This window comes from Euprymna scolopes, chromosome 25, assembly GCF_053919585.1.
Source record: "Euprymna scolopes isolate OS-2025 chromosome 25, ASM5391958v1, whole genome shotgun sequence".
NCBI classification, from domain to species: domain Eukaryota; kingdom Metazoa; phylum Mollusca; class Cephalopoda; order Sepiida; family Sepiolidae; genus Euprymna; species Euprymna scolopes.
Window position 1 is genome coordinate 52,719,635 of NC_136506.1, and position 72,089 is coordinate 52,791,723.

The following is a 72,089-nucleotide window of genomic DNA, read 5'->3' on the forward strand; positions in this document are numbered from 1 at the left end:
AAACATAACCTAATGCATATACCATAAAATTTAGCATACAACATAAACTTATACTACAACATAAACTCATGCATACAACAGAAATTTATGCAGACACATAAAATTTTGCATATAACATAAACTTATGCATATAACGTAAACTTATGCATATAACATGAACTTATGGATATAACATAAAATTATAAGTTTAAGATTATTCATATGCATAAGTTTATGTAATATTTAGTTTATTTCGTAAGCATAACTAAATGTGGTAAATATAATTTTATGTTTTATGCATCAGTTGTTGTTTTATGCATTAGTTTATGTTATGAGGATAAGTTTTTGCTGTATTCATAAATTTATGCAATAATCATAAGCTTGTGATATATGCATACGTTTATTATATTCGCATAAGTTTGTGTTGTATAATTAAATTTCTATTGTATGTGTAAGTTTTTGTTGTATGCATAAAATTTTGTTTATATGCATTAGTTTATTTTGTATTCATAAATTCATGTTATAAGCATAATACTATATTATATGCAAAAGGTTATGTTATATGCATAATTGTTTATATGCATAAGTTTATGTTGTTTGCATAATTTTATACTATATTAATAAGTTTATGTTGTATTGATAAGTTTGTGTTATATGCATAAATTTATGTTCTATGCATAAGTTTATGTTATATGTATAAGTGTATGTTATATGCAAGATTTATGTTGTATACATGATTTATATTGCATTCATAAGTTGATGTTTTATGCATAAATTGATGTTATATGCATAAATTTATGTTGCATGTATCAGTTTATTTTATATGCATAATTTTATGTTATTAGAAGAATTTTTATATGCTTAAGTTTATGTTGCATGCATAAGTTTATGTTGTGTGTATAAATTAATGTTATAACATTAAGTTTATGTTATATGCCTAAGTTTATGTTTTATGTATAACTTTTTGTTGTATGCATAAGTTTATAGTATGTGCATATGTATATGTTATACGCATAATTTTTGTGATATGCATAAGTTAGTTTTATAAGCATAAGTTCATTTATATGCATAAGTTTTTATTATACGCATAAGTTTATGTTATATGCACAAGTTTGTGTGTTATATGCATACGTTTATGTTATATGCATAAGTTTATGTTATATGCATAAGTTTGTGTGTTATGTGCATAAGTTTATGTTTTATGCATAAGTTTGTGTGTTATGTGCATAAGTTTATGTTATATGCATAAGTTTGTGTGTTATGTGTATAAGTTTGTGTTATATGCATAAGTTTATGTTATATGCATAAGTTTATGTTATATGCATAAGTTTGTGTGTTATGTGCATAAGTTTATGTTATATGCATAAGTTTGTGTGTTATATGCATAAGTTTATGTTATGTGCATAAGTTTGTGTGTTATATGCATAAGTTTTTTATATGAATAAGTTTATGTGATAAACAAAGGTTTTTGTTGTTTGCATAAGTTTTTTTATATGCAAGAGTTCCTCAGGGGACTATCCTTGGACCTCTATTTTCCTAATATTCATTAATGACCTCACCGACAAAATTGCCTCTGAGATGGGTATATATGCTGATGACACCACACTCTATAACAGGCATGACAGGGAACCAAATAAACATATCTAAAGAAATGGCAAAAACACTACAGGATGACCTCCAATCTGCAGTGGAATGGGGACATAAACGGATGATCACATTCAATGCTGCCAAGATTAAACTGGTTTCCTTCGATAATTACAAGAAACCTTCTCTGCCACCAATAGCAATGACCAATGACTCTTAATCTGAGAGTACATTTTTAAACTCCTTGGCCTAACGTTCACAGGAAACATGAGTTTGAACAATTACATTAAAATCATTGCCAAGGGCGCTGCGAAGAAGGTATGCTCTCTCTACCGTGCTAGAAAACTACTAACACCCGAAAGTATCATGTACCTCTATAAGGCCACCATTCGCCCATGTATGGAGTATTGCTGTCACATTTGGGCTGGTGCATCTGCTACTAGTCTCTCGATCCTTGGCAAGGTTCAAAAGAGAGTCGTCAATCTGATAAGCCCTAAACTGTCATCTAAGCTTCAGCCTCTGTCCCATCGACGAAACGTTGCATCCCTCTGCCTGGTGAATGCTCTGACGAACTGCAGACACTTGTGCCCCTACGACGTAAACACCCTCGACAAACCCGACAGGCAGCTAAATCCTACCCCCACACAGTAGAGATCCCTAGATGTAAAAGATCTTTCTACTCCAGTAGTTTCTTCCCCAGAACTGCCAGTCTCTGGAATTCCATTCCAAGTCCCTGCTTCCCCAACTGTACTGACATGCAGAAGTTTAAGTGTAACGTGAACCAACATCTTGCGTCCCAAATCCCAACATAGTGCCCCAGTAGTTTTTGCCCCTGATAGTATACACCGAAGTGGCAATGTGCATTTTTGATATACACCGAAGTGGCAATGTGCATTTTTGGGGTGAAAATGTAATAAAAAAATGCATAAGTTTATGGTTTAAGCATAAGTTTTTGTTGCATTCATAATGTTATGTTATAAGCATAAGTTTTTGATATATGCATAAGTGTATTTTTTATGCATAAGTTTATCTTGCATGCATAAGTTTATGTTATATGCATAAGTTTATGTTATATACAAAAGTTTATGTTATATGCATAGTTTTATGCTATATGCATAAGTTGCTGTTATATGCATAAGTTTCTGTTGTATGCATAAGTTTATGTTGCATTCATAATTTTATGTAGTATACATAAGTTTATGTTATATGCATAAGTTTATGTTGCATGCATACTATTATGTTATAAGTCGAAGTGTATTTATATGCATGAGTTTATGTTAAATGCATGTTTATGTTACACGCATAAGTTTATGTTGTATGCATAAGTTTATTTTGCATGCATAAGTTTATTTTTTATGTATGAATTTATGATATATACATCAGTTTATGTTATATGCATTAGAGTATGTGTTACATAAAACAGGCTTGCCGCCTTTTTCATGTAAGTAAAATTAAAGTGAATTAGTAAATGAAAATAAAATCAGAGAAAACTGGAATCGAACCCTGGAGACAAGTTTTAAAGAACAATAGGTTTTAAATGGAATGTCCAGTAAATTGTTGATTCTGATAAAATATTTGATGAATACAAATTTGGCAGGAAACATTGCACATTGTTAAGTAAAATGAATAATAAAATATGGCTTATATGAATTAGATAAGTAGGTTAAATTCCTTTGTAAAACAACAAAGGAAAATGGGAAATCAGAATTAAAACATTCGCGCATGTTGATGACACGTGAATTATAGTCACGTTGGCCAGACATACATGGGATTTCTCAATATAGGAAAGAGTTCGAAGTTAGAGTTAGTTAGAGGGAGTCGGAGACTCAGAGGGGGGCAGACGAGAGTCCGACCACGGACGCAGGGAGGTTCAGATCGAACCTGGGCACCGTCTGGAAGCGAGAGGGTTTTAGGAGATGATATAAAGAAGAAACTTTGAATTCCTGGATGCAAAGCCATTGAACGGTCAATGGGAAGAAATAAATGATCATCATGTTTTTCATAACTGATGTCTTCGTGTTCATCATTACAACGAGAAAAGGTATTGTCAATTTATGTATAAGAACCATTTGATAAATTTGTCATATGCATAAGTTTATGTTGCTTGGATAAGTTTTTGTTATGTGCATAAGTTTATATTGTATGCATAAGTTTATGTCATATGCATAAGTTAATGTTGTATGCATAAGTTTATGTTATATGCATCAGTTTATGTTATATGCATACGTTTATGTCATATATATAAGTTAATGTTGTATGCATAAGTTTATGTTATATGCATAAGTTTATATTGTATGCATAAGTTTATGTTATATGAATAAGTTTACTTTATATGAATAAGTTTATGTCATATGCATAAGTTAATGTTGTATGCATAAGTTTATGTTATATGCATACGTTTATGTTATATGCATAAGTTCATGTTGTATGCATAAGTTAATGTTGTATGACTATGTTTATATTGTATGCATAAGTTTGTGTTATATGCATAGTTTATGTTGTATGCATAAGTTTATGTTGTATACATATGTTTATGTTGTATGCATAATTTTATGTTGTATGCATAATTTAATGTTGTATGCATAAGTTTATGTTGTATGCATAAGTTTATGTTATATGCATAAGTTTATGTTGTATGCATAAGTTTATGTTGTATGCATAATTTAATGTTGTATGCATAAGTCCATATTATATGCACAAGTATATGTTGTAGGCAAATGTTTATGTTGTCTGCATAGGTTAATGTTGTATGCATAATTTTATGTTGCATGCATAAGTTTATGTTATATGCATAGGTTTATGTTATATGCATAAGTTTGTGTTATATGCATAAGTTTATGTTATGTGCATAAGTTTTATGTTATATGCATAAGTTTATGTCATATGCATAAGTATTTCTTATGTGCATAAGTTTATGTTGTATGCCGAAGTTTTTGTTATGTGCATAAGTTTATGTTGCATGCATAAGTTTATGTCATATACATAAGTTTTTTTTATGTGCATATGTTTATGTGTTAGTTTATGTCTTATGCATATGTTTATGTTGCATGCATAAGTTTTTGTCGTATGAGTAAATTTATGTTGCATGCATAATTTCACGAGATCTTTGTTCGCCAGTTGCTATATTCCTTGATATTTTGGTTTGTTCTGTAAAGTTATGAAAGTCTTCATCGGCAGTTGTTGTTGGAACGACTGGGTATTTTAAGCTGAGGTATTTTTATAAGACCATGGATTCACTTAAATTAAATATCCCAGCTTGTGAGGACTGGGATTTGAATGTCGAGAACTGAATGCCTTCACGCTAACAACCTAAATTGCAGTGGAAAGATACAGAACAGTGTTAGAGGATTCTTGTTGGTTGTTGTACAGCGTATTAATCTGGGAGAATAGGATACAGTGTTGAGGGAAGTAATTTGGTGTTTTAGTGACAGACTGTGCATGTGTATGCAACTGAATGTGTATGCAACTGAATGCCGAAGAGTGTCAGCAAGAACGCGCGAGTTCACACCAAAGCTGCTAGTGAAATGCTCATTAGGAGACGGTTACACATACTGAAGGAACTGGTAAAATACAGGCTCTCAGTGGACGTGACATTTGTTGCGTCAATTAACAACATGGCTGACCAATTAACGTCCTAATGCCATGAAGAAGAACGGCGGTACTCAACCTTCTGATCAGTGTGTGTATGTAGCTGTTTATAAGTGTCTATGTGGTCTGCATCACTGTAATATGTGGCGTCTGAATTTATCAATATCAATATCTGGGTATAATATCTGGGTATAAGTGAATTTATGTATATCAATATCTGGGTATATCTGGGTATAAGTGTCTATGTGGTCTGCATCAGTGCGTTTATGTAGCTGGGTATAAGAGTCTATGTGGTCTGCATCACTGTAATATGTGGCGTCTTAATTTATCTATATCAATATGGATTAATGAACTCCTTGGTACCAGTAGTTTCTATGGTTTACCTAGATTGGTATACTATATGGTCTCTGAAGTTATCCATAAGCTACTTGGATGATTTTACTCTATGGCTCCTGAATTAATCTATTTTCTACCTGGATTGGTGTACTTCAATGGTGCTCTAACTTATTTATAGTCTACCTAGAATTGTGTACTCCATGGTGCCGGAAGTTATCAATGGTATACATGGATTAGTGTACTCAATGGCATATTAAGTTATCTGCCCGGATAGGTATATTTCATGACGCCTTGACTATCTGGTTTGGTGTATTCGATTGGGTCTTTATCTATTTTCTACCTAGACTGGGATATAACATTGCCCATGAATTCATCTGTATTCTATAGATTGGTATACTTCATATCGTTTTCAGTTATGTATTAGCTTCTGAAGTTGTCCATGTTCTATATGGGTTGTTATACTCTATGGCGCCGGTACTTATCTATGATTTCTGTTGATTGATGTATTTTATGTTGTCTAAATTCATCTACTGTCTATGTGCTTTGGTGCATTCCATTGTCTCTTAAGTCACTCATTATATAGTTTGATTAGAGTATTTTATGGCGTTTTAATTATCTATTATCTACTTTGATTGATGCACTCTGTGACGCCTGAAATTATCTACAGTCCTCCTAGATTGCTTTACTCCATGGCTTCTTATCCATGCTTTATCTGGATTTGTGCATTCCATGGCGTAAGAAGTTATTTATGGTTTACTTGGATAGGCGTGATTCACGGTGTGTGAATGTATCTATTGTCTACCTAAATTGGAGAATTCTGTGATGTCTGAATTCTATCATGCTTGGTGTACTTGATGGCGTCTAAATTTATTTATGGTCTACCTAAATTGGTGTAGTCTATGAGGCTCAAAGTTATCTATGGTCTACTTGTATTTATGTACCCTATAACATCAGAAAATACTTATGATCTACCTGGATTGGTATACTCCATGACGTTGGAATTTATCCATGGTTTATCTGAGTTGATGTACTCCATTGCGCAGAAATTTATACATGGCCTACTTGAAATGGTGTGTTAATTTATCTATTACTTTCCTCGATTGGTGTATTCATGGCGTCTGAAGTTATTTCTGAATCGCTGCACTTCATTACGTCTGAAATTACCTATCTATGGATTAGTGTACTCCATGACGCCGGAAGTTATCTATCGTCTACCTGGATGGGTGTACGCTATTCCGTCGGAAGTTTCTATTGTCTTTCTGGATTGGTGTACCTTGTGGCTTTTTAAGTGATTTATGTCTACCTGGATTCGTGTACTCCATGGCCTAGGAATTTATCTATGGTCTACATGCATTGTTGAAATCCATGGTGTCGAGAGAAAAGCTGTAAAAAATATAAGAGCAAAGCATGTAGATAAAGCTAGATAAATAACAATTTATCAGGGATCAAACGAATTGTTTGGAGTTTGTGATGTACAAAGAGGAGATAACGTTTCATACTGAAAAGATAGAAGCTGGTTCATCCAAGGAGTCATAGTAATGATAGTTTTATTTCAGACTTTTCCCGTTGATCAAACCACTGATATCTCTTACAAATAATACATTTAGGTTTATTAAAGATTTTCACGTCTTTTTCAAGGATCAGAACACAGCAATCCCAATGATAATCTATTCTGACATTAGTATATCGATTATCATATACACAGGTGCATTTCTCACCCGGCTGTCTACTGATTAAAATAATTGCGGAAGAAATATCAGTGTACATTTGCCTTACTAAGTGTCGGAACTGAGCAAATATGGCCGATGATATACAGACCTATGCTATTCCGAACTTTTTACAGTTTCACGATTAAAATGGACCATAAGCTCTAGTAGAATCAATAGATGAGGAAATGTGAACGAGATTAATAGTACCTAGATACAGAGAGCTTGGGTGTTGAGTTAATGCTATGGATGGCATGCAGCATAGAAGTCGGAAACCTATGGATTATGAGCTAAGAATTACTACTGACCTTGACTCTATAGAAAATCGGGAGAAAGTTGAATTTTATGGCTATTATTCACTATTGAACATGAGTTTAAGAAATGAGGAGCATAAGGATAAGATCATTTGAATCTTAATTTCGGAATGATTAAAGAATGTTAGTGATTACAGGCTCTAGGGTGAGTTTTGATGATAATTAATAAAATAACAAACATGAATTTCTTTGCAGAATTTGAATGGTTGATAATACTTACGATAGTGATGGGCATACACTTGTATGCACAGTTATTATACTCGCTGGTGCAAGAAGTAGCGATGATAGAAATGGTTAATAATTCGATCAATGATGACGTAGAAACACCTCTTTATTTTTTTAAATCTGAAAATGTGAACAAATTCGTTTCATCATTTGTGATTGCAAACGGATCTTTTAGCAGAATTACTGAAAGTACCATAAAGCATTGAGGTGTGTAACTGTGATAGACATAGAGAGAACCTACCTCAGAAACGAGCGTAAATCTCTTGGCAGTAGGCTGGAAGACAGAAAAAAAGAAAGAAAAAAAAGAGGGCCAATATGGCGGCTATTGTCTTTTAAAGCCTCCGGTCACGCATAGATCTCTAGCAATCTCGTGTGGTACATGCAAATTAGGGGTGCCCAAAACATTATAAAAGACGAGTCGCTGGGAGGAGTGGGAGAAGCGTTTAAGACATGCTAATAGAGAACGTCGACGTGTATTTCGTATTGTGAACAACAAACTCTACTCGACTCAATTTGTGACTAGCGAAACTCTGCTTGACGTTTTAGCAAAAGGATTTTGTTGCTTTGCGTTAGACAAAGACTCCTTATACAGTAACATTCGGTCGTGGAATGAAATCAATGAAGAAGAAAGAAACAAAAATGGCTGCCTTATCTCTTTATATGCCTGCAATGTGACCACCTGATATGCAAATGAGATGCTCCTGGTTGGAGATAAACGAGGGTTGATTTTTTAGAGGGATGTTCATTTTGAAGTTGGATTTCGAAGAAATCAGTTTAATTAGCAGAAGTTCGTTTGGAGTTGAGAGAAGGTTCGTTACGTATACAGAAATTTGGAAGTTGAAAGTTGGGACAACAGTGTAAACCTTACCAAGGAAATTATTGGTGTGATGGGCGGAAGAAATAACACTCAAGCTATTGAGTCATACATTGTTCAAAAATACGATATTCAAGTTATTCAATTATACATTGTGAAACACATACGATATTAAAGTTATTGAATTATACATTGTTAAAAATACGATATTCAAGTTATTGAATCATACATTGTTAAAAAATACGATATTCAAGTTATTGAATCATACATTGTTAAAAAAATACGATATTCAATTATTGAATAATACATTGTTAACAAAATACGATATTCAAGTTATTGAATTATACCTTTTTAAACAAATACGATATTCAAGTTATTCAATTATACATTGTTAACAAAATACGATATCCAAGTTATTGAATCATACATTGTTAACAAAATACGATATTCAAGTTATTGAATAATACATTGTTAAAAAAATACGATATTCAAGTTATTCAATTATACACTGTTATCAAAATACGATATTCAAGTTATTGAATTATACATTGTAAACAAAATACGATATCCAAGTTATTGAATCATACATTGTAAAAAAAATACGATATTCAAGTAAGTGTATCATACATTGTTAAAAAAAACGATATTCAAGTTACTGAATCATACATTGTTAACAAAATATGATATTCAAATTATTGAATTATACATTGTTAGCAAAATACGATCTTCAAGTTATTGAATCATACATTGTTAAAAAAATACGATATTCAAGTTATTGATTTACACATTGTTAGCAAAATACGATATTCAAGTTATTGAATCATACATTGTTAACAAAATACGATATTCAAGTTATTGAATTATACATCGTTAACACAATACGATATTCAAGTTATTCCATTATACAGTGTTAAAAAAATAGGATTTCAAGTTATTAAATTATACATTGTTAACAAAATACGATATTCAAGTTACTGAATGATACATTGTTAACAAAATACGATATTCAAGTTATTGAATTATACATTGCACAAAAAAATTAGATATTCAATATATTGAATTATACATTGTAAACAAAATACGACATTGAAGTTATTGAATCATACATTGTTAACAAAATATAATATTCAAGTCATTGAACCATACATTGTTTAATAAAATACGATATTCAAGTAATTGAATCATACATTGCTAACAAACTACGATATTCAAGTTATTGAATTATACATTGTAACAAAAAATACGATATTCAAGTTATTGAATCATACATTGTTAACAAAATACGATATTCAAGTTATTGAATTATACATTGTTAACAAAATACGGTAATCTAGTTATTGAATAATACATTGTAACAAAATACGATATTCAAGTTATTTAATTATACATTGTAAACAAAATACGATATTCAAGTTATTCAATTATACATTGTTAACAAAATACGATATTCAAGTTATTGAATCATACATTGTTAAAAAAATACGATATTAAAGTTATTCAATTATACATTGTTAACAAAATACGATATTCAAGTTATCGAATCATACATTGTTAACAAAATACGATATTCAAGTTATTGAATCATACATTGTTAACAAAATACGATATTCAAGTTATTGAATCATACATTGTTAAAAAAATACGATATTCAAGTTATTAAATAATACATTGTTAAAAAAACAATATTCAAGTTACTGAATAATACATTGTTACCGAAATACGATATTCAAGTTATTGAATCATAAATTCTTAAAAAAAAAACGGTATTCAAGTTATTGAACCATACATTGTAAACAACATACGATATTCAAGTTATTGAACATACATTGTTAGCAAAATACGATATTCAGGTTATTGAATTATACATTGTTAGCAAAATACGATATTAAAGTTATAGAATCATACATTGTAAACAAAATACGATATTAAAGTTATTGAATTATACATTATTAGCAAAATACGATATTCAAGTTATTGAATCATACATTGTTAACAAAATACGATATACAAGTTATTGAACATACATTGTTAGCAAAATACGATATTCAAGTTATTGAATTATACATTGTTAGCAAAATACAATATTCAAGTTATAGAATCATACATTGTAAACAAAATACGATATTCAAGTTATTGAATATAACATTGTTAACAAAATACGATATTCAAGTTATTGAACATACATTGTTAACAAAATACGATATTCAAGTTATTGAATCATACATTGTTAACAAAATACGATATTCAAGTTATTGCACATACATTGTTAAGAAAATACGCTATTCAAGTTATTGAATCATACATTGTAAAAAAATACGCTATTCAAGTTATTGAATCATACATTGTTAAAAACATACGATATTCAAGTTATTGAATCCTACATTGTAAACAAAATACGATATGAAAGTTATTGAATTATACATTGTTAACAAAATACGATATTCAAGTTATAGAATCATAAATTGTAAACAAAATACGATATTTGGAAGTTGGAAGTTTGGAAACAGTGTCAACCTTACCAAGGAAATTATTGGTGTGATGGGCGGAAGAAATAACACTCAAGCTATTGAATCATACATTGTTAACAAAATACGATATTCAAGTTATTGAATCATACATTGTTAAAAAAAAATACGATATTCAATTATTGAATTATACATTGTTAACAAAATACGATATTCTCAAGTTATTGAATCATACATTGTTAACAAAATACGAACTCCAAGTTATTGAATTATACATAATTATCAAAATACGATATCCAAGTTATTGAATCATACATTGTTAAAAAAATACGATATTCAAGTTATTGAATAATACATTGTTAACAAAATACGATATCCAAGTTATTGAATTATACCTTGTAAAAAAAATACGATATTCAAGTTATTCAATTATACACTGTTATCAAAATACGATATTCAAGTTATTAAATTATACATTGTAAACAAAATACGATATCCAAGTTATTGAATCATAAATTGTAAACAAAATACGATATCAAGTAATTGAACCATACATTGTTTAAATAAACGATATTCAAGTTATTGAATCATACATTGTTATCAAAATACGATATTCAACTTATTTAATCATACATTGTTAAAAAAAATACGATATTCAAGTTATAGAATTATACATTGTTAGCAAAATACAATATTCAAGTTATTGAATCATACATTGTAAACAAAATACGATATTCAAGTTATTGAATTATACATCGTAAACAAAATACGATATTCAAGTTATTCAATTATACAGTGTAAAAAAAAATAGGATTTCAAGTTATTCAATTATACATTGTTAACAAAATACGATATTCAAGTTATTGAATTATACATCATAAACAAAATACGATATTAAAGTTATTCAATTATACACTGTTAAAAAAATAGGATTTCAAGTTATTCAATTATACATTGTAAACAAAATACGATATTCAATGTATAATTCAATAACTTGAATATCGTTTTTTTTACATCGTTAACAAAATACGATATTCAAGTTATCGACTCATACGTTGTTTACAAAAATACGATATTCAAGTTATTGAATATTAACATTGTTAACCAAATACGATATTCAAGTTATTGAATCATACATTGTTAAAAAAATACGATATTTAAGTTATTGAATCATACATTGTTAAAACAATACGATATTCAAGTTATTGAATTACATATTGTTAACAAAATACGATATTCAAGTTATTGAATTATACCTTTTTAAACAAATACGATATTCAAGTTATTGAATTATACAGTGTTAAAAAAATAGGATTTCAAGTTATTCAATTATACATTGTTAACAAAATACGATATTCAAGTTATTGAATCATACATTGTTAACAAAATACAATATTCCAGTTATTGAATCATGCATTGTTAAAAAAATTCGACATTCAAGTTATTCAATTATACATTGTTAACAAAATACGATATTCAATTTATTGAATTATACATTGAAAACAAAATACGACATTGAAGTTATTGAATCATACATTGTTAACAAAATAAAATATTCAAGTTATTGAACCATACATGGTTTAATAAAATACGATATTCAAGTAATTGAATCATACATTGCTAACAAAATACGATATTCAAGTTATTGAATCATACATTGCTAATAAAATACGATATTCAAGTAATTGAATCATACATTGTTAACAAAATACGATATTCAAGTTATTGAATTATACATTGAAAAAAAAATACGATATTCAAGTAATTTAATTATACATAGTAAACAAAATACGATATTCAAGTTATTCAATTATACATTGTTACCAAAATACGATATTCAAGTTATCGAATCATACATTGTTAACAAAATACGATATTCAAGTTATTGAATCATACATTGTTAACAAAATACGATATTCAAGTTATTGAATCATACATTGTTAAAAAAATACGATATTAAAGTTATTAAATTATACATTGTTAAAAACAAATACGATATTCAAGTTATTGAATCATACATTGTTAACAAAATACGATATTCAAGTTATTGAATAATACATTGTTAGCAAAATACGATATTCAAGTTATTGAATCATACATTGTTAGAAAAATACGATATTCAAGTTATTGAATAATACATTGTAAAAAAAAAAACAATATTCAAGTTACTGAATCATACATTGTTACCAAAATACGATATTCAAGTTATTGAATAATAAATTTAAAAAAAAAACGGTATTCAAGTTATTGGACCATACATTGTAAACAAAATACGATATTCAAGTTATTGAACATACATTGTTAGCAAAATACGATATTCAGGTAATTGAATTTTACATTGTTAGCAAAATACGATATTCAAGTTATAGAATCATACATTGTACACAAAATACGATATTAAAGTTATTGAATTATACATTGTTAGCAAAATACGATATTCAAGTTATTGAACATACATTGTTAACAAAATACGATATTCAAGTTATTGAATCATACATTGTTAACAAAATACGATATTCAAGTTATTGAACATACATTGTTAAGAAAATACGCTATTCAAGTTATTGAATCATATATTGTAAAAAAAATACGCTATTCAAGTTATTGAACCATACATTGTTAAAAAAATACGATATTCAACTTATTGAATCATACATTGTAAACAAAATACGATATGAAAGTTATTGAATTATACATTGTTAACAAAATACGATATTCAAGTTATAGAATCATAAATTGTAAACAAAATACGATATTTGGAAGTTGGAAGTTTGGACAACAGTGACAACCTTACCAAGGAAATTATTGTTGTGATGGGCGGAAGAAATAACACTCAAGCTATTGAATCATACATTGTTAAAAAATACGATATTAAAGTTATTGAATCATACATTGTTAAAAAAAATACGATATTGAATTATTGAATTATACATTGTTAACAAAATACGATATTCTAGGTATTGAATCATACATTGTTAACAAAATACGATATTCAAGTTATTAAATTATACATTGTAAACAAAATACGATATCCAAGTTATTGAATCATACATTGTAAACAAAATACGATATAAAGTAATATAACCATACATTGGTTAAAAAAAAACGATATTCAAGTTATTGAATCATACATTGTTAGCAAAATACGATATTCAAGTTATTGAATCATACATTGTTAAAACAATACGATATTCAAGTTATAGAATTATACATTGTACAAAAAAATACGATATTCAAGTTATTGAATCATACATTGTAAACAAAATACGATATTCAAGTTATTGAATTATACATCGTAAACAAAATACGATATTATAGTTATTCAATTATACACTGTTAAAAAAATAGGATTTCAAGTTATTCAATTATACATTGTTAACAAAATACGATATTCAATGTATAATTCAATAACTTGAATATCGTTTTTTTTTTACATTGTTAACAAAATACGATATTCTCGTTATTGAATCATACATCGTTAACAAAATACGATATCCAAGTTATTGAATCATACATTGTTAACAAAATACGATATTCAAGTTATTGAATCATACATTGTAAAGACAATAGTATATTCAAGTTATTGAATTATACATTGTTAACGAAATACGATATTCAAGTTATTGAATCATACATCGTTAAACCAATACGATATTCAAGTTATTCAATTATACATGGTTAAAAAAAATACGATATTCACATTATTGAATCATACATTGTTAGAAAAATACGATATTACAGGTATTGAATCATACATTGTTAACGAAATAGGATATTCAATTTATTGAATCAGACATTGTTAACAAAATACGATATTCAAGTTATTGAATTATACATTGCTAAAAAAATACGATATTCAAGTTCTTGAATCATAGATTGTTAAAAAATACGATATTTAAGTTATTGAATCATACATTGTTTACAAAATACGATATTTAAGATATTGAATCATACATTGTTTACAAAATACGATATTCAAGTTATTGAATATTAACATTGTTAACCAAATACGATTTTCAAGTTATTGAATCATACATTGTTAAAAAAATACGATATTTAAGTTATTGAATCATACATTGTTAACAAAATACGATATTCAAGTTATTGAATTATACCTTTTTAAACAAATACGATATTCAAGTTATTCAATTATACATTGTTAACAAAATACGATATCCAAGTTATTTAATTATACCTTAATAACAAATATAAACAAATTATACCTTATAACAAATACGATATTCAAGTTATTCAATTATACATTGTTAACAAAATACGATATCCAAGTTATTGAATCATTCATTGTTACCAAAATACGATATTCAAGGTATTGAATAATACATTGTTAAAAAAATACGATATTCAAGTTATTCAATTATACACTGTTATCAAAATACGATATTCAAGTTATTGAATTATACATTGTAAACAAAATACGATATCCAAGTTATTGAATCATACATTGTTAACAAAATACGATATTCAAGTAATTGAATCATACATTGTTAAAAAAAACGATATTCAAGTTACTGAATCATACATTGTTAACAAAATACGATATTCAAGTTATCGAATCATACATTGTTAAAAAATACGATATTTAAGATATTTATTGAATATTAACATTGTTAACCAAATACGATATTGAAGTTATTGAATTATACATTGTTAAAAAATACGACATTCAAGTTATTCAATTATACATTGTTAACAAAATACGATATTCAAGTTATTGAATTATACATTGCACAAAAAAATTAGATATTCAATATATTGAATTATACATTGTAAACAAATTACGACATTGAAGTTATTGAATCATACATTGTTAACAAAATATAATATTCAAGTTATTGAACCATACATTGTTAGCAAAATACGATATTCAAGTTATTGAATCATACATTGTTAACAAAATACGATATTCAAGTTATTGAACATACATTGTTAGCAAAATACGCTATTCAAGTGATTGAATCATACATTGTAAACAAAATACGATATTCAAGATATTGAATTATACATTGTTAGCAAAATACGATATTCAAGTATTAGAATCATACATTGTAAACAAAATACGATATTCAAGTTATTGAACATATATTGTTAACAAAATACGATATTCAAGTTATTGAATCATACATTGTAAACAAAATACGATATTCAAGTTATTGAATCATACATTGTTAACAAAATACGCTATTCAAGTTATTGAATCATACATTGTTAACAAAATACGCTATTCAAGTTATTGAATCATACATTGTTAACAAAATACGCTATTCAAGTGATTGAATCATACATTGTAAAAAAAAATACGCTATTCAAGTTATAGAATCATGCATTGTAAAAAAAATACGATATTCAAGTTATTGAATCATACATTGTAAACAAAATACGATATGAAAGTTATTGAATTATACATTGTTAACAAAATACGATATTCAAGTTATAGAATCATAAATCGTAAACAAAATACGATATTTGGAAGTTGGAAGTTTGGATAACAGTGTCAACCTTACCAAGGAAATTTTGTTGTGATGGGCGGAAGAAATAACACTCAAGCTATTGAATTATACATTGTTAAAAAATACGATATTCAAGTTATAGAATCATACATTGTTAAAAAAAATACGATATTCAATTATTGAATCATACATTGTAAACAAAATACGATATTCAAGTTATTGAATCATACATTGTTAACAAAATACGATATCCAAGTTATTGAATTATACATAATTATCAAAATACGATATCCAAGTTATTGAATCATACATTGTTAAAAAAATACGATATTCAAGTTATTGAATCATACATTGTTAACAAAATACGATATCCAAGTTATTGAATTATACCTTGTAAAAAAATACGATATTCAAGTTATTCAATTATACACTGTTATCAAAATACGATATTCAAGTTATTAAATTATACATTGTAAACAAAATACGATATCCAAGTTATTGAATCATACATTGTAAACAAAATACGATATCAAGTAATTGAACCATACATTGTTAAAAAAACGATATTCAAATTATTGAATCATACATTGTTAGCAAAATACGATATTCAAGTTATTGAATTACACATTGTTAGCAAAATACGATATTCAAGTTATTGAATCATACATTGTTCAAAAATACGATATTTAAGATATTGAATCATACATTGTTTACAAAATACGATATTCAAGTTATTGAATATTAACATTGTAAACCAAATACGATATTCAAGTTATTGAATCATACATTGTTAAAAAAATACGATATTAAACTTATTGAATCATACATTGTTAAAAAAATACGATATTCAAGTTTTTGAATCCTACATTGTTAACAAAATACGATATTCAAGTTATTGAATCATACATTGTTAGCACAATGCGATATTAATGTTATTGAATCAGACATTGTTAATAAAATACGATATTCAAGTTATTGAATCACACATTGTAAAAAAAATACGATATTACAGTTATTGAATCCGACATTGTTTAAAAAAAATACGATATTCAAGTTATATAATCATACTTTGTTAAAGAAATACGATATTCAAGTTATAGAATCATACATTTTTAACAAAATACGATATTCAAATTATTGAATCATACATTGTAAAGAAAATAGTATATTCAAGTTATTAAATCATACATTGTAATAAAAATACGATATTCACGTTATTGAATCATACATTGTAAGAAAAATACGATATTACAGGTATTGAATCATACATTGTTAACGAAATACGATATTCAAGTTATTCAATTATACATTGTAAACAAAATACGATATTCAAGTTATTGAACCATTAATTGTAAAGAAATACGATATTCAAATTATTGAGTCATACATTGTTTACAAAATACGATATTCAAGTTATTGAATATAAACATTGTTAACCAAATACGATATTCAAGTTATTGGATCATACATTGTTAGAAAATACGATATTAAAGTTATTGAATCATACATTGTTAAAAAAAATACGATATTCAAGTTATTGAATCATACATTGTTAACAAAATACGAAATTCAAGTTATTCAATTATACATTGTAAACAAAATACGATATTCAAGTTATTGAACCATTAATTGTAAACAAAATACGATATTCAAGTTATTGAATTATAACTTGTTAAAAAAATACGATATTCAATTTTGTGAATCATACATTGTAAACAAAATACGATATTCAAGTTATTGAATCATACATTGTTCAAAAAAATACGATATTCACGTTATTGAATTATACATTGTTAACAAAATACGATATTCAAGTTATTGAATCATACATTGTAAACAAAATACGATATTCAAGTTATTGAATCATACATTGTAAACAAAATACGATATTCAAGTTATTGAATCATACATTGTTAAAAAAATACGATATTCAAGTTATTGAATCATACATTGTTAAAAAAAATACGATATTCAAGTTATTGAATCATACATTGTTAAAAAAATACGATATTCAAGTTATTGAATTATACATTGTTAAACAAATTTTTATATTCAAGTTATTGAATCATACATAGTTAAGAAAATAAGATATTCAAGTTATTGAATCATACATCGTTAACAAAATACGATATTCAAGTTATTGAATCATACATTGTTAACAAAATACGATATTCAAGTTATTGAATCAGACATTGTTAACGAAATACGATATTCAAGTTATTGAATCAGACATTGTTAAAAAAATACGATTTTCAAGTTATATAATCATACTTTGTTAAAGAAATACGATATTCAAGTTATTGAATTATACATTGTTAACAAATTACGATATTCAAGTTATTGAATCATACATTGTTAAAAAAATACGATTTTCAAGTTATATAATCATACTTTGTTAAAAAATACGATATTCAAGTTATTGAATTATACATTGTTAACAAATTACGATATTCAAGTTATTGAATCAGACATTGTCAAAAAAATACGATATTCAAGTTATATAATCATACTTTGTTAAAGAAATACGATATTCAAGTTATAGAATCATACATTGTTAACAAATTACGATATTCAAGTTATTGAATCATACATTGTTAAAAAATACGATATTCAAGTTATTCAATTATACATTGTAAACAAAATACGATATTCACGTTATTGAATCATACATTGTAAGAAAAATACGATATTCAAGTTATTGAATCATACATTGTTAACGAAATACGATATTCAAGTTATTTAATTATACATTGTAAACAAAATACGATATTCAAGTTATTGAACCAATTATTATAAAGGAATAAGATATTCAAGTTATTGAATCATACATTGTTTACAAAATACGATATTCAAGTTATTGAACCAATTATTATAAAGGAATAAGATATTCAAGTTATTGAATCATACATTGTTTACAAAATACGATATTCAAGTTATTTAATTATACATTGTTTACAAAATACGATATTCAAGTTATTGAACCAATTATTATAAAGGAATAAGATATTCAAGTTATTGAATCATACATTGTTTACAAAATACGATATTCAAGTTATTGAACCAATTATTATAAAGGAATAAGATATTCAAGTTATTGAATCATACATTGTTTACAAAATACGATATTCAAGTTATTGAACCAATTATTATAAAGAAATACGATATTCAAGTTATTGAATCATACATTGTTTACAAAATACGATATTCAAGTTATTGAATATAAACATTGTTAACCAAATACGATATTCAAGTTATTGAATCATACATTGTTAAAAAATACGATATTCAAGTTATTGAATCATACATTGTTAAAAAAAATACGATATTCAAGTTATTGAATCATACATTGTTAAAAAAAATACGATATTCAAGTTATTGAATCATACATTGTTAAAAAAAATACGATATTCAAGTTATTGAATCATACATTGTTAACGAAATACGATATTCAAGTTATTTAATTATACATTGTAAACAAAATACGATATTCAAGTTATTGAACCAATTATTATAAAGGAATAAGATATTCAAGTTATTGAATCATACATTGTTTACAAAATACGATATTCAAGTTATTTAATTATACATTGTAAACAAAATACGATATTCAAGTTATTGAACCAATTATTATAAAGGAATAAGATATTCAAGTTATTGAATCATACATTGTTTACAAAATACGATATTCAAGTTATTGAACCAATTATTATAAAGAAATACGATATTCAAGTTATTGAATCATACATTGTTTACAAAATACGATATTCAAGTTATTGAATATAAACATTGTTAACCAAATACGATATTCAAGTTATTGAATCATACATTGTTAAAAAATACGATATTCAAGTTATTGAATCATACATTGTTAAAAAAAATACGATATTCAAGTTATTGAATCATACATTGTTAAAAAAAATACGATATTCAAGTTATTGAATCATACATTGTTAAAAAAAATACGATATTCAAGTTATTGAATCATACATTGTTAAAAAATACGATATTTAAGTTATTGAATCATACATTGTTAAAAAAAATACGATATTCAAGTTATTGAATCATACATTGTTAAAAAAAATACGATATTCAAGTTATTGAATCATACATTGTTAAAAAATACGATATTCAAGTTATTGAATCATACATTGTTAAAAAAAATACGATATTCAAGTTATTGAATTATACATTGTTAAAAAATACGATATTCAAGTTATTGAATCATACATTGTTAAAAAAAATACGATATTCAAGTTATTGAATCATACATTGTTAAAAAAAATACGATATTCAAGTTATTGAATCATACATTGTTAAAAAATACGATATTCAAGTTATTGAATCATACATTGTTAAAAAATACGATATTTAAGTTATTGAATCATACATTGTTAAAAAATACGATATTTAAGTTATTGAATCATACATTGTTAAAAAATACGATATTAAACTTATTGAATCATACATTGTTAAAAAAATACGATATTCAAGTTTTTGAATCCTACATTGTTAACAAAATACGATATTCAAGTTATTGAATCATACATTGTTAGCAAAATGCGATATTAATGTTATTGAATCAGACATTGTTAATAAAATACGATATTCAAGTTATTGAATCATACATTGTAAGAAAAATACGATATTACAGGTATTGAATCATACATTGTTAACGAAATACGATATTCAAGTTATTCAATTATACATTGTAAACAAAATACGATATTCAAGTTATTGAACCATTAATTGTAAACAAAATACGATATTCAAGTTATTGAATTATAACTTGTTAAAAAAATACGATATTCAATTTTGTGAATCATACATTGTAAACAAAATACGATATTCAAGTTATTGAATCATACATTGTTAAAAAAATACGATATTCACGTTATTGAATTATACATTGTTAACAAAATACGATATTCAAGTTATTGAATCATACATTGTAAACAAAATACGATATGAAAGTTATTGAATCATACATTGTAAACAAAATACGATATTCAAGTTATTGAATCATACATTGTTAAAAAAATACGATATTCAAGTTATTGAATCAGACATTTTTACCAAAATACCATATTCAAGTTATTGAATCATACATTGTTAAAAAAATACGATATTCAAGTTATTGAATTATACATTGTTAAAAAAAATTTTATATTCAAGTTATTGAATCATACATAGTTAAAAAAAATAAGATATTCAAGTTATTGAATCATACATCGTTAACAAAATACGATATTCAAGTTATTGAATCATACATTGTTAACAAAATACGATATTCAAGTTATTGAATCAGACATTGTTAACAAAATACGATATTCAAGTTATTGAATCAGACATTGTTAAAAAAAAACGATATTCAAGTTATTGAATCATACATTGTTAACAAAAATACGATATTCAAGTTATATAATCATACTTTGTTAAAGAAATACGATATTCAAGTTATAGAATCATACATTGTTAACAAAATACGATATTCAAGTTATTGAATCATACATTGTAAGAAAAATACGATATTACAGGTATTGAATCATACATTGTTAACGAAATACGATATTCAAGTTATTTAATTATACATTGTAAACAAAATACGATATTCAAGTTATTGAACCATTAATTGTAAAGAAATACGATATTCAAGTTATTGAATCATACATTGTTTACAAAATACGATATTCAAGTTATTGAATATAAACATTGTTAACCAAATACGATATTAAAGTTATTGAATCATACATTGTTAAAAAATACGATATTCAAGTTATTGAATCATACATTGTTAAAAAAAATACGATATTCAAGTTATTGAATCATACATTGTTAAAAAAAATACGATATTCAAGTTATTGAATCATACATTGTTATCAAAATACGATATTCAAGTTATTGAATCCTACATTGTAAACAAAATACGATATTCAAGTTATTTAATCATACATTGTTAACAAAATACGATATTCAAGTTATAGAATCATACATTGTTAAAAAAATACGATATTCAAGTTATTGAATCATACATTGTTAAAAAAATACGATATTCAAGTAATTGAATTATGCATTGTTAAAAAAATACGATATTCAAGTTATTGAATCATGCATTGTTAACAAAATACGATATTCAAGTTATTTAATCATACATTGTTAACAAAATACTATATTCAAGTTATTGAATTATACATCGTTAACACAATACGATATTCAAGTTATTCAATTATACAGTGTTAACAAAATACGATATTCAAGTGATTGAATCATACATTGTTAAAAAAATACGTTACACAAGTAATAAATATACCCATTTCCTACTCGGACCCGGAACTGATCATTTGTCGCCATGTATGGGATGGAGATTCTTAGGATTAAGTATGTCCAGAGTTCAATCCATTTTCTTTTTGTTCTGAGGGGAAACAAAAACGTGTAGAATCAATTGTTTTTGAGATATGTAGATCAGTGTGTCTTGTGTCTGTGTGGATTGAGTTAAGTGAGAAGAGATTGCAACGAGATTGTCAAGTAGATTTGTTGGATAGTGTGGTTTTAAACGGTCAGTGTACAGGACAAATTTGATATATTTTTTTTTAAATAACTGAGGAATTCTCAGAATTCAAATTGCATCATGATCCTTTACGAATACAGCTCACTCGAAAAATCCACTTGGAGACTTCATCCAACCTCCACAATGTCCTTTGATAGATACGTGAACACCAGTTTGTGACAATTATTGTGGGTATGTTTGATGTTTTTCTTAACAATTATTACTCAATGAGGTTGCAATCAGGTGAGTTGACGAGCAGTTATTCGTATTGCAGAACTTTACGTATTACATAAAGCTACTTCTTGTGTTTTCTCAGAAACATAACACACGAGTTCTGCTGCCGCAAGTATAACCTGCACAGAAACACCCTTTCCACTCAGTAAGTAGCAACTCAATATATCATCTGAATTTCATTAGAGTTCCTTTCAGAAATACAGAGATATAGATGTGGCCAAACGAGCCAAACCCATTACAGTTTGAAGTAACATTGTGTTCATAACGCGTGAGTCTTTGTAAGGACTGTTGTTCTATGTGCTGTGTAACCAATTCTCGGTATTTGACCTGGTTGGTGGGGTTTTTGGCTTTCTTATGGCTTCATGGTAAGTTTTGGCACTTGCAACTCTTGTATGTGGAAATCTTGTATGTGGAATCATTATTCAACTTTTCATCATTGACACTCTAGCATCTGTCACTCTTACCAAAGTCTACATTGGTTTGTTTAGGTCTTGTCGCACATTTTTTAGGATTTCCCACCAATTTTCTTTTGGTGGAAATAATCAGGACACATAATCCTTCATGCTATCGACTGTTTTCAGAGTTTCATCACAATTCTCCAGTTCACATTGCACAGCTTTCAAGATATCCAAGGGGCGCTGAGCTGCGGCTAAGATTTTTGAATTTTCTAATGCGAGACGAATCATTATAAAATGCATGCCACTCTCTTCCAATATTTTAGTGTCCTTTCAATTGTTTTCCTTTTCTTCAGTTCTTAATCCCATCAATAGTATACAGAAACAACTATCCGTTGCACTTTACTGGTATTAAAATATTCAAATGATCCAGAAAGTAAAGAATTTTATAAATTATTAAATTTGTCTTTAACATCCTTATCTGGTGCAGTCTGGGTTGTGCTTACCTTGGGAAGAGAAGGAAGAGGGTATAGAAAGACCTTAAGTTTTCTATGCTTGATAGAGTCCCTACAATCTGTAATTCCACTAGTGTCCTTGATTATGGTAAAATTCCAGTACGGCTTTGGAATTACTCTTTCCCCTATAACGAAAATGATAACGGATAAAAAGGAACCAAATAGTTGAAGGTTGAAGGTTTCCATGAGATAAGTTTTGTAGAATTACTGAAAGTACTCTAAGGTGTTAGAAAATGCTACATATATCAAAACTGTTAATATCTTCAGACAATTTAATTTCAAACACTTGAATTTCAAACATAGTTGCAGTAGGTGCAGCCTAGGAAGATGATGCTACGTTGTTTCTGGCGAAATGATCAGTACGGATATGGGTCTCTGTAATAGTTGTGATAATAGTATTATGATTTATTCCTTGTTGCAGGAAAAGTTGACTAAAAGCACATTGTCAGCAGTAAAATGTTGACACAGAGTATGCCGTATTCAGAAATGGATAGCTCAGGAAAACGGATAACTCCGGGTGGATAACGTCCTAGTGAAATCTAAACCGACAGTTGTCCCCCATGAGTATAAGAAATTTTATAAAATGAGGTATCGTGCGTCTAATTTTTGGAAAAAGAGAGATAAGAATAGTAATTACAGAGACTTGCGAGACCAAAACTAAAAACAGGGAAAACACCAAAATTTTAAAATAATAACGTGAACATTTTTATAGTTGTGCGTAAGCAATTAAAAAAAGGAAAACGAGGAAAAGATGACTAAGAAATATGTATGAATAAATTGTTTTTGTAAAAAGTATAGAAAAACTAAAGCTAGATAAATCTTTCATATGTGACTATATTTTTGCACAAATTCATCTTTTTATCTTAGATGAACTTTTATGGATATAAATTCACAAAAAACACCGGATGGAAAAATCAAAATCAAATTTTCTTTTAGATGCATTCGTTCCGAATTTACATTTATTTCATTTGACTCCGAAGTTCTAAAGTTTAGATATAAAGAAGGAAGACACTAGGATATGACAAGTTCAGGTGTCGGCCGGAAGTAATAAACAGAATTGTGTGAAGTGTAAAGTGAAAAACTGCAATTTTCATTTAAATAATCAGTTGCCGCAAAAGTTATGAAGGTGTATTGATTTTACATATCGTTAATAAACTCATGACAAAAGGAACTAATCCTAATATAGTTCTGATATTAATATATGTTCACACAAAATAAAGTCTCAGGATAATGAAAGTTGACAGATATCAGATACATGAACGGAGTTGAGCCGAAAGAACTAATCATATGCATTTCATTCGTCAATGTTCGTTTCTTGATGCCAATTGGTGGAACTACGCTCATAATACCTTAGAATCAAATGAGGTGTGAAAAGATAAAGAAACTAATTATAGGGCAAAGTCTTGTGTTAGTCGAAGAAAGTACGAGCGAAGGGAATTTCAATTTCCTCTTAATTCGTTGCACTTGAACAGCATTTTAATAAAAATATGAAGCAAGCAAAGCAGAAGCGAAAGCAGGGACGCTATGATACTAAACAAAGTAATTTCCACTCGTCGAAACCTGTTACCTATTGCTGTAATTTATCACTCAGGGAAGTGAAAAGTGTAACTCAGAATGTTGGCTTTGAGATCTTGACTCATTAATACCCATTTAAGCTCAGCTATTAACATGTATACCAAATTTGATTAAACAGTTTATTATCGGAATCAAGTAGTTTTCTTATGATTATTATACTTTTCTTTGTCAAATCATCAACGGAATTACAACGACAGGTGGTTTCATCCGGAAGAAACTTAGGAGGTGTGCAAAACACACGGAATTTTGACTGCAAAGTCAAGATTCCTTGTGTATCGTTTATAATTTCAATTATCATATTGGAGACGTTTTTTACCATTTTTACTGCCAATCTTTAACCAATCTGCATCGTACCTAAGTGTGGATATTAGAAGTTTTTTTTTATTTAAGAGGTCTTTCAAGAAAATCAGATTCGAGTAACCTTTTGCAGTGAGTTTAAATCTCTCTTTTACAGCTATCCATGCTGTTGGATTCTCAAGTAGCCCAATTACATGTTGAACGAATTGAAATATTTTCCCCATTCAAAGGTTCTATCAAAATTGATCTGTTCTTTTTTTTTTTTTTTTTTTTTTTTGACGCTCGATAAATTTTGTTCAGATTTCAAACTAATAAGGAATTGTTACTTTGGTGTTAGTTACCACTGAAACAGATATGATTTCTGAAACTCATAGTGTTTGTGATTCAGGCCTCGAGGATATTTTTTAACGCGTATGAGATCAACAAATGATGAGAAGAAATGTTGCAGGTTTCCTTTCAGTTCAAGAATAAGTTAAGTATAAGTTAATAAGTTAATAGGTTCTAAAAAAGGCTAGTTCGACCTTCTAATAGAAGGTGGTGATAGACCGTTTTTATAGAAAAGTATATTAAAATATAAGATTGTTCTCTAATTTATTATTATAGGAAAAATCAAATATCATATTGGAGTCGTTTTTTACCATTTTTATCGCCAATCTTTAACCCATCTGCATCAGTTTGGAAACAATGACGAAGTCATAGTCATTTATAGGGATTTTGGGAGAAGAAAAGAGTGCAAATTTCTTGACAAACTTTGCAATTTGGAGAAATATTTCACCACGTGTGTTGATGTCAAGGGAACTGTATTAACACTATTTTGTTTCTGCGATGTTTTAATCACCGCGTCTATCTCTCTGTCGCTTTCTCTCTTTATAAAAAAATCACCTGCACAGCGTGTGTGGTATCTAATCACAAATCGTAACACACCAATAGAAATATTATTAGAAAGAAAAGTATATGTAAGTCCCTAAACATACTTGATTATCTCTGACCAAATGAGAAACTTGAGATTATTAGATTTAGTGATATGGACAAGCTTCCTTATGAAAAATCGGAAATCTTAACGTAACAAGTTTCATACTCTTAAGAATTTGCATTGTTATCAACCTGAATTTATACTGATTTAGACTTTCTATCCTACTTATCAATGTTATGTATTTTATTGTTTTTTTGTTAAACTGTATATTTGCAATCATTTTTACGTACATTTTATGCAAAATCATTCTAATGATTGATTTTTTTTTCTTTTAGAGTTAAATTTGTAGTTTGTTACTTGCTGGTATATCTGAATGATTTGGTCATTGTAGCTCTCGTATTTTCCGATCTGTTCAATTTATACACAAGCGATATATCTTATGCACATTATAAGACTATATATATATATATATATATATATATATATATATATATATATATATATATATATATATATATATATATATATATATATATATATATATGCATCTAGATTTTTTTAGTCTTATACGAGGGACGTCCCAAAAGTTGTGCCTCCTATTTTTTATTCCGCTCGAATCAGAGGAGATTGCAATTAAACTAAACTTATACATTCATGATTTGAAAGTGTTCTCTCTCTGTTTCAGATATTGCTAGTATAAGACTCTAAGAAAGCATATTCTGTCATAGACGTGCCTCATAGGCAAATATACTCCATTGAATTCTTCCACGCAGAAAAAATTGAACCGATTAACATACACTGGAATCTGTTAAAAGTTTATGACATTGATGCAGTTTATGTTAGCATGATTAGGATTAGTCTGGTTTGACGGTTTCAGAGTGGCATCAGATATGTGAGTGAAACGCATTCCAGACTTTTACGACCGAAGCATCGTTCATCATTGGTAAAAATGCATAATAATGGTGGTGCCTATGTAGAAAAACAAACTTTGTAACACAAAAGGTCGTAATGCATGGAAGAATTCAATGATGCACATTCATGACAGAGGTTGCTTTCTTAAAATCTCACACCGTAAATATCTGCAACAGAAAAGTCATGAATGCATGTCCCGTCATCACAATGCAATTTGCAATCTCCTGTGACGCATTTGGGTGGAATGAAAAATAGGAACATTACTTTTGAAAATTCCATTGTATTTATTTTATATAATGTAGATCGATTTTTATTCCAAAGTAAATTATATATATATATATATATATATATATATATATATATATATATATATATATATATATATATAAAAGTTTGAAAAAGGATAAGTGGAGTCATTATCAGAATTTTTAGGAAGATCGATGCGGGGAGAAAAAAAATAGATACGGAAAATTGTCAAAAGACTAGTCAACTAAAATAAAATTAAAAAAAAAAAAGAACTTCGAGGTACTTTTCGTCTGACACTTGTCAAGAGATTACGTCGGCAGCAATTAAAATAAAACAATTTACACATAATTGAAAATGGAGGGAAAGGGGGGGGTGAAACCAAAAAAGAAAAATATAAAACTACACGGGGTGAATTAAATGAATGAATAACCCATATTTCAGAACCTAGGGCGAAATTAAAAAAAAAAAGTTACGTGCAGAAACAAGAAATAATGACGCAATGTGGGCATTTTTTTTTTTTTTTTTTTTTGGTAAATCAGAGCTTTTTAAACAGGTCTAATTTATGCGACAGCTTCTTTTGCCTATAGAGCGGTGGTTTGCGCATTAGAAAAAAAAATATTGTACAATAAACAATAAAATGTTGGTTAAATTTTACAGCACATAAACTTCTGTTTACATTAAACGTGCTACCGGCGTAAGACATTTACACCTCGGTATATGCACCCTTTAAAGGCGTTATCTCCAGCCTCGTTGCCTGGTAAGTACGCCGTGGACAAGTTGACTAAAGCGTTTCCTTCTTTTTGCACATCCTTTCCTCTTAGCGTAACACGTTCGAGCCTGCCTACTGCGGCTATTTTTTATGCACTCGCACGGGTACTCGTTGCTATTACATTTTTTATGAGATTACTGGATTTTTTTACTTTTTCTTATGGCTCGCACGGGTAATAACTATTATTAATTTTTGCTTTTTAAGCGTAAATAAGTCACAAACAAAAATAATTTGTTTTTGCCATGTTTCCCCCAATTGTATTTTGTTTTGGGTATATATATATATATATATATATATATATATATATATATATATATATATATATATATATATATATATATATTGAAATATGTTTTTGCGTACTTTAATCTAATAATGAATGTTTTGTTTGTATTTTTATACGCAAATATGTCATAAAACATAATAAATTGTTTTTGCCTATTTCCCCCAATTTTCTTTTCTTTTAGGTATATATATTGAAAATTGTCTGCGAACAATATTTTTTTAATTATAAAACATTCTGTTTATGTTGTCGAACATTAACATTTAAAAAGTTTACATTGTTTCAAATTATAAAGTGTTTTATTTATATTGTTTATAATATAAACAAAATTTTGTATATATTGTTTCAAATAATAATTGTTTATTATTTAAAGAAAACGTTGTGCTGACATTGTTTCGTTTTTAGGCTTATTTAAAACCGTCACTTTCTGAAATACCGTTTACATGTTTACAGGTGACCACAGGAATTTAATTTGTTGTAAGTAATAAATGGTTCGAGAGTATTTTGCCAGCTAAACTCCAGTCTTGCCAACAAAATACCATATCCTGAACCATACCCTGAACAGTATACTCTGTCTGCCAGATTAGTACGCACGAGTCAAACGACGCTGCAACCACAAAATTTTGTAGTTCATTCATATTAGCTGCGCGACAGCGCAAATAATATGAATGAACTACAAATGATTAATCCTGACAGCGATTAGCAAAGTTACATTTTAGGCAAATTTTTTGACAACCCTACTCCCACTCACAAAATGGGGTGTCTATTCTGACACCCGTTTTAAACATGGAAGTTGGGGGGTGTCTATTCTAAAAGCCGTTCTTAATATGAGGAGGTTGGAGGTGTCAATTCCGAAAGCCGTTCTTAATATGAGGAGATTGGGGGTTGGCGACAGCAATAATAACAGCCATACTTTAATTTTGTACACGGGGAGGGGGATGCTACCACCTGGCAACGCTGGGTAACGGGTTCTGCTAGGGTCCTGATTTAAACAAAAAAAACTATATATATATATATATATATATATGTGTGTGTGTGTGTGTGTGTGTGTGTGTGTGTGTGTGTGTGTGTGTGTAAAATCAAGAAGTAAAAATTATGTTTAAAAGTCCACATGTATCTGTAAACTTAAAGGGAAGATAAACATTAATATTTATATAGTAATGAATAATAAATAAATAAAAAGTAATAAATTAAAAAGCTTAATACAATCAAGATGAGATGTCATAGAAAAACACAATTTAAGATTGTAAATATATGCAATGTATAATTTACAATCTTATATTGTGTTAAACCAATTCTTTTAATTTTTTCTTTTTTTTTTTGACAATAAAAAAATGAAACAACCAGATATTTTTCTTTTTTATTAGAAGTTGGTCATTTACAACATAAGACTGTGAAGGGCAACAGAATGGGTTATAAGTCTCATTTACAGATTCAACATTGATTCGCAGAGTTTAATTTATTTTATTTATTGGTCATTTATCTAGAGATAACTTGCATATTCCATTTGTAAACTTTTCGCATCTATTAGCTAAATGTCTACACGCCCCCATCCGAGAGAGTTCACCTGATTATTAAAATGTTTTAAATGCTTTGGGCGAGATTTTAAATTTTGTTGGCGCCAGCTGTACATTAGCGGTGTCTGTCATCGGCTTCTTCTGAAATACAAAATTCTATGGTGCTAAAATATAAATGAAAATCTCAGGTCGATAAAAGAGAAAACATTCTGAAGATGTTCTTAATTAAAAAGGAAATTATATCTACATTTTAACTTCCCCAAAGGGAAGAATGGGATGGGACATTTATTACTGTACTTAACAGGAAAAGAAATGATAGACAAGTATGCAACAAATAAACAAGACGCTTCTACATACCTGAATAGATTTATTTGTGTTTAAACTTGAGTATCATTTTACGTTAATTTTATGTGCGAAACAGTTTTTCGTATGCGAAATTTTAAAATAATTGTTTCTTTTTTTTTTCATTTCGCCACATAATCAATTAAAGATATAGAAAATCATTTTGGAGAAGTGATTTAGCTAAAGGGATTAATATATTTGCTGCTGCTATTATTATCATTATTATTATTATTAGTAGTAGTAGTAGTAGTAGTAGTATCTTTACTTTGTTTTTCTCTTACAATAACACAAATCAATCTAATAATTGACTAAATGCATATAATTGTTAGAAAAATATGAACACCTTTTTCAAAGAAGGAAGATACAGAATAGTTAACAGAAATCCCTCTTAATGTTAAGAATGTTTTTCTAAATAGTACGTTATTTTGTAGAAACGCATTTTTGATATGAAACGGGCTTAATGAACTATTCTCTCCTACACAGTTTTTTTTCATTTTGCATACCAATCGTCGGGTAATTAACTTTGGGACACCAGATTTCAATTCACCATTTTGGTGCGCCAAAAGTACGTCAAAATGTACGCCAGTGCACCAAATTTTATTCCGTTGTAAAAAATTTCTACAGAAAAACATTATTTTTACATTTTTATCCAGCGAATAAATATAAGATAAGCAAATTTATTTGCAAATGCTATCGAAGAAGGTGAGGAGTGCTGGACGCCTGAGGATATATGATAGGCACGTTTATTAGTTTTAAAAAATCCAACAACGGAACTTAAGTCAATCTGTTGCTTCTAAAATAAAATTAACTTTTTTGATTAATCTCTGTGTGGCGTACCGGGAAAAAATTTTCTAATGAATATAAATGAATAAAATTTATTTTTACAAGAATCTTTGTACATTTTCCTAGCTAAATACTAACATGATTGCTTTTTCTGTCCATCAGATGTTTTAAGGGTTTCACACGTAATCACCTATAAAAGTAATATTCCATTTTGGAATGGGAATTTAGCTGAGAGTGTTAATCTAAAAAGTTGTCATTATTACTATTATTGGCTTACATGGAGCTTTCACACAGGTCATCATAGGTCTGATTGAAAACATGTAGTGTTTCCTAGAAGCTAAGCGACAACAAGTATCCCCGGACGTCAACACTCTCCACCTCCTTCGATAGCATTTGCAAATAAATTTGCTTATCGCAACAGCCCCTCACCATTGATGTCTCGCCAGCAGCGGCCATTGGTCTGTACTAGAATTTTGAGTGGCACTAAGCCTCCTCAAGGTCCCAGTTCTCTTCGTACTTGTCTAGCGGAGCTCTGGTCAGCGCTCTCTCCTCGCTCTTTCCCTCCTCCTTGACCCTTCTCGGCTCTTTGGTTTCAAACTTTATTATGAGGGGGAACGGTGATGGGGCAATGGGACCGGATGCGTGATGGTGATATATAACTTGTTGATATGCAGCTTCATTGTTCTTCATTCCCTGTAAAGCTTCTTCATGTTTCGTCTCTGCAGCAGGTTGTCTGGTTCACACATGTGTTTCATGTGTATTATTCTCCGCATTCAAGTGTTTTCCTTAATATTTCAGACGTTTTCCTTATCGTTAGTCGTTGTATCCTTGCAGCCATTCCTCTGATTCCAATTTATCCCATCCTTTTTTCAAAGTTTTTCGGGATTGTTCCAAGTGCTCCTATTATTGCTTTTCTTCATCATCCAAATCCCTTTTAACTCTCTTGCTATCTCTGTGTATTTGCTTCGTTTCTCCTTTTCTTTCATACTCACTCTGTGGTCAGCTGGGACACCAAAATCTACGATTTGACAGGATTTTTCTTTCTTGTTAATTATTACGACATCTGGTTTTCTTGCTTGGATGGGTTTGTCCGTCTGTATGTCCATGTCCCATAGGATTGTGTGGTTCTCGTTTTCGAGTACTGTTGCGGGCTTGTGCTTGTGCCATTTGTCTGTACGTTCAAAATGCAATGTACTGTCCTCCCCACATGGTCGTGCCTGTTTTTGTATTCCTTTTGTGCCAGTTTGCGGCAATCACTATATGGTTTATCGTTTCGTCTCTTTATCCACAGAGTCTGCATTTGCTGTTTTCTTGTGTTTTATCGATCTTTGCTTTGATATGGTTGGTTCTTATCGAGTTATCTTGTGCTGCAGTTATTAGGGATTCAGTTTCTCGGTTTACATGTCCTTTTCACATCCATGTCCAAGTGTTTTCGTTATTCTCATCTTTTGTCATTCTTATGAATCTTCCGTGTAGTTGTTTCTCTTCCCATTTTTCTTTTCTTGTTTTGTCATTTGTCTCTCTGTTTTCTGTTTTTTTTTAAATTTTTCAGTGTCTCTCGCTGCCATAATTATCATTTCAGTATTTTGTATTATGTATTTTTCTATGTATTTTGTGTCATTCACACAGTCTTCTATGCAGACCAGTCCCCTGTCGCCGTCTTTCCTTTTCCCGTAGTGTCTGTCAATGTCATCCCTTAGGTGTAGTGTGTTGTGCATGATCATGAGTTTCCTGGTCTTCTGATCGAGTTGTCTCAGTTCTTCTTTTTTCCACCCTATAAACGGTCCAGAGTATCTTACTAGTGATACTGCCCATGTATTCATACCTTTTATTAGGTTTCTGCTGTATAATTTCGTTCCCAGGAATTGTTCTCCTGAGGTAGTCCTTTCCAATTCTCTCTTTCATATCTGTTGCTTTGATGGTGTCCGCTTCCAGAATTCCCAAGTATTTATAGTCGTCTTTATTATTATTATTATTATTAGTAGTAGTAGTAGTAGTAGTAGTAGTAGTAGTAGTAGTAGTAGTAGTAGTTGCATCTCGTTTTTGTTTTTGGTTACAGCAAAGCAAATCAATAAAATTTTTATAATTAAAATAAAATTTTAACTTCATTCATAGAGAGAAGGCACAGCATAGTTAAGAAAACCCACGCCTTCTTCTATGTTAAAAATAGTAACATTATTTAGATATTCGTTCCAAACAATGGTATAGGCGTTGTTAAATATTTTGTTCTTACATCGTTTTCTCTTTTTTCATACCAATCGTCCAATATTTTCAACTGTTTATGAAAACTTTCAAGTATACTGTTGTACTGTTGTTCTCTTATTAAATATTTATTAATTTTAAAAGAATCGGAATTGGAATCAGGAATCTTATCAAAATTGGAAATTTACAACGGAATAGGTAATTGTATCAGAATCGGGAAAAATTTTGGAATCGCCATATCACTATATATATATATATATATATATATATATATATATATATATATATATATGAAAAATTTCCGGGTGGCTAAATACAGACCAAAAAGCATAATGAATTAAAAAAATAAAAAAATAAAAATAAAGATTAGTTAACCAGGTTTCGTTCCTCACTTATCAAAGCTAAATCGAGAAAAATACGATTTAAAACAAACAAAAAAAGTCATGAAAATGGCGGGGGTAGAAAAAACACAGAAATAAACGGGGGAAAAATTACATAGAGACTAAACTAAGTCCTACATTTTCTTTTTTTCTTGCAAAGAGAAGGTCTCAATGACTTAATAAAAAGAGTCTCTAAAATTTTTAACTGATAGGGAGAGTGCGACTTACTAAGGATCGTAAACATGTCAGCACTAAAATTCGTGGCACACGCATTATTATTTATAAGATGGTCGCAAATCGCAGAACCGTACGTATTACTCAGAACATCCGAGGGTGAAAAATTTGCATAACGAATCTTTGAAGACACATGCTGTTTCAAACGAAAATCTAATCTTTGCGATGTTTGCCCAACATAGTGCGCACTGCAACTACATTTAAATAAATAAATAATAGAATTATTATGGTGGGGGGAGAGAACATCTTTGCGAATACGGCAACATAGGCCTAGTTGAAGAAACAACACGCGGGTTGGATGAACGTTATTAAGGGACACAAAAAAGGCATCCGCATTCGTCTCGTTGTCAAATAAACAGAAAGTGTCGTCAACGTAACGAAAATCAATGTCTGGTTTATGCAAACCAGACAATAGACCCTCTTCATGAAAACCCACAAAGATATTAGCCAACGCTGGTCCCAATGGGGAACCCATGGACACACCATCTGTCTGTCTGTACATAATATCGTTGAAACTGAATTCTATCGACATGGTGGCGAATTTCATCAATTCTACAAAAATATTTTCTGGTATTGGGGGAGTCAGAAGTTTACTCCGATATAAAGCGTCAGCACAAATATTAATAGTCTCTAATATATATATATATATATATATATATATATATATATATATATATATATTCAATACCTACAGACACTAGTGATTTATCGTTTCGAGAATGATCAGGGTAGGGAGTCACGATTACCGTCGGTCTAGAGATTTGAACTCGGCCATGAATCCGTCTCTGATTCCATTAGCAAGGAATAAACCTCTCGGACAAATGTTAACCGCGACGATAATATAGTTGAAATTAACATTTACAAATGTCATTCCATATATTTTTATATTTTATATATAAAGGTACATTGAATGACACATATATATATATATATATATATATATATATATATATATATTGTATATATAAAGTGTATATGAGATATATATATATAAAATTTATATATATATATATATATATATATATATATATATATAGAGAGAGAGAGAGAGAGAGAGAGAGAGAATAAAAAGGAACAAACCGTATTATGTGTTCATCAATGTTTCGTCTTTATTTCGAGACTTCCTCTGGATGAAAAAAAAGACGAAACGTTGATGAACATATAATACGGTTTGTTCCTTTTTATTTTCTCTATTTTGTCGGAATACTATTTCCATTATTTTTATCATATATATATATATATATATATATATATATATATATATATAAGTCAAAATATTTGTGTGTGTGTGTGTCTGTCTGTCTGTGTACATTTCTCTACCAAATAACTCTGTCAATTTTCGGTCTCGAGATTTGACATAAGGGATACTGAGATTTGGGGAAATCATTTTAATTAGTTTTCAGCTAATGACTTTTGAGAACTCTACCAAACTCCTCTGCTAATTTTGGGTCTAAACACTTGAAATTATAGATATAGGTTACTTGGACATGGATCTAACTTTATAATTCGATTTGAGCCCAAAACAATAAATGTTAACGGGTCATAATTGGGGTCATATCTTTTTTAAAAATTGACCTCTGCGGTCTCTACCAATTTACGCAGCCAATTTTTGGTCTAAACATTTGAAGTTTTACATAAAGTGTATTCAGACATAGGGCAAGCTTTTTAATCGTTTTTTTTTTTTTTGTTTTTTGCTTTTTTGCTGAGAATTTGGCTTCCAAGAGATCATAGTTCAAAAGTTCTCTAGCAAACTATTAAGCCAATTTTGGGTCTAAATATTTGAAATTTTATATAAAGGGTATTCAAACATGCAGCAAGCTTTTCAATCAGTTTTTGGGTGAAAGTTATTCTTTGCAGACTCTACCAAACTCTTCGTCAATTTTGGGTTTAAACACTTGACTTTTTGATGTAGGTTACTTGGACATGGGTCAAACATTTTAATTGAATTTCAGCCCAAAACAATAAATGTCAAGAGGTCAAAGTTAAAAAAAAATTGATATCTGCGGTCTCTACCAACTTTTCTTTATGGTAGTTAAGGAAGCCTATATTATAGAAAGGCATTAGCGTACATATTCATACTTTTTAATATATACATATGCACATAAAGTTATGAACAGTACATAGGGCCCGAGCAAAGCCGAGCGGAACTGCTAGTATATATATATATATATATATATATATATGCGTGTGTGGGGGGGTGTATACAAGACGAAAAGATATTGATAATAGAAAAAATATACTGATGCATATAGATTTATTAATCAATTTGAAATGAATTGTAGAGATATGAGAGCTCATTATATATATATAGTAGTAGGTATTTCGAATCCTAATGCATCTCATCATAAGAGGGGTGCTAGGTAACAAAATATGCGACGTCTATCAATAAGCATATTAAGGGATCTTGTATCTCATCTTTCGTCTCGATTAAATTAAATATGCCTTTTTATATATCTCATTTCTCCTCTCATATTTTAACCGTGTAATCCGTTGCACCTCCTACCAGACCAGAACCTCTCTCTTATATAGCGTCTTCTCTTCTAATTTTATTATAATTTTATATTTGCACTCTTTTAATTCTTAGTTATTTTTTTATATTTTAAGAAAATCATTACTTTCATTAAAATTATTTTATTATTGTTATTGTAGCTATTACTATTACTACTCCTTATTTTTTTTATTAATATTATTATTATTATTATTAATGTTATTATTAGCATTATTATTATCATTATATTATTAATATCATTATTACTATTATCATTATATAATTAATATCATTATTGTTATTACTATAATTATTATAATTATAATTATAATTATTATTATTATTATCATTATTATTATTAATGTTATTATTATTATTATCATTATTATTATTATTATTATTATTATTACTATAATAATAATAATAATTATTATTATTATTATCATTATTATTATTATTATTACCATTGTTGTACTTTAACAGTATATTGCTTTGTATTTTTATGCTTTTACCCTCATTCCGAACCATATCTTCTGCTTTTACTAGATTATGCCCCACTTGTTCCAAACCTTTAATATTATCCCGTAACAATTTAGCACCATTTTTACACTTTTCATCGAATCATTTCAAAATTTATTTTGTATTTCACCTTTGCTTATTTTCTTCTTTTATTTTTTACTTTTATTTATTTATTTTTTTTTTTTTTACTTTTATCTTCTATTTCTGTTTTCATTTTTTTTCTCTATCTTGCTCAGCATATTGCACTTCCATTGGACTCTAATTGTTGGAGACGCCCCTGCATGGGATTAATTGACTATCTCATGACGTCACTTCCTCTGGTGACGTCACTTCCGGTAACGAGTACCGGTGCCCGGCAGTCAGAGTTTGGTACGCGACTAAGCAGCTCGTGTGCAAAAACGCCCAACAGTTGAGGAATGGTATTGCTAAACACACATAGCCTGTAATATATGTGAATACATTTTTATTTCTAAGAGCCCTGTGTTCTTTTCGTTTTTATTACCATTTAACACTATAACAAACTGGCGGCGAACGGATTCGACTTCAAAAGAACTTCGGATTTATAAGCTAAGAATTTGGCTAGCAATTACTTTCTAAAAACAAAATTCTAAAACAAAAAAAAAAAAGAAACGAAGGCAATGCAAAGCTCTCGACTCAATTGTAAGTAATCTTTTGTCTCTATATATAAATTGAAAAGAACTGTACCGAACAATTCTAATTTTAACTTGTGTACTGTTCATTCTTATGTAAAGTCGGACATTTTTCAAATGAAAAGAAAAGTTTTTTTGCCTTTTCTTTTTGCTGCTAACTTTAAAATTTTTAACGGGAGAGAAATGTTTTCCCCTTTCTTTTTACTTGGACTAAAGTAGTATTGAAAGGAAAGACTTTTTCATTGAGTGGAATTTTCTGAAATATTCGATTTTTAAGTCTTTTCTAAAGTGAAAAAAATATTTTCTTCCTCGTGGGGACAAGTCCTCCTCCCCACACACACATAAATACCTAGCCATTTTGGTTAACTTCCGGACAATTCCACAATTATTTTTATCCTTTTGCAACTGTATTGTACCACAAAATTTTTGTTTTGTTTTTTGTTTCGCAAATTAAATTTTTTGTCCACCCTCATATTGGTTTATCTCCAGGGTTTTTACCAAGAAGCAAGGGATACATTGCTCCCTCCTCATACGTACACACTCAAGGAAAGGGCATTTTCCTTTATTATTATTATTATTATTATTATTATTATTATATCTCTCTTCAGTCAAAAACGGAAATAATTTTTTCTATTGCGCTTGGAAAAGCCACTACAAGATGGAGGAGGTTAAAGCAGTATTAATAAAGCTAATCAAGGCCCAGAGGAACCAGCAGCAGAAAGATGCGGAAAATTTAAAAGAAAGTGATAAACATCGCCAGTTACAATTTCAAGAGAGGCAACAAGCGTTGGAGGAGAGAATGCTACTCCAACAACAGAGACAAGAAGAGCTATTATTAAAAATGTTCGATAGAACGGAACACAGGGACGACAGCTTTGCTTTTTCCCAAAGTACAATATGGAACGCTATAGAAACGTTCAACTACCAACCGGAGTTGAATGGGACGTCTGACGCTTTCTATTGGAGATATGAAGACCTATTCACCGTGGACTGTCAAGAGTGGAGCAACGCTAAAAAGGTTCGCCTACTTTTGAGAAAATTAGGGACCACAGAACATAGCAAGTTTGTGGATTATATTATCCACTGGAAGACGAGTAAATTGGAATTTTCTGAAGCGGTCAAACTTTTATCCGAATTGTTCAGCCCGAATACTACGCCCTTCATAAAAGATGGCAGTGCTTTAACCTGTAAAAAAGTGACAACGACGATTACCTGAATTTCGCGTCTGTGGTAAATAAACACTGCGATGATTTCCGTCCGTCTGGTTTATCGGCAGATGACTTCAAGTGTTTACTTTTTGCGTAGGGTCTAGTCTCATCCAAAAACGCTGATATTAGACGACATGTTCTATCTAGACTTGAGAGAAAATAGGGCCTCACCCTCCTAAAGTTGGCCGAGGATTGTCAACGGATAGTCTGCGTAAGGAACAACTCGAGACACGTCGAGGAGTCAGACGTGTGTAATAATAAAGAGTTACTTGCCCTTGGTTAATATCAGGGGGAGTCTAAATAAAGTATTTGATGTGAACGAACGCGTTTCTGGTTCTTTCCTTCCCGCTCTGAAATGTAGTAGCAGTGGTCACCACGTGGGGGCATAGAAATTACAGGGACCCGACGAAACAAGGCGCAACATTTATTAAAAGGACGACCTTCAGACCAGAAAAATACTCACCCCGAAAAAGCAAAGCTGGAAGTAAGAAAACTCAGGCTACACCTAATAATCAGCACCCAGTCACAAGACTGTGCTATCGCTGCGGCGGGAAACATTGGTCGAGTCAATGTTTTTTAAAAATATAAGTACTGCAATGAATGTGGCAGGAAGGGCCACAAAGCAATCCAGTGAAGGAAGAACAAGGACAAGAACAGCGTCCGACAGACTAGATTCGACTTGGATTCGGATAAGAACCAGCGCAAATATGTCACAGTTAACATCGCAAATAAAACTATGCATCTACAGTTAGATTCCGGATCAGACCTGCCCATCATTAACCTTAAAACATGGAAAAGGCTAAATAAACCAACCATGCGGAAAAGGAACAAATCAGCTCGAGCTGTGACAGGCGATAAAGGGGAGTTTGGGCGATAGCTCACACTTTTGGTGACCTTAAATGGTGTTACTAAAAAAGTTAAAGTGTGTGTACATAGGACATCCGAAAATCTGTTCGGTACTGATTGGATGGAGCTATTCGAATTGTGGAACGAACCTACGAATAAATTATGTCATAGGGTAGAAGACTCGTCTACGGAGGCGCAACAACTGAAGAATGAGTTAAAAGAGGAATTTCCAGAAGTATTCTCACTAGAACTAGGAAAATTTACAAAGGCTATAGCAAGATTCGAACTAAAAGAAAACACTCTTCCCGTTTTCAAGAAGAAACCTCCAATTTTCAGCAACGGAGAAAATCGACAAGGAATTGGATCGATTAGAAGAGGCCGGAATAATATCGAAAGTAAACAGCAATGATTGGACAGACTCTACCGTATATGTGACTAAGAAAACAAACCCGATTCGTGTTTGTGCGGATTTCTCCACGGGTCTGAACGCAACCTTCAAAGATTACCATTATCCACTCCCTACACCAGAGGAGATATTCAACAAATTAAACGGTGGTAAGGTATTTTCAAAGGTGGATTTGAGAGACGCATATTTGCAGATCCCCGTCGAGGTGGAATGTTAAAAACTCCTCTGTATAAATACACACAGGCGACTCTAAACGTTTTAAAAGTAAGCTTTCGCACCTGCCATTTTCCAGCAGGTCATGGACACCATGCTGTGTGGCCTCGATTTCGCTTGCGCCTACTTGAATGATATTGTCACAGCCAGTAAATCTACAGATGAGCACCGAAAACACATACATGAAGTTTTTGCAAGAATTCAAAGTTTCGGTTTGAAAGTAAAAGATGCAAAGTGTGATTTCCTGATGAAGGAAATGCGCTACTTAAGTCACATTATTGTGAAGATGGTAGACACTACGATCCTGAGATGACGGAAGCCATAAAACATGCCTGCTCCAAATAACGTCCAAGTACTACAAAGCTTTATGGGCCTGGCTAATTTCTACCAAGTCTTCATCAAGAATATGCATGATTTGGGCGCCACACTTAATGAACTGCTGAAGAAAGAGAAAGTCTGGGACTGGCTGACAGAATGCCAGAAGGCGTTTGAGAGCAAAGGAACGTTAACTTCAGATCTTTTTTTACACACTATGATTCAGGGTTGAGAATAATTGTAACGTGTGACGCAAGCTCATTTGGTATGGGAGCTTGCATACTTCATATAATGCCTGACGGTACCAAGAAACCAATCGCACATGCATTAAGAATGCTACTAATGGCCAAAAGACGGTACTTTCAAATTGAAAAAGAAGCCTTGAGTATTATATTCATTATGGCAAAGTTCCATAGGTATTTACACGGTAGAAAATTTACATTGCAGACGGATCATAAGCCGTTGCTCACGATTTTTAGTTCCAAAAAAAGGCTTACCAACATATACAGCTAATAGACTGTTGAGATTGAGTACATTATTACTGAATTATGATTTAACCCTGGAGTACTTGTCTTCGAAACAAATCAGCCATGCAGATAGCCTATTTAGGCTCATACCATTGAAAAGTGATCCGTTTGAAGATTCCATCTTTGCCACTCTTCGGGGGGACGGGGAAATAAAAACGATAATGGGCAACACAATCAGAGAATTCCCGGTGTCTCTATCGGAGATTAAAAGTGAAGCAGACAAGGGTGGCTTCATCTGTGAAATAAAAAACAAGATCGCCATAAAGGGTGATGTTCCGGAAGTATTTTCGTTTTGCGATGAGATTTTACTATATGGCGAAAGAGTGGTGATTCCCAAATGCCTCCAAAAACGAATTCTACGAGATGTTCACACAGGACATCCTAGGAAAAATCGTATGAAGAGTTTGATGAGGAGCTATGTCTACTATCCTAAAATGGACAAGGACATCAATGAGAGGATAGACTCGTGCGCAGGCTGTGCTCTTGTGGCTAAATCACCACTTACTACGTTTCGATATAGTGGCCTGAAGTATTGAGGTGCAGAAGACCGACAACTGGAACGACTATAAATTTCTTACATGAACTGTTCACACGTTTCGGGGTAGTCGATTGCATCGTAAATGATAATGGAACACAGTTTACGTCTGCTGAGTTCAACGGTTTTTGTGATACGTTCCAAATTAATTATATCACCACTCCCCAATACCATATCGGTCGAATGGGCAAGCGGAACGCTTTGTAGACACTCTTACAAGAGTACTGAATAAGGCTCAAGGGACCCCCAACAGATGAAGCACTTCAACAATTTCTACACGTGTATAGGATTACACCCAATCCGAACACACCAACAGCAGTCTCACCTGCAGAAACGATGTCTGCGTGGAAAGTGAGATCCGCTTTTGACAAGCTTTTACCCAAACAGCCAAGGTCACTAGTGACCACTTGTGTACCCAGTAAACTTTTCATGCCATGTGAAAGAGTGTTTTTCAAAAGTTATAAAAATAACACATCATTCTGGCAGGTGGGTACAATTACTAAAAGAGTCGGTGACATGGTATATATCGTCCAAGGACCAACATATACCCACAAACGTCATCAGAACCAACTAAGAAGATGTCAATCAGTCGAAACCATCGACAGTCCACCATTCGAACATGAGCCGATAGACACTGTCTTCAAAACTTTTGATCTTGAACCGCCTCAACCAACAGCTGAACTACAACAGTCGTACCGTAAGAGAAAGTTTACCGATCACTTTATGGTAAACTCTAATAGCTACTGATAGCTTGGGATGGGGTGTTGGAGACTTCCTCTGGTGACGTCATTTCCGGTAACGAGTACCGGTGCCCAGCAGTTTGGTACGCGGCTAAGCAGTTCTTGTGCAAAAACGCCCAACAGTTGAGGAATGGTATTGCTCAAACCGCATTGCCTGTAATATATGTGAATACATGTTTATTTCTAAGAGTCCTGTGTTCTTTTTGTTTTTATTACCATTTAACACCATAACACTAATCTATAAGTAATTCATTAATCAATTTACTCACAAAACATATAATACCTACATCCCAAACCGTAATCCATGCATCTACCGCCCAATCTTGTTAAAGTCTCATTCTAAAGTATATTAATTATCTTATGATTCCCTGGATAACCCTTTACCATCCTCTAATCCTATACCTCTTATACAAGATCACTTTATATGCTTATTGCTAGACGTCACATACTTTTTTTACCAAGCACCTCCCCCTCTGCTGATGTGAAGCATTAGGATTCGAAATGGCTGGAATAAAGAGCTCTCATAACCCCTACATACTGTCTTGTATTCCCTTGTTTCAAATTAATCAATAAATCTATATGTATCAGTATATATTTTTCCATTATCAATTTCTTTTCCACTTATATTTAATTTCCACCTGTATGACAAGTTTTTTTTATAAAAAATCTCCATTCTTTGAGGGGCAGGATACATGGGCATGAGTGATAATAATAAATTGCATAAAATAAAAAAAAATCTAACATGGATATAAAATACGAAAAATATAACATGGATATCAAATACAAAAAATATAACATGGATATAAAATACAAAAATCTAACATTGATATAAAATATAAAAAGTATGACATGGATATAAAATATAAAAAATCTAACATGGATATAAAATATAAAAAATCTAACATGGATAAAAAATCAAAAAAAATCTAACATGGATATAAATTATGAAAAATCTAACATGGATATAAAACATGAAAAATATAAACTGGATATAAAATACAAAAAATCTAACATTGATATAAAATGTAAAAAATCAAGCATGGATATAAAATATAAAAAATCTAACATGGATATAAAATATAAAAAATCGAACATGGAGATTCAATACACAAAATCTAACATGGATATAAAATACAAAAAATCTAACATGGATATAAAATATAAAAAATCTTACATAGATATAAAATACAAAAAATCTAACATTGATATAAATATAAAAAGTATGACATGGATATAAAATATAAACATCTAACATGGATATAAAATATAAAAAATCTAACATGGATATAAAATAAAAAAAAATCTAACATGGATATAAAATATAAAAAATCGAACATGGATATTCAATACACAAAATCTAACATGGATATAAAATACAAACAATCTAACATGGATATAAAATATAAAAAATCTTACATGGATATAAAATACAAAAAATCTAACATTGATATAAAATATAAAAAGTATGACATGGATATAAAATATAAAAATCTAACATGAATATAAAATATAAAAAATCTAACATGGATATAAAATATGAAAAATCTAACATGAATATAAAATAAAAAAAAATCTAACATGGATATAAAATACTAAAAATCTAACATTCATATAAAATGTAAAAAATAAAGCATGGATATAAAATATAAAAAATCTAACATGGATATAAAATATAAAAAATCTAACATGGATATAAAATATAAAAAATCTAACATGGATATAAAACATGAAAAATATAACATGGATATAAAATATAAAAAATCTAACATTGATATAAAATGTTAAAAATCAAGCATGGATATAAAATATAAAAAATCGAACATGGATATTCAATACACAAAATCTAACATGGATATAAAATACAAAAAATCAAACATGGATATAAAATATAAAAAAACTTACATGGATATAAAATACAAAAAATCTAACATTGATATAAAATATAAAAAGTATGACATGGACATAAAATATAAAAATCTAACATGAATATAAAATATAAAAAATCTAACATGGATATAAAATACAAAAAATATAACATGGATATAAAATACAAAAAATATAACATGGATATAAAATATAAAAAATCGATCATGGATATTCAATACACAAAATCTAAAATGGATATAAAATACAAAAAATCTAACATGGATATAAAATATAAAAAATCTTACATGGATATAAAATATGAAAAATATAACATGGATATAAAAGCTGAAACATATAACATGGATATAAAATACTAAAAATCTAACATTAATATAAAATATAAAAAATCAAGCATGGATATAAAATATAAAAAATCTAACATTGATATAAAATATAAAAAGTATGACATAGATATAAAATATAAAAATCTAACATGAATATAAAATATAAAAAATCTAACATGGATATGAAATATGAAAAATATAACATGGATATAAAAAATGAAAAATATAACATGGATATAAAATACTAAAAATCTAACATTAATATAAAATGTAAAAAATCTAGCATGGATATAAAATACCAAAAAATCTAACATGGATATAAAATACAAAAAATCTTACATGGATATAAAATATAAAAAATTTTACATTGATATAAAATATAAAAAATCTAACATAGATATAAAATATAAAAAATCTAACATGGACATAAAATATAAAAAATCTAACATGAATATAAAATATAAAAAATCTAACATGAATATAAAATATAAAAAATCTAACATAGATATAAAATATAAAAAATCTAACATGGATATGAAATACAAAAAATCTAACATAGATATAAAATATGAAAAATCTAATATGGATACAAAATATAAAATATCTAACATGGATATGAAATACAAAAAATCTAACATGGATATAAAATATAAACAATCTAACATGGATATAAAATATAAAAAATCTAACATGGATATAAAATATGAAAAATCTAACATAGATATAAAATATAAAATATCTAACATGGATATAAAATACAAAAAATCAAACATTGATATAAAATCTGAAAAATCTAACATGGATATTAAATAAAAAAATCGAACATGGATATAAAATACAAAAAATCGAACAGGGATATAAAATATAAAAAATCGAACATGGATATCAAATATTAAAAATCGAACATGGATATCAAATATAAAAAAGCTAACGTGGATATAAAATATAAAAAATCTAACATGGATATTAAATACAAAAAATTTAACATAGATTTAAAATACAAAAAATCGAACATGGATATAAAATATAAAAAATCGAACATGGATATAAAATATAAAAAATCTAACATGGATATAAAATATAAAATATCTAACATGGATATTAAATATAAAAAATCTAACATGAATATTAATTACAAGAAATCTAACGTGGATATAAAATATAAAAAATCTAACATGTATATAAAATATGAAAAATCTAACATGGATATAAAATATAAAATATCTAACATGGATATAAAATATAAAATATCTAACATGGATATTAAATATAAAAAATCTAACATGAATATTAATTACAAGAAATCTAACGTGGATATAAAATATAAAAAATCTTACATGTATATAAAATATGAAAAATCTAACATGGATATAAAATATAAAATATCTAACATGGATATAAAATATAAAAATCTAACATGGATATAAAATACAAAATATCTAACATGGATATTAAATACAAAAAATCGAACATGGATATAAAATATAAAAAATCGACAATGGATATAAAATACAAAAAATCAAACATGAATATAAAATACAAAAACATTTTACATGGATATAAAACATAAAAAATCGACCACGGATATAAAATACAAAAAATCTAACATGGATATAAAATCTGACAAATTTAACATGGATATAAAATATAAAAAATCGACCATGGATATAAAATACAAAAAATCGAACATGGATATTAAATACAAAAAATCGAACATGGATACAAAATATAAAAAATCGACCATGGATATAAAATACAAAAAATCGAACATGGATATAAAATACAAAAAATTTACTATGGATATAAAATATAAAAAATCGACCATAGATATAAAATATGAAAAATTTAACATGGATAAAAAATATAAACAATCGACCATGGATATAAAATACAAAAAATTTTACATGGATATAAAATATAAAAATCGACCATGGATATAAAATACAAAAAATCGAACATGGATATAAAATATAAAAAATCGACCATGGATATAAAATACAAAAAATCGAACATGGATATGAAATATAAAAAATCAAACATGGATATAAAATATAAAAAATCGAACATGGATATAAAATACAAAAAATTGAACATGGATATAAAATACAAAAAATTTTACATGGATATAAAATATAAAAAATCGACCATGGATATAAAATACAAAAAATCTAACATGGATATAAAATATAAGAAATTTAACATGTATATAAAATATAAAAAATCGACCATGGATATAAAATAAAAAAAATCGAACATGGATATAAAATACAAAAAATCTAACAGGGATATAAAATACAAAAAATCGAACATGGATATAAAACACAAAAATCTTACATTGATATAAAATATAAAAATCTAACATGGATGTAAAATATAAAAAATCGAACATGGATATAAAATATAAAAAATCTAACATGGATATAAAATATAAAAAATCTAACATGAATATTAATTACAAGAAATCTAACGTGGATATAAAATATAAAAAATCTAACATGTATATAAAATATGAAAAATCTAACATGGATATAAAATATAAAATATCTAACATGGATATAAAATATAAAATATCTAACATGGATATTAAATATAAAAAATCTAACATGAATATTAATTACAAGAAATCTAACGTGGATATAAAATATAAAAAATCTAACATGTATATAAAATATGAAAAATCTAACATGGATATAAAATATAAAATATCTAACATGGATATAAAATATAAAATATCTAACATGGATATTAAATATAAAAAATCTAACATGAATATTAATTACAAGAAATCTAACGTGGATATAAAATATAAAAAATCTAACATGTATATAAAATATGAAAAATCTAACATGGATATAAAATATAAAATATCTAACATGGATATAAAATATAAAATATCTAACATGGATATTAAATATAAAAAATCTAACATGAATATTAATTACAAGAAATCTAACGTGGATATAAAATATAAAAAATCTTACATGTATATAAAATATGAAAAATCTAACATGGATATAAAATATAAAATATCTAACATGGATATAAAATATAAAAATCTAACATGGATATAAAATACAAAATATCTAACATGGATATTAAATACAAAAAATCGAACATGGATATAAAATATAAAAAATCGACAATGGATATAAAATACAAAAAATCAAACATGAATATAAAATACAAAAACATTTTACATGGATATAAAACATAAAAAATCGACCACGGATATAAAATACAAAAAATCTAACATGGATATAAAATCTGACAAATTTAACATGGATATAAAATATAAAAAATCGACCATGGATATAAAATACAAAAAATCGAACATGGATATTAAATACAAAAAATCGAACATGGATACAAAATATAAAAAATCGACCATGGATATAAAATACAAAAAATCGAACATGGATTTAAAATACAAAAAATTTACTATGGATATAAAATATAAAAAATCGACCATAGATATAAAATATGAAAAATTTAACATGGATAAAAAATATAAACAATCGACCATGGATATAAAATACAAAAAATCTAACATGGATATAAAATATGAAAAATACACAATGGATATAAAATACAAAAAAATTTAACATGGATATAAAATATGAAAAATCGGACATGGATATAAAATACAAAAAATTTAACATGGATATAAAATATAAAAAATCGACCATGGATATAAAATACAAAATATTTTACATGGATATAAAATATAAAAATCGACCATGGATATAAAATACAAAAAATCGAACATGGATATAAAATATAAAAAATCGACCATGGATATAAAATACAAAAAATCGAACATGGATATGAAATATAAAAAATCAAACATGGATATAAAATATAAAAAATCGAACATGGATATAAAATACAAAAAATTGAACATGGATATAAAATACAAAAAATTTTACATGGATATAAAATATAAAAAATCGACCATGGATATAAAATACAAAAAATCGAACATGGATATAAAATATAAGAAATTTAACATGTATATAAAATATAAAAAATCGACCATGGATATAAAATAAAAAAAATCGAACATGGATATAAAATACAAAAAATCTAACAGGGATATAAAACACAAAAATCTTACATTGATATAAAATATAAAAATCTAACATGGATGTAAAATATAAAAAATCGAACATGGATATACAATATAAAAAATTTAACATGGATATAAAATACAAAAAATCGAACAGGGATATAAAATACAAAAAATCGAACATGGATATAAAACACAAAAAATCTTACATTGATATAAAATATAAAAAACTAACATGGATATGAAATATAAACAATCTAAAATTGATATAAAATATAGAAAAATCTTACATGGATATAAAATATAAAAAAACTAACATGGATATAAAATATAAAAAATTAAAAATTGATATAAAATATGAAAAATCTAACATGGATATAAAATATAAAAAATCTAACGTGGATATAAAATACAAAATATCTAACATGGATATAAAATATAAAATATCTAACATGGATATAAAATATAAAAAATCTAACATGGATATAAAATATAAACAATCTAACATGGATATAAAATATAAAATATCTAACATGGATATAAAATATAAAAAATCTAACATGGATATAAAATATAAACAATCTAACATGGATATAAAATATAAAATATCTAACATGGATATAAAATATAAAATATCTAACATGGATATAAAATATAAAAAATCTAACATGGATATAAAATATAAAAAATCTAACATGGATATAAAATATAAACAATCTAACATGGATATAAAATATAAAATATCTAACATGGATATAAAATATAAAAAATCTAACATGGATATAAAATATAAACAATCTAACATGGATATAAAATACAAAATATCTAACATGGATATAAAATATAAAATATCTAACATGGATATAAAATATAAAAAATCTAACATGGATATAAAATATAAAAAATCTAACATGGATATAAAATATAAAAAATCTAACATGGATATAAAATATAAAAAATCTAACATGGATATAAAATATAAAAAATCTAACATGGATATAAAATATAAAATATCTAACATGGATATAAAATATAAAAAATCTAACATGGATATAAAATATAAACAATCTAACATGGATATAAAATATAAAATATCTAACATGGATATAAAATATAAACAATCTAACATGGATATAAAATATAAAATATCTAACATGGATATAAAATATAAAAAATCTAACATGGATATAAAATACAAAATATCTAACATGGATATAAAATACAAAATATCTAACATGGATATAAAATATAAAAAATCTAACATGGATATAAAATATAAAATATCTAACATGGATATAAAATATAAAATATCTAACATGGATATTAAATATAAAAAATCTAACATGAATATTAATTACAAGAAATCTAACGTGGATATAAAATATAAAAAATCTAACATGTATATAAAATATGAAAAATCTAGCATGGATATAAAATATAAAATATCTAACATGGATATAAAATATAAAAATCTAACATGGATATAAAATACAAAATATCTAACATGGATATTAAATACAAAAAATCGAACATGGATATAAAATATAAAAAATCGACAATGGATATAAAATACAAAAAATCAAACATGAATATAAAATACAAAAACATTTTACATGGATATAAAACATAAAAAATCGACCACGGATATAAAATACAAAAAATCTAACATGGATATAAAATCTGACAAATTTAACATGGATATAAAATATAAAAAATCGACCATGGATATAAAATACAAAAAATCGAACATGGATATTAAATACAAAAAATCGAACATGGATACAAAATATAAAAAATCGACCATGGATATAAAATACAAAAAATCGAACATGGATATAAAATACAAAAAATTTACTATGGATATAAAATATAAAAAATCGACCATAGATATAAAATATGAAAAATTTAACATGGATATAAAATATAAACAATCGACCATGGATATAAAATACAAAAAATCTAACATGGATATAAAATATGAAAAATACACAATGGATATAAAATACAAAAAAATGTAACATGGATATAAAATATGAAAAATCGGACATGGATATAAAATACAAAAAATCTAACATGGATATAAAATATAAAAAATCGACCATGGATATAAAATACAAAAAAATTTTACATGGATATAAAATATAAAAATCGACCATGGATATAAAATACAAAAAATCGAACATGGATATAAAATATAAAAAATCGACCATGGATATAAAATACAAAAAATCGAACATGGATATGAAATATAAAAAATCAAACATGGATATAAAATATAAAAAATCGAACATGGATATAAAATACAAAAAATTGAACATGGATATAAAATACAAAAAATTTTACATGGATATAAAATATAAAAAATCGACCATGGATATAAAATACAAAAAATCTAACATGGATATAAAATATAAGAAATTTAACATGTATATAAAATATAAAAAATCGACCATGGATATAAAATAAAAAAAATCGAACATGGATATAAAATACAAAAAATCTAACAGGGATATAAAATACAAAAAATCGAACATGGATATAAAACACAAAAATCTTACATTGATATAAAATATAAAAATCTAACATGGATGTAAAATATAAAAAATCGAACATGGATATACAATATAAAAAATTTAACATGGATATAAAATACAAAAAATCGAACAGGGATATAAAATACAAAAAATCGAACATGGATATAAAACACAAAAAATCTTACAAAACTAACATGGATATGAAATATAAACAATCTAAAATTGATATAAAATATAGAAAAATCTTACATGGATATAAAATATAAAAAAACTAACATGGATATAAAATATAAAAAATATAAAATTGATATAAAATATGAAAAATCTAACATGGATATAAAATACAAAATATCTAACATGGATATAAACTACAAAAAACTTAACATTGATATAAAATATAAACAATCTAACCGTGAGAGAAAATATAAAAAAATCAAATATATATATAAAATATAAAAAATCCAACCTGGATATAAAATATAAAAATTCTAAAATGGATATAAAATATACAAAAGATAACATTGATATAAAATATAAAACATCTAACATGGATATAAAATATAAAAAAATCTGACATGGATATCAAATACAAAAAATCTAATATTGATATAAAATAAAAACAATCAAACATGGATATAAAATATATAAAATCTAACATGGATATGAAATATAAAAAATTTAACATGGATATAAAATACAAAAAATCCAACGTGGATATAAAATATAAAAAATCTTACATGGATATGAAATATGAAACATCTCACATGGATATAAAATATAAAAATCTAACATGGATATGAAATATAAACAATCTAACATAGATATAAAATATAACAATCTAACATGGATATAAAATATAAAAATCTAACATGGATATGAAATATAAAAAATCGAACATGGATATAAAATATAAACAATCTAACATGGATATAAAATATAAAAAATTTAACATGGATATAAAATATAAACAATCTAACATGGATATGAAATATAAAAAATAAAACATGGATATAAAATATAAAAAATCTTACATGGATATAAAATATAAAAATCTAACATGGATATGAAATATAAAAAATCTAACATGGATATTAAATATAAAAAATCTAACATAGATATAAAATATAAAAAATCTAACATGGATATAAAATATAAAAAATCTAACATAGATATAAAATATAAAAAATCTAACATGGATATAAAATATAAAAATATAACATCGGTATGAAATATAAAAAATCTAACATGGATATAAAATATAAAAATCTAACATAGATATAAAATATAAAAATCTAACATGGATATAAAATATAAAAAATCAAACATGGATATAAAATATAAATATCTAACATGGATATGAAATATAAAAAATCTAACATGGATATAAAATATAAAAAATCTAACATAGATATAAAATATAAAAAATATTACATGGATAAACAATATAAAAATCCAACATGGATATAAAACATAAAAATCTAACATGGATATGAAATATAAAAAAATCTAACATGGATATAAAATATAAAAAATCTAACATGGATATAAAATATGAAAAATCTGACATGGATATAAAATATAAAAAATTTAACATGAATATAAAATATAAAAAATCTAACATGGATATAAAATATAAAAAATTTAACATGGATATGAAATATAAAAAAATCTGACATGGATATAAAATATAAAAAATCTAACATGGATATAAAATACAAAAAATCTGACATGGATATAAAATATAAAAAAATCTGACATGGATATAAAATGCAAAGAATCGAACATGGATATAAAATATAAAAAATCTGACATGGATATAAAATACAAAAAATCTAACATTGATATAAAATATAAAAAATCTAACATTGATATAAAATATAAAAAATCTAACATTGATATAAAATATAAAAAATCGAACATGGAGATTCAATACACAAAATCTAACATGGATATAAAATATAAAAAATCTAACATGGATATGAAATATACAAAATCTAACATGGATATCAAATATAAAAAATCTAACATGTATATAAAATATGAAAAATCTAACATGGATATAAAATGTAAAAAAGCTAACGTGGATATAAAATATAAAGAATCTTACATGGATATGAAATATAAAAAATCTAACATGTATATAAAATATGAAAAATCTAACATGGATATGAAATATAAAAAATCTTATATAGATATGAAATAAAAAAAATCAAACATGTATATAAAATATAAAAAATCTAACAGGAATATCAAATACAAAAAATCTAACATGGATATAAAATATAAAAAAATCTAACATGGATATCAAATACAAAAAATGTAACATGGATATAAAATATAAACAATCTAACATGGATATAAAATATATAAAATCTAACATAGATATGAAATATAAAAAATGTAACATGGATATAAAATACAAAAAATCTAGCGTGGATATTAAATATAAAAAATCAAACATGGATATAAAATATAAAAAATCTAATACGGATATAAAATATAAAAAGTATAACATGGATATCAAATACAAAAAATCTAACATGGATATAAAATATAAAAAATCTAACATGGATATAAAATATAAAAAATATAACATGGATATAGAATATAAAAATCTAACATGGATATGAAATATAAAAAATCAAACATGGATATAAAATATTACAAATCTAACATAGATACAAAACATAAACATCTAACATGGATATGAAATATAAAAATCTAACATAGATATGAAATATAAAAAATCTAACATGGATATAAAATATAAACAATCTAACATGGATATGAAATATAAAAAATCTAACATGGATATAAAATATAAAAATCTAACATGGTTATAAAATATAAAAAATCAAACATGGATATAAAATATAAATATCTAACATGGATATAAAATATAAACAATCTAACATGGATATAAAATATAAAAAATCTAACATAGATATAAAATATAAAAAATCTAACATGGATAAAAAATATAAAAATCTAACATGGATATAAAACATAAAAATCTAACATGGATATGAAATATAAAAAATCCAACATAGATATAAAATATAAAAAATCTAACATGGATATAAAATATAAATATCTTACATGGATATGAAATATAAAAAATCTAACATGGATATAAAATATAAAAAATCTAACATGGATATGAAATATAAAAAATCAAACATGGATATAAAATACAAACAATCTAACATGGATATAAAATACAAACAATCTAACATGGATATAAAATGTAAAAAATCTAACATGGATATAAAATATAAAAAATCTAACATGGATATAAAATATAAAAAATCTAACATGGATATAAAATATAGAAAATCTAACATGGATATAAAATATAAAAAATCTAACATGGATATAAAATATAAAAATCTAACATGGATATAAAATATAAAAAATCGAACATGGATATAAAATACAAAAAATTTAACATGGATATAAAATATAAAATATTTCAATCCCTTGCCAGAAAGCAGAGAAAAATTATTTTTGAATTTAAGAGTGTGAGATCAGTTTTGCATATAAATTTTGCATGAAATGATTTGTATTTACGGACTATTCTAACATTTTAGGACTTCACTATTTCCTTTTACCACTAACCATACGTCCAGTTGGCAAGGTCATAAAATTTCACGTAGTCACTTAAAAAGTAGAATAATGGACACATAGCAAAATAAAGTTTTGTTTGATGCTATAATTCACCGGAAATGGCGGCACATTTTACTTTAAATGTGTATACGTTAAACTGATGCCACAATTTAAATTCTAAAACAAAATTCCCAAAAAACATAAGGTCTTTTGATAGTGTAATAGGGTTGCGATTTAGCTGAGCTATAATAATACAATAACTGTAAAATCGTTTTGATGCGTGATGGGGGGGTATATATTTAAATTCTGCCCACATCAGCATTATGTGGCACAAGGCCGGAAAGTGGGAACCCCTAAAGGAGGGGCACTCCTACAATTTTAAAAATTGCCGTAGTAACCCCGTTGGCATTCCCCGGTCGGGGAGCCTCAGGCAGCAAGCAATAAACTTGCCCCACTGGAAAGCCCGATGACAAGACCTAGGAGGGTGGACCTCCTAAGTATTACCCAGGTGGCGTACCGCAGTCCAACAGGAGCTGGACCGGTTCCCGGCCCCTCACCTGTTGGGCTGAGTGTCAAGTGACGAATCCTTGACGTGTACTACCCTGTCTCCTTGCAGCCGAAGCCGTGAGGAGACCTTCCCCATCAGACGAAGTGGTAGGGGGGTATGAGACGAATGGATTCGCCAATCATTTTTATAACCAACGGCTGTGCTTAACAACCAATCAAAACGTCACAAAATTATTATAAAAATCGTCGCATTTTGGATTCAATCAGTTCGGCCTCTGTTGGCTAAGACCAAAGTGTATTCTGCAGTCCACGCTCCAAGTGTCCGAGTTGGTTTTTCTTTTTGTTTTTTTTGTTTGGTTTTTGCGCTTTACTTAGCAAGGACCAGCCTCTTGGGGATTTGAACCCGCAAAGTTTTGCTTGGTATTGTTTTACTGTGATTGTTTTTGTTATTGCCCTCGGGCAAATTACTAACTGTTTTTGTTTTTCTTTTTTCAGATAGTCCGGAGTCCAGCTAGTGCTTAAGCAGCCGGAAGGACCAAGGGAAACCTACGTGCCTTTTTAGGCGAAGGTCCCCTTGGCTTCCAAATCGGCGGGCACTTAGTTGGGCCTTGGACCGTCACCATAGATGGAGCAGGCCGCTGCTCCTGCCACCTTGGGGGACGCCCCAGGTGTAGAGAAGGGTTCAGGGGGTGCCGTCTCGCTAGGAACCCTCAGGTCGAGAAGGTTGTCGGAAGGGTCGAGTGCCGGTGCATTTCCGGGGGTCGCCACCCCCAACTCGGAAGGGTTATCGTCGGTTGCGTCGTGGTCGGTTTTGGGGGTTTCCACCCTAATAGCGTCTGGCAAGGTTGCAGACGCCACGCAGGGCACCCCCAGTTCAGGTGCGTCCGGTTGGGTTTTGGGCGCTGGGATAGCCTCCCAGGAGGACACCCCTAGATCACGCCTGCCACGAGAATAGCAACGTCCAGGGAGGAGGAGGTCGAGGCCTGGAAAAAATTCGTAGAGGAAACCCCAGGCGGACCGTGGAAGGTGACAAAAAAGAGGCGTCTCGCAAAGCGTTAGGACAAGAAGGAGACACCAACGACATCGCAATCGGCTAGGAGTAGCCCAAGAAAGTCGGCAGAAGAAAGTCTGCGAAGAACGAGGTCAATGGAGGTTTTTGTGGGAGATGGGGGGGGATCGAAGATGGTGGAGCCGGCAAAGAAGGAGGAGTGGCCAGCCCTCGCATTCACGGATTCCCCGATACCGGCAGCACAGAGGACCCCAGCAGCAGCGGTAGCAGTGGAGGCAACAGCCAAACAGCAGAGTTGGGGCCCGAAGCAATCAGCACCAACAAGGTCCCCAGAGTACTACAGAAGGCTTTTTGAAGAAAAGTATAAAGACCTGACAAAAGGAAACCAGATAGAGGTGGTTCCAGAGACACTGACTAAGATAAGGGAGAGATCAGTGTCCCTACTGATTCTGGATGCCACCGGAAAGAGCCTTCTGGGAGTACCAAAAGACCGCACGATGGAGCTGCTGGGGGAACTGAGGATCCCCGCTCAGTACACTGTGAGATGTTTCAACGCCATGTGGGAGGTCCCCTTGCCAACAAAGGAGGATGCGGAGCAGCTGGCAAGAGGGGATCTCACATGGAAAAACATCAAGGTGCGACCAGAGTACCTGTCAAAGCGGAGAACACTGATCACGATCACAGGGGTGCCGTGTTTTCTTGAGGAGGAGCAGCTGGGGCCCATCATGTCCCAATACGGAGAAGTAGAAGGGATCGAGGCCATGAAGGGCCCCCGGAACATAATGATAGGTGATTATAAAATGAAGATGAGGCTGTCCCGCAAGGAATTTCACAAGATCCTTGCCCAATTCAACTGCGAGGGCTGGTCAATAGCTGTCATTGTGGAGGGAAGAAGACCCCAGTGTTGGCAATGCCAAAAAACTGGCCACATAGCGAGGTTCTGCCCTCAAAGACAAGCTGGAACAGCCGAGACGGGAAAATTGGCGGAGAAAAAAAAACCCACAGAGACCAGGAAGGAGGAAACAGCCCCAGTAAAAGAAAAGTGGAGCACAGTGGCGGCCAAAAAGGGGGCGAAGAAATCAGAGCCGGCTCTACAACCAACAATAAGATGGGATGCCTGATTTGCAAAGCCACAAGCATGCAGAAAGATTGGCATTCCTGAGTCGACACTGATGGAGGAAACGCACTGGGTACCAGTTGTGGAGCAAGCTTTTCCACGGCTCATATCCGCCCCTGCCGCTGAAGGTCGCAGAAGACCGGTGGGGGGAACGGTGTTTCCTGGCCGAATGCCGAGCCGCCCTTAGAGCATTGCCGGGGGTCCAGGGACCTTGCACGGCCTAGGTGGAGGCTATATGAGGAGTTAGTTGTGGGGACTGCAAAAGATCCGCTGATGGAGCGGCTACATCTGTCAAGTGGGGAAGTTCTCTCGCTTTGGAATTGGACGCCTGCCAGTAATACATCAATAATTCTGAATTTTCAATTACGTGGAGGCTAGTCCGGGACGCGTTGCCACTCTTTGACAGACTAGCCAGGGATTGTAGGGATAGTGAATATTATTATCCCCCGTGCCCACGCTGCAATGATGAAGAGGAGGAGGAAATGAGAGAACACTCGTTCTTTCTTTGCAGCGGGGTGCGGAGTCTTTGGGAGTATGTCGGAGGGGTAACGGCTTGCATCGACCCCGAGCGGTCGGTGCCACTTGATTTAGTGTACATAGTCGACAATGTGGACCCGCCGTTTGACAGGGAGAAACGGTCGGTGTTTCTAGCGATCCTAGCAGTAGCTCGGTTAGTGACGTGGATTACACGTCTGGGCATTGTCTATAAGGGGCGATCTTTTTCCGATCAGGATCTGGTTGTTTATTTTAAGCATCAACTTAAAATAAAAATCAGATGTGATTGGAAGAGATTGTCATGCATAGATTTTGATAGGAGATGGGTGTACAACACTAGTTTGTGCATCCGACGAGGAGCTAGGTTCGAGTTCGTGTTTCCACCCTAGTGGTATTGTTCCTAAGGTGCTGAGGTTGTTTTTTTCTCGGAACCCAGCCCCTTATGTTAAGTAATATAAGGTTTACCTTATAAGATGGGTAGGAGTAGGCTAGGTAGGTGTGTAACCACCAAGAGTGGATAGCTTATGCTTTATTAGGGCCTAGACTAGGGTAGTATGCATGTTGATCCTGTTCCCGTAGTCTTTTATTTTTTCATTAGATTGGTACTAGGAGAGCTTCCAAAGATGCCCAGTCCACTTGTTTTATTTTGTCCCTGGCCTATTTTTGCCCATTACGCACTTTATCTTGGAAGACGCCATCCATCCCTGTTGACCCCGACCCCAAGTTATTTTTCACACAAACCCTTAGGTCCTCCACTCTCCTCTAGGGAACGACCTGCTTGCTTTCACCTCTTCCCCTCGGGGGGAGAGAAGCGGAAGACAGTGGGCGTTTCACACGACAGACCAGCTGTTAGGTAGGGAGGGCCCCCTTACTAACCTGCCCCTATAGGCATTTTGTTTATTTGCTTTCTTTTTCTTTCTTTTTGGGTGTTTTCTAGTTTGCCCCCCTCCCCATCATCTCACCCCCATTACAAAATAAATAATTCTTTGTTTTGTACATAAATAAGTTTTATTTTGTTCCTGTACATATTTGTCTTTTAATGTTTTCAGCGTGAATGTCGCCCGCCATCCCATAAGCTGGGGAGCTGTTATTTTAAGTAGGTCTTGGTAAGAATGTTAGGCGGTTTTGCAATTAGTGCATGATAGAAACTCTAGTGTAGGTTTTACTTAATAAAGTACTTGCTATCAAAACGCAAGTCTAGCCTAGGACTAGCAAAGACCCCTATTTTTCCCCACTTCCCCCTACTGGCCCTGGTGCCTAAGTTGTTGCGGACCCCAAATAAGGCCTTGACAGCAGATAATGCCAAGGTCGGGGCCGTAACAACTAAATACAAGTTCGCCATTTGCTACGTCATGGACCGCATTTAATTCTTCGTCGCCATCTTGGTTACTGATCTGAACTACGCCGCCATCTTTGTTCAACATAATATCTCAGAACTTAAGAGGTTAACTACGCGACGGACTCCATTTGATTCTTGGTCGCCATCTTGGTTACTGATCTGAACTACGCCGCCATCTTTGTTCAACACAATGTCTCAAAACTTAACAGGTTATGCGCCCAGCCACCGTCTTTTCTTTGACGGATCGGAATCTAAATTCGAATTGTGGCAGGTAAAATTTCTGGGATATCTAAGGATTCGAAAACTACACGAAGTCATACAATCTACAACAGAGAATCCAAACGACCCCGGATTTCTCGAAAAAAACGCGACTATTTTTGCAGAACTGATTCAATGTTTAGACGATAGAAGTCTGTCTCTGATTAGAAGAGACGCATTGGACGATGGGAGGAAAGCATTGAACATATTAAGAGAACATTATTTATCAAAAGGGAAATCGAAAATAATATCGCTATATACAGAATTAACCTCTTTGAAACTTAACGAGGATGAAACGATTACCGACTACGTCATAAGGGCAGAAACAACCGCCAATGCCTTAAAACTCTCAGGTGAAATAATAAGCGATAGCTTGTTGATATCAATGACTCTCAAGGGACTTCTAGCCGATTTTAAACCATTTACAACTGTTATAACTTAGAAAGACAAACCACTAAATTTCAGCGAATTTAAAGTGGCATTGCGCAGTTACGAAAAGACTAATCGTATGCTCGTGGACAATAATAACTTCATCAATATTATAAAGTTCAAAAATGCTTCTCGAAAACAGACACCACCAAATTACACAACTCACTGCAACGTATTCTCCAAAAGTAATTTTCCCAAGAAAAAGAATAAAATTATCTGCTATAATTGTGGACCACCCAACCACAAAAGTTTCCAATATCGATATAAATGCTCTAAAATGGACTCCGTAAAAAATGTTGAGAACTTTGAGGAAGAACATACATTTCTATTTACATGTAACTTTGACAATACCACAAACGGTAAAAACCTCCTTGTAGACTGTGGTGCTACAGCGCACGTTATCACCAAGGAATCTAATTTTATTAATTTTGATTCAAACTTTAATCCTCAAAGTCATTTTGTCGAACTTGCTGACGGTAGTCAAATAAATAATATAGTCTTGAAAAGAGGCTATGCTAAAATATACCTAAAAAATAATAAAGGCGAAATCTGTAACTGTATTCTAATGCTCTGTTCATACCTTCATTTAAGCAAGACATATTTTCCGTGCAGGCTGCAATTAAACAAGGCGCGAATATACAATTTGGACAAAATACATCAAAATTGACATACCCCAATGGAACTGTATTTGACATTAAAGAAAATGGCCGACTATATTATTTAAAAAGTATGGTTCCCTCAAAAACTGCCTGTCACGACTTGGAAACCTGGCATAAAATTCTAGGACACTGCAATACAGCTGATATTAAAAAATTACCAAATGTAGTCGAAGCCATGAAAATAATACCTTCAGACGATCTTCCAAATTTTAATGTGTGTGCACAGGGGAAAATGACAAAAGATATAAGCCGAACACCAGACAAAAAAGCTACGAAAATTCTCTCAATTGTGCATTGTGACTTAGCAGGTCCGATCAGCCCGATGGGGAGAAACAATCTAAGGTACGTTTTGAACTTTATTGATGATTTTTCCGGTTTAATTATGGTTTATTTTCTAAAAAACAAATCCGACACTATCTTCGCCACTAAGAAATATTTAGCTGATGTTGCCCCGTACGGTTCAGTAAAATGTATTCGCTCAGACAATGGGACTGAATTTACTAGTAAAGACTTTGAACTTCTATTAATTAACCACTGTATTAAACACGAGAAATCGGCGCCGTCGCCGTACTCCTCCTTCCAAAATGGCACAGCTGAAAGGGCATGGCGAACCCTTTTGGAGATGAAAAGATGCCTACTTATCGAATCGAAATTAGCGCATAGTTTATGGACATACGATTTAATGGCAGCAGCATATATCAGAAATAGATCGTTCAATAAGAGGCTAGGGAAAACGCCACATAAAGCGTTTTGCGGTGTAAAACCTATAATGAATAGAATGCATCTATTTGGTTCTGATTGTTTTGCATTTATAGAAAACACCAGTAAACTAAATACTAAAAGCGAAAAAGATACTTTCGTAGGTTACGATAAAAATAGTCCGGCATACTTAATCTACTTTGCAGCTCAAAATGCCATAAAAAGGGTTAGATGTGTAAAATTCAATGATACATTAAATTTAAAAAATGGAGATCCAGTGAATGAAAAACGTGAAATATAACCTAGCATCTTAATCGATCACGATAAAGATATTAATAACGACGACAATTACAGTACTTCTGACGAAAACAGTAACCAGACACGTCGATACCCAATAAGGGAGCGAAAAAGGCCAGACTTCTTACAAATTGAAAAGATACAAGATTACGATGTGGATTACTGTTATTCGTTGAACAGCGCACCGGAAAGTTATAATGAGGCGATTAATTAACAAAACCACTAACAATGGGAACAAGCTATGGTATCTGAATTGAAAGCTTTATCTGAAAATAACACATACGAAATAGTGACAAAATCAACAGATAAAAATATAATTTCTTCACGCTGGGGTTTTTCCAAAAATAAATCACAGCTTCTGGCAGTGAAACTTTTAAAGCAAGATTTGTAGCGAAAGGTTTCTCACAAATTCCTGGAGTGGAATATCTTGCAACATTTTCACCAACGACAAATTTAACGACAATTAGAATTTTATTACAACTTGTCACTCAATACAATTTAAAAGTACATCAAATGGATGTAAAAAAAATGCTTATTTAAATGCTCGGATTGACTGTGAAATCTACATTTACTCTCCAGAGGGATTTAAAATGAAAAATAAAAATTGGGTGTGGAAATTAAATAAATCGTTATATGGACTAAAACAAAATGCACATAATTGGAATTTAATTATTTAATAGAACAGGAATTCAAACAATGTCCCGTGGACGCGTGCATGTATACCAAAAATGTAGGTAATAAATTGTTGATTTTGTTTTTTTGGGTTGACGATATATTACTCGCCTCAAACTGTGACAACACTTTAAGAGATGTTAAAAATGAATAAAATAAAAAAATTAAAATGGCCGATCTTGGACGACCGTCATGGTTCCTCGGTATAAAATTTACCTGTGAAAATGAAACTATAACTATGAACCAATCACGATACATTGAAAAAATTCTGCTCAAGTTCGGAATGCTAGATTGTAAGCCGCGTTCAACTCCCGTCGAAATGGACGTAAATAAAAATATAGGGATCCAAACAAAAATCATAGATAACCGAATATACAGGGAAATGGTAGGAAGCCTCATCTACTTGATGACCGCAACAAGGCCTGACATATGTTACACTGTAACAAAGCTATCTCAAAACTTATCGAAACCGACAATCGTGCAAAACAAATCCTTCGTTACCTAAAAGGAACCAAGGAACAATTTTTAAGATTTAAAAAATCCACATATCCTCTAAAATTTAGAAGGCTTCTCGGATTCAGATTGGGTTAACTCTGAGGATAGAAAGAGTATAGCGGGGTATTGTTTTAGACTGTCAAAGACTGGACCTATGATCTCTTGGAAAACTAAAAAGCAACAAATTGTTGCACTTTCTACTTGTGAAGCAGAATATGTGGCTCTTACTCATTCCGCGCAGGAGGCAATTTTTCTGAACACCCTTCTAAAATCTATTTTAAAACCAGATCTAAGTAAAAACCTATAGTAATTCATTGTGATAATCAGAGCAGTATCTTATTAGCAAATAATTCTATGATTCATCAAAGGTCGAAGCATATTGAAAGCAGATATCATTTTATAAGGGATGAAATAAGAAAAAAATCTATTACTCTTAGTTATGTGACGTCTGAGAATAATATAGCCGACATTTTCACTAAACCTATAAAAAGAATAAAATTAAGACATTTTATAACCGAACTTTTTGGAATCTAATTATGAATGAATCTCTTTTCAGAAACCCAAAAGGAGAAGCATGAACAGTTAAAATCACACCAACAACAAAAAAAAAAAAAAATTGTAAATTGTCCCGGGCACGACGTTAAACTGCGACCATTTCTCCCTTACTAACCAAATTAACCAATTAATACCTAACATAATGTTTCCAGTTTTTGTTACCAAAAAAAAAGCCACTTGTTAAAACCCTTCTGTAAACTTCCTATTTTGTCAAATAGTTCTTTTTGTATCTTTTTTTTGGCAAACATTTGTTAAAACAAAACAAAAATGTATATTTGTGAATTTTTGTGCATGTTTTTGTATGTATTTGAAAAGTATTCCATTTGTATGTTTATATATGTTTAAAAAGCGTTTATTTTTATATGTATCCAAAAAAAAATGGCTTCTTTTTGCACACATTATACCAATATATTAATTCTTTTTGACCAATGAGAATAAAGACAAATTGCCATAAAACCAGAAGAAAAAAAAACAATTATTTCATTGGTTTATTTTTCTTTGTTCATTTATTTTGATTTATTTATTTTTCTTTCCTTTTCTCAAGTGAAACCAAAATTGAATCCAAAAGGATTTTTCCATTATATCAAAAAAGGGGGTGTGTAAAATGTTTTTGACTTGTGATAGGGGGGTACATATTTAATTGCTGCCCACATCAGCATTATGTGGCACAAGGCCGGAAAGTGGGAACCCCGCAGGCTCCCCTAAAGGAGGGGCACTCCTGCAATTTTAAAAATTGCCTGAGTAACCCCGTCGGCATTCTCCGGTGGGGGGCGCCTCAGGCAGCAAGCAATAAACTTGCCCCACCAGAAAGCCCAGTGGCAAGGCCTGGGAGGGTGGACCTCCTAAGTTTACCCAGGCGGCGTAACTCAGTCCAACAGGTGCTGGGCCGGTTCCCGGCCCCTCACCTGTTGGGCTGAGTGTCAAGTGACGAATCCTTGACGTGTACTATCCTGTCTCCCTGCAGCTGAAGCCACTAGGAGACACATCCCATCACAATATACTAGTGATGTATATTTAGCCGTTTCGGCCCCAGCCTTGGCATTATCTACTGCCAAGGCCTCATTTGGGGTCTGAAACAACTTAGGCACCAGGGCCAGTAGGGGAATGGGGAAGAAAACGGGACTTTGCTAATGGACTAAGCTTCCTATCCGCTAGTTGTCAAATGAAACGCCCACTGTCTTCCGGTCCCTTCCCCGGGGGGAGAGGTGAAAGCAAGCAGGTCGTTCCCTAGTGGGGAGTGGAGGACCTAAAGGACAGCACTTTTGCGTACGAAAATAACTTGGGGTTGGGGTCAACAGGGATGGATGGCGTCTTCCAAGATAGAATGCGTAATGGGCAAAACAGGCCGGGGACAAAACAAACAAGTGGACTGGGAATCTTTAGAAGCTCTCCTAGTGCCGACTAACAAAAAAATAAAGTGACTACGGGAACAGGATCGACACACATACTTACACTAGTCTAGGCCCTAACAAAATACATGCTTTCCACTCTTGGTGGTTACTCAGCCTAACTAAACCCTAATCCTACCCATGTTACAAGGTAAACCTTGTATTAAACCATAGGGCTGGGTTCTGAGTAAACGACAATAAACCCCAGCACCTTAGGACCAATACCACTAGGGTAGGAACACGAGCTCAAAACTAGCGCCTCGTCGGATGCACAAACTAGTGTTGTGCACCAATCTACTATCAAAGTCTATGCGGTGCAATATTTCCCAATCATATCTGATCTTTATTTTAAGTTGATGCTTAAAATAAACGACCATATCCTGATCGAAAACAGATCGCCCCTCATAAACAATGCCCAGACGTGAAACCAACGTCACTAATCTAGCTACAGCTAGGATCGCAAGAAACACCACCCGTTTCTCCCTTGTAAACGGCGGGTCCACATTGTCAATAACGTACGCTAAATCAAGTGGCACCGACCGCTCAGGGTGGATGCGAGCAGTTACCTCTCCAACATACTCCCAGAGACTCCGCACCCCGCTGCAAAGAAAGAACACATGTTCCCTCGTCTCCTCCTCCTCCTCCTCCTCTTCCTCCTCGGTGTTGCAGCGTGGACACAGGGGATAATAATATTCACTATCCCGAAGATCCCTGGCTAGTCTACCGAAGAGTAGCAGCGCGTCCCAGACTAGCCTCCACGTTATGGAATATTCCGCATTATTAATGTAGCTACTGGCAGGCGCCTAACTCCACAGCGAGAGAACTTCCCCTCTCGACAGATGCAGCCACTTCACCAGTGGATCTTTTGCGGTACCCACCACTAACACCTCATATAGCCTCCTCCTAGGCCGTGCAAGGTCCCTGGACCCCCGGTAATGCCCTAAGGGCGGCTTGGCATTTGGTCAGGAAACGCAGTTCCCCCACCGGTCTTCTGCGACCTTCAGCAGCAGGGGCGGATATGAGCCGTGGAAAAGCTCGTTCCACGACTGGTACCCAGTGCGTTTCCTCCATTAGTGTCCGACTCAGGAACACCAGTCTTTCTGCATGCTTGTGATTTTCAAAGAAGTTTGAAAAGAAGGCCCTCTACAGCCTTACAGCAATCCGCAGGCAGGGGAAGTACAGACAAGCGGTAAATGATCAACGGAAACACGTACGTAGCACATGCCTCAGCGCAACCCTACGAATCCAAATCTCCATTTAGCTGGCTCACCCCGCCTTACTGCGGCCCGAGCGGCTAGCTGTGAAGGGATGGTTACGGAGCGTGAGGTCATTACTGCGTTGAAGCCGGTTGGCCACAACAAATCTCCGGGGCTTGATGGTTTGCCCTACGAATTGTTCTTGAGGCTGTCGCCCATGTTTGTGCCCCTTCTGACGGGCGTGTTTAACCACTGGTTTGCCCAGGTCTAGATCCCGAGGCAGATAACCAAAGGAGTGGTCACGCTTCTGAAGAAGGGGGACCAACATGGAGGGGGGAATCTAGACGATTATAGGCCCATCACTCTGCTTAATGCAGATTTCAAGATTTTGGCCCGCGTTCTTGCGAACCGACTGCAGGTTATTATTGGTGACTTGATCGAACCGGATCAGAACTACGTTGTGAAGGGTCGATCGATTCAGAACAATTTGCACTTGGTTCGCACGATCATAGAGGGTTTAGAAGACGACACTGAAACTGCGCTGATCAACTTAGATCAGTTCAAGGCGTTCAATAGGGTGGACCATGGATTCCTGAGGTCTGTTGTGGAAATCGCCGGCTTTGGTCTGGACTTCCACAAGTGGATCTCCGGCCTGTATCGTGATCCCGCGATAGTGATGCAAGTAAACGATAAGTTGTTGGTGTCCTTTGGGGTCTTCCAGTCGGTGCGGCAGGGTTGCCCGCTGTCGCCTCTGTTGTATGTCCTGGCGTTGGAACCCTTCCTTCGCAAATTAAGGGACGAGGCGGCGAGACCAGTCCTGCGCGGCATAGCTCAACCTAGCGGCAAATTTGCCAGGGTGTCCACATATGCTGATGACGTCACCGTGTTCGCTGCAAGGCATAGCAACGTTAGAGCGGTGATAGAGGCGATCGCTGAGTACGAAGTTGTCACAGGGGCCGTAATCAATCGCAGCAAGTCCGTTGGCCTGCGGTTGGGCGCCTAGACCGGGGTAAACTCGCTTCCAGGTGCGTTCGGCTGGACTGATGGCCCGGTAAAGATCCTCGGTGTGTTGTTTGGGCCGGACCTCCAGGACAAGAATTAGTCGGAAGTACAGACGAAGGTCGAGTCGTCGGTTGGGACTTGGATTCGGAGGAAATTGTCCTTAAAGGGTCGCGCGGAGGCATGTGCTACGTACGTGTTTCCTTTGATCCTTTACCATTTATCTGTTCTTCCCTTGCCTGCGGATCGCTTTCAAACTTCTATGGATGGGAGGAAAGCCGTATGTCTGCACACAGGTCTGTACACAGAAGCTTAGCGAGGGAGGCTTGGGGATGCCTGATCTGCAAAGCTACAAGCACGCAGAAAGATTGGCGGGAAGTTCTCTTGCTTTGGAATTGGGCACCTGCCAGTAGCTACATCAATAATTCTGAATTTTCAATTACGTGGAGGCTAGTCCGGGACGCGTTGCCACTCTTTGGCAGACTAGCCAGGGATTGTAGGGATAGTGAAGAGTGAAGAGTATTATCCCTCGTGCCCACGCTGCAATGATGAAGAGGAGGAGGAAACGAGAGAACACGCGTTCTTTCTTTGCAGCAGGGTGCGGAGTCTCTAGGAGTATGTCGGAGACGTAATAGCTCGCATCGATCGGTGCCACTTGATTTAGCATACGTAGTCGACAATGTGGACCCGCCGTTTGACAGGGAGAAACGGTTGGTGTTTCTAGCGATCCTAGCGGTAGCTCGGTTAGTGACGTGGGTTACACGCCTGGGCAATCTCTATGAGGAGCAATCGTTTTCCGATCAGGATCTGGTTGTCTATTTTAAGCATCAACTTAAAATGAAGATCAGATTTGATTGGAATAGATTGCACCGCATAGATTTTGATAGGAGATGGGTGCACAACACTAGTTTGTGCATCCGACGAGGAGCTGGGTTCGAGTTCGTGTTTCCACCCTAGTGGTATTGGTCCTAAGGTGCTGGGGTCTATATTTTTTCTCGGAACACAGCCCTTTGGTTTAATACAAGATTTACCTTTTAATATGGGTAAGAGTAGGGTTAGTTAGGCTGAGTAACCACCAAGAGTGGAAGATAAGTTCTTTATTAGGGCCTAGACTAGGGAAGTAAGTGTGTCGATCCTGTCCCCGAGTCTTTATTTTTCCATCGGCACTAGGAGAGCTTCCAAAGATGCCCAGTCCACTTGTTTTTTTTGTCCCTGGCCTGTTTTTTCGCCCATTACGTCCTTTATCTTGGAAGACGCCGTCCATCCCTATTGACTCCAACCCCAAGTTATTTTCGCAGAAGAGCAGTCCTTTAGATCCTCCACTCCTCACTAGGGAACGACCGGCTTGCTTTCACCTCTCACCACGGGGATGGGGACCGGAAGACAGTGGGCGTTCTAATGGACAAATAGCAAGTAGGATGGGAAGGTCCCCTTACTAACCCGCCCCCATATGCATTTTGTTTATTTGTTTTTTTTTCTTTCTTTTTGGTGTTTCATAGTTTTCCCCCCATCGCATCATCTCACCACCATCTTATTACGAAAAAAAAAGTAAAAAAAAAGAATATATACTTTGTTTGGTTTGTAGATATACATTTTATTTTGTTTTGTAAATAATATTATTTTTTCAACAGAACGCATGAAGTCGCCTGTCATCCTGTAAGCTGGGGAGATGTTTTTAAAGTAGGTCCTGGTAAAAATGAAGGCGTATTTAGCGTGATAGATCTCTAGTGTAGAAAATCTAATAAAGTACTTGTCTTCCATACAAGTCTAGCATAGCTTTAGTAAAGATCCGGTTTTTTCCCCCAATCCCCTTACTGGCCTTAGTGCCTAAGCTCTTTCAGACCCCAAATGAGGCCTTGGCAGTAGATAATGCCAAGGCCGGGGCCGAACGGCTAAATAAAAGTTCGCCATTTGCTACGTTCTCGGCATCTTTTGACAAGATCAAAGTGTTGTGTTGCGCTCACTTGACTTTCAAAAGACCAAGAAATGCCACCTATTTGTCCAGCTTTTTGGACAAGTTCAAGGGTTTTATTCGTTTAGCCTGAAAGCTAGTCCAGTGTCTGGACCCAACTTAAGCAGCTGGCAGGGCTAAGGGAAGCCGACGTGCCTTTTTAGGCGAAGGTCCCCTTAGTTTCCAAATCGGCGGGTTGGGAAAGGGCACTGGGCCAACAACTAGGGGGCAGGCCTCTGCCTCTTCACCATGGGGGACGCCCCTGGTGTAGAAATGCGAGAGAAGGGTTCGGGGGTGCCATCCCGAAAGGCACCTCCAGGTCGAGAAGGGTTTCGGGGGTCGCTACCCACAGTGACGGTTCGTGGTCGGTTCTGGGGGTCGCCGCCCCCAATTCGGTCGGAAGTAGCGTGGTGCCGGGGGTCGCCGCCCCCAATTCGGTCGGTTCGAGAGCGGTCGGTACGGTTCCGGGGGCCGCAGCCCTCACTTCAGTAGGTCCGGGTACGAGTGCAGCAGAGACCGGTAGCCCACGAGGAGGTGAAGTGCCTTACAAAAGGAAAAAGAGAAGACGACCGGTGAAACACTGGTGGGTCATAGGCGAGAATACAGCAACGCCCACACTGTGGCACTATTTCCTTGTGCCACTGTTTCTAACACACTCTGCAGCATGGACGGGTGGTAAATTGTCCATGAGCGTAGAGATACAAAGAAACCCCTTCCCATAATTCCCTTGCTATCTTTCTGTCTTTTTTCCTGCACGACCACCATGATGTGAGGACGCATAGTCTGTCTCTCCGTAAATGAGGGGGGCCACCCCCTCCCTCAACACTAGTTAGGGTAGGTTAGTTAGCTTTGAAAAGCCTATTGTAAAAATTAATTGTAAATTGTTTTTTTTTGTAATATATATTGTATCTCTAATGTAAAATAAAATAGTTAGTTATACCTTTGTATATTACAATTGTGTCGCGTGTCATTTTTCTTGTGTCTGCCATGAAGACCTTCATAAATGTCTGAAGTCGAAAGGCGGCCCTGAGGACAAAGAGATGAAGATTCCCACCAGAATGCCATCAGGGTGAAGAGATCATCTTGAGAAAAGAAAGGAGCCACACCCAGATCCAACATCTCAGGTATGATTTTCTTCTTGTTACTCAGACCCTAATGACTGGCCCATCTTCATGTCTTCATGGGACCGCTTTAAGACATTTACTATAACACGTCTGTCGGTCACACCTCGGTGGCCGGCTGATAGTGTTATAAATGTTGCCTTAAGACGCAGGATTGACCCTGGTTAATTACCAGACGGATCTCGTCGCATCTGTGTCGCAGTATAAATGATGCACTATGACCAGAACATATTGTTTCCCAGCATGGAAATAATTTCGACCCTTAAACCCACGGCACAACCAAAAATAACGACCACTAGACGAATCGAATAAAAAAAAAATGGTCCACGGTCTTTAAAAACGGAAAAACTATTTCTGGCAAAATTTTTAAAAAATGGCAGACCAGTACACACGCGCACAAAAAAAAAAAAAAAAAAAAAAAAAAACGCACTCAAAAAGGAAAATTCAGAACCTGAACAAAAAATTGTCTTGCACCTACAAAAAAAAACAAAAAAACAGTTTACAAAGGATCGATTAAAAAAAAAAGAGTATTGAAAGTAACCCTTCGAAAAAAAAGTAAGAAATGTGTCCCACAAAAAAAAAAAAAAAAAAAAACAGAGATGAGAAAAAAGTGTCTCTAGAATATGCAATATCTCTTTCTCTCTCACGCTTTCTCTCTTTCTGTCTGTCTCCGGATATATATCGATATGTGTGTATATCTATGCATCTTGTTATTACATGAAAAAAAAAAAAGAAAAAAATCCTTCAAACACGAAGCTCGAAAAATAAATTTAAAAGGGGGAAAAAAGGAAAGAAAATAAAGGATACCTAACATTTTTTATCTGATCTTTATTTCAGGTTTATAAAAATATAGAACTTTTTAAAAAATTCTTTTGACTTTGCAAGTGTTAGATTCAGATTTGAAAAAATAGAACTTTTACATTACATTTTATTCCATGAACAGTTGATGTGTTTATTTTTCAGGTTAGGTAACAATTAAAGCTGAAACATAAGGGGACATTTTTTTTGAATTGATAATGTTTCTTTTATTGATGTTTTGTCTGTTTAAAAAGAAAAAAAAATGTTACTGGTAAAAAAAAAAAATTGGGGTTAGATAATATGAAAGTTTTGTGTTAGAATGTATTTTACAAAATTGTTCAAAATAAGATTGTTTTTCTATTTTCTTCTTTTTTTTTTTTAAACTCGTAGAAATGTTTAATGTCTACCTGTCACTCATTTTTTAAAACAATGGCCGCACATGGGAAAGATAAGCGAAGATGACCTCGTCATGGTGTTTGCGAGGGTGTTGAGGAATGGGTGGTAGAACAATGCTATCTGCCTCTCTCTCTCTCTCTTCTTCTCTCTATCTTTCTCTCTCTCTCTCATTCCCTTACCTTTTAGGGTCTATGAGGACGAGAGAGTGACTTTTAAAATCGAAGAG